The 72,089-nt window shown below is 36.5% G+C and overlaps 3 protein-coding genes and 1 long non-coding RNA gene across 4 annotated transcripts; 1 reads left to right on the plus strand and 3 right to left on the minus strand.

Moving 5' to 3' along the window:
* Positions 1 to 2,960: 2,960 nt before the first annotated feature.
* On the minus strand, positions 2,961 to 8,122 carry LOC125278812 (tryptase-like). The gene is made up of 4 exons (XM_048208145.1): positions 7,917 to 8,122; positions 7,572 to 7,840; positions 5,250 to 5,398; positions 2,961 to 4,428 (listed from the first exon to the last, which is right to left on the minus strand). The coding sequence occupies exons 1-4, from the start codon at positions 8,120 to 8,122 to the stop codon at positions 4,123 to 4,125; spliced, it is 930 nt and encodes a 309-aa protein (XP_048064102.1). The 3' UTR covers positions 2,961 to 4,122.
* Positions 8,123 to 23,410: 15,288 nt separating this feature from the next.
* On the minus strand, positions 23,411 to 24,845 carry LOC125278797 (piggyBac transposable element-derived protein 3-like). Its single transcript, XM_048208134.1, has one exon. It carries the CDS (start codon positions 24,760 to 24,762, stop codon positions 23,728 to 23,730), a length of 1,035 nt encoding a protein of 344 aa, XP_048064091.1. The 5' UTR covers positions 24,763 to 24,845; the 3' UTR covers positions 23,411 to 23,727.
* A 5,385-nt stretch (positions 24,846 to 30,230) lies between these two features.
* Positions 30,231 to 34,206, minus strand: LOC125278813 (Fc receptor-like protein 2). The gene is made up of 5 exons (XM_048208146.1): positions 34,201 to 34,206; positions 33,774 to 34,086; positions 33,562 to 33,701; positions 30,986 to 31,286; positions 30,231 to 30,892 (listed from the first exon to the last, which is right to left on the minus strand). Exons 1-5 carry the CDS (start codon positions 34,204 to 34,206, stop codon positions 30,762 to 30,764), a joined length of 891 nt encoding a protein of 296 aa, XP_048064103.1. The 3' UTR covers positions 30,231 to 30,761.
* Positions 34,207 to 35,643: 1,437 nt separating this feature from the next.
* LOC125278660 lies at positions 35,644 to 41,125 on the plus strand. Its single transcript, XR_007187199.1, has 6 exons — positions 35,644 to 36,754; positions 36,869 to 36,915; positions 37,231 to 37,295; positions 37,396 to 37,455; positions 37,539 to 37,634; positions 38,473 to 41,125. It is a non-coding gene; the product is annotated as an uncharacterized LOC125278660 (long non-coding RNA).
* Positions 41,126 to 72,089: the final 30,964 nt, after the last annotated feature.

A 72,089-nucleotide genomic window follows, 5' to 3' on the forward strand; every position in this document is an offset into this window, starting at 1 on the left:
GTTCACTATTAGGCGCATATTCAAGGGCAAATTCCAAACGGCACTTTGAGAAAAGGACGCCATTAGTGTTTCAAACGAAAGTGAACAACTGAATCCCTTTACTAAGGGCCTATTAGTGAAGGGTACATGCAATGGTCACTGAGAGGAAGTAATCTTAGCATTTATGGTCATGTGACCCAGCGAATACTGCAATATCGTAATACCACGCCATTGACAAGCCAACCGCAGAGGACTGCAAAAACTGCAGCAACCGCAATATTTGCATATTTTTTTATTTTTTGAAAGGTTATGTCCTTCTTGTTTTACACTTCATGCATATGTACGAAATATTAAATAACTTAATAATGATAGCATAATGTGTACCATGGTGATTTGTACAGAGGCTCTGTAGATTGGTACTAAACAAGCCTAAACAGATAGTGAATGTGAGAGAGATCGAGCACATGTGAGCGCATGCAATTGCATGTGATTACTTGCGTCTGTCCTTCAGGCCATTTAACTTCAAAGTTAAAATGATTTCAACAGTTATTGAATGGTTATTGAACATGACCATTAGATATATATATATATATATATATATATATATATATATATATATATATAATTTTATGCGGTAAAACCACATATCCCACGCATGAGCATGAGCAAAAATACTGCAAGGGAAATTCTTTAACTGCTACAGCCCTACAAAATATATCATAAAGACAACAAAGTCATAGAAATTAATATTATTTCATGTAATTATTGTTAATGTTTATTATGTTAATTTTTCATATGAAACAAAATTGCACCATCCCGTAAATAACTGGACAAAACATACGAGTATGCCAATCTCCTCTCGCAAAGGCCTCGGAGACTCCCAACTGTCACTGGCCTGAGGTTGTAGGCTTAACGTTACAGTAGGTGTGCTGCTTCCAAGTCCTGCGAATGCCACAGGATAGTTGATTCTAAGATGTGATCTAAGATTAGTGGTATTTCCTCAAGAAACTGATATTTTCTGCTACAAATACGGTATATTGCCTCATCCAATATTTCACAGACCTTGAAAATCTGTGCAACGGCAAAATCCAGCCAATTGTCCTGTAGTTTTACATTCAAGGAACTTCCTCAGGACTCAGTGTCTAACTCAGTGTTTCCCAACCTCTGTGCTGCAGTACACTAGTGTGCCATTATTAAATTATCAGCCCAGGTCTGCTGTCCAAAGCAAACAGACCTGGGGGCTACAGGCTGGAGCCCTGCATTTAAGCCTGAGCGGGTTTTGACTCATTTATGCCTCAGGGCCGGGCTAGGGCCTTTCTACAGGCAGTTTCACAATTTCTCAGAGGGGAAGGACTAGACACTGAGCAGCATAATGCTTAGGTCAGACCAGTTTGTTTTTTGTTCAGGTCATTAAACTGGCAAAACACATTGTGACAGTTCATGGATGACTGCGGCTTGCTATGCTGCATATACCGCTCCACAGCATATGATGCAGATGTCAAAAGACTAAAGCACTTGATCTGGCTAAAGGAAGCAGTTAAAATGTATTTGTTGACATATTTGTTTCTTAAAGTTAAATCCTAACTGTTTTTTCGCCATGTTTTCACTTTATTACAGGCTGCCAGAAAGAATCAGTCTCTACTGTTGTTGCTGTTCCTTTTTGATCCTTCTTCTCCTGGAGTTCTATTTATAGTGTTATTAAAGTTAAATCGTGTCTGTTCATTATATCAGAGACAGTTATACACAACCAATTAAGATATTTTTCACTCAATTATGTACGTCTCTGTTTGATATTAGGATGACAAACGGTTTACAAGGTACTTTTGTTTTTTTGCTGGTCTGCCTCAGTGGTCTAACAGCGCTCATCCGTGTCAAAATGACTGAGATGGCCAATCAAATCAAAGCAGGCGGGTTTACCGTTCACTGATGCAGAGCACGTATTCCACCAGTTTAGCGTTGAAGAGAGCGAGGTGAGATGAAGTTGCTAATCATTTCAGCCAACTGTTTTACAATAGAAATGTTAAATGACCTACATCTATATCTAGAGATGTAAACTCTTCGATTTTTTTCAAATATGGCCATTTTGAGGGATGAAAGTTGCATGTGTTCTGTAACAAAGGGGGCAGCGCGATCTCAGAGAAAGCATCAATGAAAGCAGCGCATATTGTGTAATGTGAAGACATTATGAATTTGAGCAGGTTTGGCATACATAAATTATAAGGCCGTGTGTCCACCTAAGCGTTTTTTCCAGCTGCTAGCGTACTTTTTCAATTGTTTTCAATGGGAGCGCCGCGTTTTTAAACGCCAGGAGCATAACGAGGTGCTGAGCGTGTTTTTTACGCTCAAGCGCTGAGAGCTGGGCGTTTTTTACTGGTCGCCTCGAGTTGAAGAATGTTCAACTTTGAGTAAAACGCTGCGCTCATCACTGTCACTTTTTAACCAGCCGTCCAATCAGAGTGCAGGAGGGGCGGGACAAATACTACACCGGCCAACTGTCACAACATTCTTGCTGTACAACGACATTAACAAGCAGAGAATGGAATAAAATTGATGAGAAATTAATATTGCTGGTCTCCGAAAATACATAGCAAGTAATTTCACATTGTGTCAACATTTTAAGAAACAAATTACCTGCAAAATCAGTTATAAGTAACAGTGCCGCGGATATTCCGTATCATAGCAACAAGCGTCTCAACGGAAAAAAACGCTGCGCAGAAGCGCTCACAGACGGGCATTTTAAGCAGAGCGCCTAGCGTTTTCAGCTGGCTAAAAATGCTCTGGTGGACACACGGCCTAAAGGTCCTAGAAAGGCCATGCAGAGCGGCCGGGATTTACAGCTTTGCACCTCCACACATCGGCCTGAGAGCATTCGCGATCAGATGTCGACCTCTTGACATTTTCCCAATTAGCAAACGCTCTCCGAGCTACATCCTAGCGATGGAACTTTGTACATCTGCTGTCCATATCTATCTTTGCCTTTCTTTCTTATAATATTTCTTTCTTTCTTCAAATATATCTTTCTTTCTTTCTTTTTTCTAATTGTAGAACATTGATTATATGTTCTTAGCTATAACTTAATCACATTTACCTCACAGGTATCCTTAGTTATGTCTCAGTATCAGCCCCGAATGTGTACGATAGTTGATCGTCTGAAACTACATACAGTTCTCCAGTAAAGTATTAATGTCATTCATAACTGATTATGTGTCCATCGTTCATCATGGTGTCAGAAGATGGTTCGTGGAAAGGAGAAAGGCCTTTAAAGAAAGTCAAGTTTCATCAAAAACACTTGAAAGGAGAAAGTTTCGCTTACCTTGTTAGAAATGGCAGAAGGCTTCCGAAGACCTGAACCATTAGTGTTTGATGGCAACATTTCTGAAGCTTTGTTCACGAAAATAAAAAATGGAGTGGAATTAAACTTATCGAAGAACACCAGGCTCATAGCCTATGGAGGTGAGGAGATACCCTCAGCAGGCTTTACTACTTTCACCTGCCACTCGTCAGAAAGAGCATATAACCTCTCATTCTACGTGGTAAAAAGAAATGTACAACCATTGATAGGTCTACCAGAATGTTTACAAATGAAACTGTCTGTTTTGTTCAATAAAGAAATTCATCACAAAAGATGAAGTTTCAAGCTTTGCATGCCAAATTTATTCTGAATATCCAGACCTTTTCAAGGACGAGATTAGAAAACTTCTAGTAACATATTCAATGAAACTGGAGACCAACAGTTGTAAAACCTGTACGCAAAATCCCAGCAGCCATGCAGGGTAGGGTTGAAGCAGAATTACAAAGAATGGTCCATATGGGAGTTCTTTGTCTCAGAGCCCACTGAACGGGTATCATCGATGGTGGCAACCCACAAGAAGAGACCTGGGCCGGCTAAACGAACGGCGTCAGAGCACAGTTTGGAGCGATCACACTAGTCAAACGAACCGGGCTTTGAGGTCAAACGTGCTCAGGCATGGTTCAGAGCGCCTAAAATCAATAGCTGTCTATCTTTACTGTTTATGCAAACAACCTGAATCTCAGACAGTAAAAATGATAACAATTAAACTGCTAATTTTTCACATTTCTCATATTATGAGAGCATACACAGTACACTTCATCATTTCATCAAAGAACCCTGAGAGTTTCTGTTCAATCAATCTTTAGGAAGAGAGAAAGAGGGAGAAGGTGAATAATGGAAAATGTGAGAGAAAGGCAAAATAAGAGGAGGTTGGGTACACTTCTGAAGTTGGAGTTGGATGTAGGCTTTTCAGTGTTGAATTCAACAAATCCAGGTGGGTTGCTGCTCATGTAAGACTTGATCCAGTTCTGGTACTGAGAGACTCTGGAGTACACAACGGGATATTTGGGTTGAGCACATCCTTTACCAAAACTCACAATGCCGGATTGAATCCACAGAGAGTCTTTCTTACTGACCATTGGACCTCCAGAGTCTCCCTGTATTCACAAACATTCAGCATTTATATATCTGACCATATATAGTGAACAACTGTTATAGACATAAGTATAGTTAAGACATGTTGATAACATTTAGAGACTGTCTTAAGAACTAGTTTGACTTAAGGCAAGCTCACACTACACGACTTTTAGCTGGATTTTGCTGTCGCAGACAGATTTCCAAGTTCTGTGACATAAAGCCCGGATCGACAAATTGGTTCTCATTGTGTTAGCCAATGCTTGTTCAGTATGAGCAGGTCAGTGATGTGATCTGAGGATTTTTCTTTTTTGTCTTTTTTCCTGCACATATGACTTTCACAACGAGCATGAGCATCTCTCTAAATTCTCACACGAATTAATATGAGAAAACATTTTTTCATTATCTTGTAGATCTTGTAGTTTGTGCATCTTGTCAGTGTTGTGTTGTGTAGTATGATGCTGCTAATACAAGATGAGAAAGAAAACTTTATGTTGTGTGAGCACCTTGGCGAGTGTATAGTAGTCCTGTAGTGTGAGCTTGCCCTATATCTAGCAAGTGGTAATCAGCCTTACTTTTTGTATTCAAATTAGACCTATGTTTTTAAGTAAATTACTTCACAGAAAAGTTATGAACAGTCTTGCAGAAAAATATTAGTAGTTTATGCAACCGGCCACAGGTGTAGTATGAAAAGCAGTCATACGAGTTCATGATCGGTGAAGTAAACACTTTGCTTACATAACAACTAGGTTGGCAGTGTAAAGTTTGCAGGTGACCAAAATTGGTAGTGTTTTGTAAATTAATTTGGATTAAAAAGTGCTAAAATGAAAAACTGGTGTCTCACCTGACATGAACCTTTTCCTCCCTGATTTAACAATCCAGCACAAATCATATTGCTTGTGATGCTTATGTTGATCCCTTCATAAGCATTATCACAGTCAGTGTTGTTCACAATGGGTATCATCACCTCCTGCAGTGTATCAGGAATCTGGCCTGTGACAGATCAGAGGACACATTTTATGGCTTTGAAAAAGATTTCTAGGTAAATTGTTGAGGTTTACACACTGTAAAACCTGATAAGTTACAGTAACTCAAACCATTTGAGGACACAGTTTGCCTTAAACCATTAAAGTTTTAAAGGTGCCATCGAATGAAAAATTGAATTTACCTTGGCATAGTTGAATAACAAGGGTTCAGTACATGGAAATGACATACAGTGAGTCTCAAACTCCATTGTTTCCTCCTTATATAAATCTCATTTGTTTAAAAGACCTCCGAAGAACAGGTGAATCTCAACATAACACCGACTGTTACGTAACAGTCGGGATCATTAATATGTACGCCCCCAATATTTGCATATGCCAGCCCATGTTCAAGGCATTACACAAGGGCAGCCCATATTAACATCTGGATCTGCACAGCTGAATCATCAGACTAGGTAAGCAAGCAAGAACAATAGTGAAAAATGGCAGATGGAGCAATAATAACTGACATGATCCATGATAACATGATATTTGTAAATTGTCTTTCTAAATGTTTCGTTAGCATGTTGCTAATGTACTGTTAAATGTGGTTAAAGTTACCATTGTTTCTTACTGTATTCACAGAGACAAGACTGTCGTTATTTTCATTTTTAAACACTTGCAGTCTGTATAATTCATAAACACAACTTCATTCTTTATAAATCTCTCCAACAGTGTAGCATTAGCCACTAGCCACGGAGGACAGCCTCAAACTCATTCAGAATCAAATGTAAACAATCCAAATAAACACTGTACTTACACGATTAGACATGCTGCATGACGAGCACTTTGTAAAGATCCATTTTGAGGGTTATATTAGCTGTGTGAACTTTGTTTATGCAACGTATTATAGAGTCGGGAACTCAGGGGCGGGGAGCACGAGAATTTAAAGGGGAAGCATGCTGAATCGGCGCATATTTAATGATGTCCCAAAATAGGCAGTTAAAAAAAATTAATTTAAAAAAATCTATGCAGTATTTTGAGCTGAAACTTTACAGACACATTCAGGGTGTTACTCCCCTCGAGTTGAATCAAAGGCTCAGGTCGTTCTTGATTTTAAAAGACATTTATTCGGACACGAGTCTTCAACATGTCTTGTTCATTCTACTCTTGCAGCCCTTTAAAGTCCCAACAATGCCATCAGAACTACGAAAGGAAATACGTAAAACTTAAATTAACCCTCTAAAAGTGGTGTTTTACACATAATAATAAACGAAAAATACATACAAAACAAATAAATAAAGTGCACATTCAACACGTAAGAAAATACACTTAATTGACTAATTATATATTAACATACGGTCACATAACACACGTTCACATACAGCAAAGCAATTAACACGATAAAACACATACCTCATTGGCCTCTCTAACTCAAGAGGAATAAACTTGGAGGGTTACAGTTTCTTCTTCTTAAACAAAAAGACAATATAACTTCTTAGCACTTCTTGCAAGCGTAACTCTTGCAGACACGTCATGAGTGCAGCACCTCGTGTGGCTCTTCATGTAGTGCACCGCAAAAAATATGCTGATAGCAGCAATTAAATAATTCCCTAGCGGAACAAAAAGGAAATAGGTTCCCCACCTTTTCTATTGTTTTTAGCTGAATAATATGAAATGAATTGACATGTATTAACAAAAATTATATTGCTTTTTTATTCTAATAATTATTCTGAAGATTTTAACTATTTATTGACCTTTTAACTATGAAGCGCATATTATGAACTGAAATATATGAGAGTTGCCTCTGACGGCAGCTACACAGGGGACACCTTAGACTTATATTACATCTTGTGAAAAAGCATTCTAGGGCACCTTTAAAAATAATGCATATGAGTTTACAATACTCATATTTATTAAGTTAAAGTCACTTATGTTTTTGTGTTGGTTTAGTCAATCATTAAACTCAACTTAAAGATTTTATTCCACACATTCAGTTTGAGTTCAGGTAACAAATCTAAATAAATCTTAACAACTATATAGCTATTTCAGTGGTTTGAGGAAACCAGTAGCCTTAAATGGTTTAAGTTCATCAAACTCAAGGTAATAAAGGTACGTAAGACTAAGCAAAACTAACATTGGTGCAAAGCAATGATGACACAATTGTTTGTATCTGGTTAATTGCCAAGCGAATGTTTCCTCACCTCCATATTGTAGCCTGCCCCATCCAGTGACCCAACTCTCTGTACCTGCAGAAAATACACTTCCAGCCGCCGCCAGACAGACCGGCTTAATGTAATCAGAGAAATTCACAGAAGAGGAGAGCTGGATCAGCGCTATGTCACTGTCAAAAGTAGAACTGTTATAGTTAGGATGTCTGATGATTCGACTCGCTGTCCTGGATGTCTCTTTAGGGTTTGAGCCGGATTGGTTCAGACGCCCGAAGTACATCAGTGTGTCAGACACACCAAAACTGTTAACAGAGAAAGTCTGCTTTAATCGCACTTATCAATCTACAAATGTATCTTGAGCTTTATTTAACTTCATACTTCTGAAAGCAGTGAGCTGCAGATAAAATCCAGTCTTTAGTGATCAGAGTCCCGCCGCAGTTATGGCCAAATCCGATGGCATGAATGCTGACTTGCCACGGCCAAGACCCTGCCGTCGCATTCTTGCCTCCAACAATCCTGTCACTGAGAGGGGCTCGACCACACACTGATGAGAGAAAGAAGATATGAGATTTCCCAGCTAACATGCCTCACAGACATGCCTCACTTTCTGTGTGAAACAAGATATGACAACTTACCATCTAACTGGCTGAGGGAACCTGTGTGTTCAGACAAAGACAAAGTAAGTAGACAATCATGCAGGCAGGGTTGATGAACTGGTTTCTGTCACCCACAATCACTGTTTCACCTTTACATGAGCACTGGCACATGAAGAAAGAAAGTTAAAAATGTAGCTATATTTAAACAACTTGCATAATCTGTATGTATTGAGAGTTACTGAATATAAAATAGTGTGCGTTTTTCAAACAATGTGCGAGTAGTTTGATCAAGTATTTTACAACATATTACAAATGTTACGTCCCGGTAGTTGCGTTTTCTCTTTCTCTCCCTCACTCTGTCTTTTTTCTTAGGAATGTTTTTGCAGCTAATATAATAATATTTAATAACAGTAGTCATAATAAGCATATTTCCAGTACGTGCCTCATAGTATTGTCAACTCCTTCCATCAGACTCCTTGGTAATCCTCAGCAAACTTTGATATTCAGTTGGACCTGTAAAGGAGGGTGGTTGTTCTTACTCCTTTAATTCGAAAAAATCCTCTCTATCACCTTTAATTCTTTTTGAGTCGGACATGCTACTTCGGCTGTGCGTCTTGCGTCATCAACCCGGAGCTAAATTTCGATTCAGTTCAATTAGTGAGCCGACTTGACCGGTTACTTCCTGAGAACCAGCTCAAAAGGACAATTCGTTCAAGAATCAAACATCACTGCTACCTACAACTTTTTTTGTTACTAAAGTCTTTGGTGTGTTATTTGTAGAAGCTACTTAGAGTTCTTCCTTTAATTATAGTCGTATCTTGATCTGCCTTGTTCCTAAAGAATTCTTTCCTCCTCTCTTGATCTTGCCTTGTCCTCTCTGTTCTCCTCCAGTCTTGCTCTGCCAGTCTATTACTGCTACCTGCTGTCATTGTGCCTCATCCCTGCCTGCTGTTTGGACTAGCTTCACCTCCTCGCCATATCTTGAGTTATCTGCTGTTTTGTTAATAAACCCAGTGAACACTCATTCTGCATGTTGAGTCCTCCCTCACAGATCCAGGGTTAAATGTTGAACTTGAGTTAGTCTGGGTTTGTTTTTGTTCTTTTCTTTCCTTTGGTACCACTTTCATCCTTTTTCCTCCTGTGGGCTTATTATTTTGTGGTATTGCATACATAAATTTGTATAGCCTATATATTTTTTTCCTTTTATTATTAGTATTGTTATATCTTGTTTTCATTAATTGTAAAAAAAAAAAAAAAAAAAAAAAAAAAAAAAAAAAAAAACTTCCTTTACTGGCACTTTTGTATAGCATATTGTCTCTTGCCACCATCATTACTGCACATATGATCACAATCTCAATGTTACCTCTTCTAACCCTAGACCAAAATTAGGAAGTTGTATTACAGTATATGTACAGTATTTATCAGTATTTTACAGTTTATTATAAGTATTTTGCTTCATAAAAGTTTAGACACTATTCATTTTTTTTTTTATTATTATTACTGTTATTTTTCACATTTTAGAATAATTTTAAAGTCATCAAATCTATATCTAAAATAATACTATGGGGTTTATGTAGTGACCAAAATATTAAAAACAAAACTATCTTTTAGCTTCTTCAAAGTCACTCAACTGCATATGATTCTTGAGATCCTGGAATGTACATTAATTAAACCCATCCATTAAAATATATAAATTATGCATTGTGTAAAAAATTCATACAAATGCAGAACTTGTGTTCATCTAGAACTAATTTCAAGCATTTAACCAAAGTCTTCGGGTCCAAAGGGTTTTTATAATCATAAGAAACATAAATTGTCAAGTGTGTTTACAGAGTCAGGAATTCAATGTTTTGTCAGTTAATAAAATATTGAAACAAACGTTGTTAAATGTACATCTTTGTTATGTTACACTTTTGTAAGATCTTACCTGCTATGTAGAGAAGTATGATTCCAGCAACACTCAAAGCGGTGTTAAACTTCATAATTATTATTTTATCTGTGATCTGACTGCTGTTTCCTCGACTGTCAGCTTTCTAATGGAAAGAAAAGCGAGTACCACTGCATTTATCAAGAGTCCTCTGCTCCACCCCACTGCTACGCTCATCTCTGACTCATAGTTTGTCCAAAAAACAAACAAACAAACAAACAAAAAAGCTTAATGCTTGAAGTAGTAAAACTGACTAATATGACATCTACTAGGGGTGTAACAGTGCATGTATTCATCCCGAACCACTGAATTAAAAGATGCACAGAGATCACAGTGAAATCCTGAAGAGAAACAGTTTTGTTGTGTCGATGACAAATAATGTGAGTACATCTTCAGCATTTTAATTTTAGTGTGCTTTTATGAAGAGCAGATTATTATTTATAACCTACATAATTCACTCGATATAGTGTGACTTCTGGAAACTGTTTTTACCCGTTGTGTGACTGTCAGTGAGCATCCACTTCCTAATTCCTATTACATTCTTCAAATGTTATCAAAGGATCATAACTACATGTTCACATAACTACACACTGTTAAGACTCTGCACACCCACGGGCCTGATAACCTGAACCCTTTTAACACAAGAATCTTTAAAATGATTGATAGTTCTGGAATGTGACAAACAGTTAGTTTATGAGACGGGACGAGACACGACTGGATTCATGAGAATTTTGCATAGTATTTTTTTTAAAAATCCTCAATAACAAAATTCCTGTCTGGAAAAAATAGTCTGCAGGTGCATTTTGTCACAGTCACATGGATTTTCAGTTTGTTTGTTTTTGTTTTTATCTGTCACGTGTTACTTTGTTAGTCTCCCGCCACTAATTACATTCATCACAGCTGTTCGTCATTTGAGTTAATCAATCAGTGTATTTAAGTTCCTGTTTCTGTTCTGTATTTAAACAATATATTTAGTTACTACTTGTACACTATGGTCACTATTGTTCAAATGCACTACACTATTGTTCAAATGCACTATAAGTGGTATCTTTACATTTTCTAAATACGGAGATAGTATATTAAAAGCACATTTTAGTTCATATTTCATGGTGTCTCAAAATAGCACAGTTGAGTACACTTTGCCGAGTTCAGACTGCACGATTTTAGCCCCGATTTTGGCTCGCCGAGAGGTTTTGAGAAATCGCCAAAAAATGCTCGAAATCACAGGCAAATCAGTGCTCGTTCACGCGTGTGACAATCACGCAGTGTGAATGAGCAAAGACGCCATCTGAGAGAATCGCCGATGCCCGTGAGATATTTGGCATGCTAAATATCTGGACCTGTCGGCGATTCAAAATCCTGCAGTGTGAAAAGTGTTCTGACTGAAAACTACATCGGCGATGACCGACAGCCAATGAGAGAACAAGATCCAGAGCAGCGGTGAGTTCGGGGAGGAGTTATAGCACATTGAAAAGTTATGTATTTACCTCCAACTCTCGTTGCAGAACACAATCCACAGTCTCCCCAACCATTTCCTCCTCCATATTCTTCTTTTCTTTTTTTGTATTTGCTGCAAATCAGCGCATAGGCAACTCGTATTGCAAGCTTCTTGCGGGCTACCATTTTTAATAATAATAATAATAGAGCACTTTAAGTACATTATAGAAATGTAATTTTTTTTTTCATCTGGGATATGCAGGGTGCGAACTAGGGAGCTAAGGGGAGCTCGGATCCACTTAATAAGACCCCTGAAAACATGATTTGTGAAATTTTGTGGAGTCTCAAAAAATATTGACAATGTGTTATTTTGACGTGCAATTTCAGTTTGGTGTAATGTGATTGTGAATTATTATGTGTAAAATTGCAAAAATATCATTAATTCATGCATGACGGCGATTTAAACCTAATTCACTTTAATAAAAATAACTATACATGCAACTACTTGTCATGAGCATCAAGGTGTGGGGGCGCTGCGGTGCAAATTCCACTCATGTTTAGTACATCTTAACTCAAAGATTCATAGAAAAAAATATAAACATTGAAGGCCGTTGATCTGCACGTGAATCCTTGAAATCCATTCTGCAGTAAGCATGATATAGCATCATATAGCCACCATTGCAAAAAGACCCCTCTTGCTCCTTTCTCCTGTTAAACTTGTCTGATAAAATGTTTTTTTTTTTTTTTTTGACATTGTAGAGCTGATGCAGGGCACAGATGCAGAGTCCATTCACAACAGATTAAGACAGTGGGATTAGATGATGAGTTTTTGGGGAAACACCTCATCAGCATGGCCACAGATGGGGCTGCAGTTCTCACTGGCAAAACCACTGGAGTCATTGCAAGGCTTAAGCGTGACTTTCCAAACATCCAGTCCATACATTGCTTGGCCCATTGCCTTGAATTGACTGTTCCTGTCCTAGTGAAAAAAATTATGCTAAGTATACTTGCAGCAAGACTAATTATTAGTATATTTAAGTGTGTTATTGATTAGTCAACTTAAAGTGTGCTATTCTGAAACAACTAATTTTGTACTAAGTATATTTTAGTTGTAATTAAGTTGTATTAAAACTAGGGATGGGCAGATCGATATGAAGTATCGATATATCGATACTGACGTTGAGTATCGAAAGTATTGATACTCAAATAAAAATATCGATATTAAGGTGTGTTTTTTTTTACCAGTGATTTTGTTTAATCAACAATAAAATGGAAGCATACAATATGCATTGAATTGGACAAATAACCTATGTTAGCAAATAATTGTGCAGTAGAAGTATTTTCCTGCTCATCTGAACATGCAAATGTTGCAAGTCAGAACCAATCAATCACAGAAAGCATTCGATCACTGCCGACACTACATTCAAATGGCTGCATGCGTTTAATATTGTAAAAAAAAAACATTGATGCTTTTGGGAAAAGCTGCCCTGAACAATGCCTAACAGCAGACAGAACAACATGATATGTTTGAGTTATTTCACAACAAACAAAATGAAATGGTAGCCTACATAGTTTTAGCAATTACATTTATTTAAATTGAACATTTAAAGTTTGTATTGAATGTTCTGTTCTGTAACTACACTGTCAGAATACAAAGTTTGCATTTTATGGGTGCAACAGCCTGTCACTGGCAGTCCCTTATGAAACTGATCCATTACTACAGTGACCATAGTTCAGCTAAGCCTATAGTATTTGTAGATTTCCATGGTTACCACTACAAGTAAACATTTTAACCATGTGTAAACAAAAATATAATCTAATAAATTGCAATTAAGGCGTATTGAATGTTAAAATACCTTCTCAAATATAATGTTAAGTGGGTACTATTAACCATTTTACTCATAGTAATTCAATATTTCAAGGACTTAAATTATTAATAATTTAATAACTTAAATTCAGATTAGAGGTATCGTATCGGTATCGCTATCGCTATCAGCGATTTTGGACTTGAAACTATCGGAATCGTATTCGAAAACAAAATAAGTGGTATTGCCCATCCCTAATTAAAATACAACTTTAAATATATTTAGTGTACTTTTGTGTGCTAAATTGGAACAACTATACTTAGTACACTTTAAATATATGCCTGTGTAGGGACTAATTACATGCTTGATTAGTGATATTAAAGTGTATTTAATTTGTGTTATAAGTATACTTTATTTGTCTTATAAGTATACTTGTATTTGTGATTTAAGTACATTACAAAATAATTACGAGTGTCTTCCAGAAACACACAAGCAATATACACTGAATATATTATTTTACAGGTAATAGTATATACTGTATGCTCAGTACCTTTGGCTTATTCCAAATATTAAACATTACACACTTTGCAGTCAATAACAATACACTTTGTTATTACTTGTACTTTGTATAATATAGTCAACATGTACCAGTGGATCAAAAACTTCATCTGTCATCAATGCTGTCCTAAAACCTTCTTCTTATGACAACTTTGCTGAACTTTTTTGATCCACTTCAAATGTTGACTAGGTTGGAATTACATAATCTCACACAATGGACAGTTGTGCTACTATTTAAAAACAGTTTGAGGTCACATTTTCCCAAAGTTGAACTGCATTTGTTTTCAAGACCATTAAAATTAAATAAAATCGTAACAACTGTTCTCTAATGGACTGGACGACATATTTCATTGATAAATCCAATAGTTTTTGATTTAAACCTTAGATTCAGCAAAACTTACCATGTTTTCTCATTAAAGAAAAAAAAAATCAATATTGGACCATTTGGTGACCCTCTATACATGGCAAATACAAATTACACTAGTTGATATTCCATTTTCTGATGAGCTTCTCATTGTTTGTCTGATGGCACAATGATGACCGTCCAGAGACTCGTGAAGAACAGCATCTGTTGACAGAATATACCAAAGATATAAGACAGCATGTTCAACGTCTTTATTCCACGTTTACAATAGTCTGTCTAAATCCTACATTGAACCAATACTATTTTTGAATCAGTAAATGAGGATTAGCAGCTGGGAACTGTATCAGAATGGCATGCCGATATTGTTTTCGGTACATAGTCAAGCATAAAACACTTGGGTCCATGAATTAATATCGTAGGAGGAGGAAAAAAAAAAAAAAGTTTGTTAACTGGTAGACTACAACTCACCTCCCAATAGCAGCACTTTTCCCCGGTTCTTTCAGGATCGCGTAGGCCATTAGATTAGCCAGTTGTTGTCACCATCTGTCAGTCTGCGATATCACTTGATTGAACTGGTCAGAATCCCCAAGATTGAGCGATGTATTGCGCTTTCAGTGTTTTATTAAATAAATTATACATTGCGACAATATAATTCACCTGTAAGCCCCCGCTGACTGCGCGAGGGGGATTCAGACGAGGACCGTGTATGGAAGTAAATCAATGCCAAATGTTTTTGAAATAAAAAGCTTGTTGAATTGCACTAATTGAAAAAAAAAAACTGCATTACATTAGCTGTGCTTTCATTTAGCCATGCATTGTATTTTTAAGGCTTGCATTTTTATGGGCCCTGAAATTCCACTACATGGTCCGTATGGATTTAAGCTGTAATATATTATCAATTAAAAATATTTCCACACACAGTTTTCATTATTAAAAATTCAAGTACCCGTATATGACGCCTTTCCATGGCATTTCACCTTCCAAAATATTCATTCTGTTTAAAAATACAACCTATAAAATTCAACTAGCAATTTTCAGTCCATTTTATTTCGCTTTACAAATTCGCTTCCACAAATTCAGTGGTTCAAATTCGGCAGAAAATTCAACATTTCACATCCGGGAACTGCGGGAAAAGCAGTAGAGTGTCGATGCATGATATCCATCTGCTGTTAGTCGACTTCACCAGCAGGTGCCGCTAGCGGCTGTTTACAAAGTGTAAGTCATCATTCATTCATAACAGATTTACAGAAATACAGCAAGCGGTAAGTGAATGTCTGATGATTATCAGGGCCAGTAAAAATGCAGAAAAGCTGAAAAAGACACCAAAGCAAGGCAAGGCAATTTTATTTGTATAGCACATTTCATACACAATGGTAATTCAAAGTGCTTTACATAAAGAAGAAGAATAAAAATAGAACATAAGGAATAGAATTCACAGTAAAAAAGAGCTAGGAAGTTTCAGGGAGTTTTTTGTTGTTGTTGTTGTCCGTCAGAGTGGATCTAAACGGATCTTCCTCACACGTCAGGACCGCTGTCTAACTACTTGTTAAGGCACTTCAAACTGATAAACAAAGTTTCAATCTCCCCTTTTGCCAAGACACCTCAAACTGCGGCACACAGCCCTAATCCCTCTTCCGGAGATATCTTATCTATGCAGCGCAGTTCAAATTTCCCCTGACTGTAATCTAGAGATATCTTAATCATGCACCATGCACCACAGCACATGCACATCCCCATGGTTTGTTCAAATTTACCAAATTTTGACCTAATCACTTTCTTCGTATTTTTCCCAGCTCTTTCAACCAGACAGCAATATTTAAGATGCATTAAAAGTCAGGAATAACAAGACGATACATAAAAGATATAAAATACATTAAAAATGAAATAAAAACAGGAAAGGAATTAAAAGAATAAAAAGATAATACGTATAAAATAAAATGCAAACAGTTCGGGCATAGCACAGTGCTCAATCAGCAAATGCATAGATAAAAAGATGTGTTTTGAGTCCTGTGTGTCCTTACCAGACCTTATGTCACTTCTCTGAGATATGAAGGTATCCGAGATGAACTCTTGTATACGTTTTTCATTCCTGTCAATTGTCATGAACATTTCTTGCATCTCTTTTTTTTTTCTTCATCTGTGCATCCATATTCACAGGCACAGACTCCAACATAATACAGCCATAGGAGTCTTTCCGTTTCTTCTTATTTTCTGGAACAGTGCTTGTGTCCTCTGCAGGAGTACTGTTGAGCTTATTCAGCGTTTCATTTTGCTTGCAGTTATCAACTCTGCACTGAAGTTGATTTGTTAAAGAATCATGGCCACTTCCAACAATTTCATCTTCTATCACATCTTTTAAAGACTTTGGATATTCTAGGACCATCTTTCGTGCAATTTCATTAAGGTGCTTCTTTGATGGTTTTTTGCAAATGGCAAGGATTTCACCTGAAATTATGTGAATCATTTCCCTCCTTTCCCTGGCTGTTGGCCGCTCCTGACTGTCCAATTTCTTCCTCAAAACAGCTGGCAGCATGTTCCAAGGGATTTTAAAATTGTAGTGCCAGTCACTGCTCAGTCTTGTAGCAGAATATGTGCTGTCTCATGATTCCCTATTTTATTCAAGGCACTATTAAAGGTCCCGTTTTTTGTGGTTTTTTGAAGCTTTGATTGTGTTTATAGTGTGCAATATAACATGTGTTCATGTTTCGCGTGTAAAAAAACACAGTATTTTTCACATAATTTACTTATCTGTATACCGCTGTTTCCACTGTCATAAAAACGGGCTGATGACTTCCTTGTTCTTTGAAGTTCCTCCTTCAGAAATACGTAACGAGTTCTGATTGTGCCAGCGGTTCCTGTGTTGTGATTCGACAGCAGTTTAGCGCATCTTGCCCGGAAAGGTCACGCCTCTTACCATAACGTGGAGATACACGCGCTCAGTGTTATTGTAAACATGTCTTTAATTTTACCCTATCAATTTGAGCCGGAATCAGACCCGGTGATTGGACTGCGGGATGAAAATAACAGCGTTTCGACGACATGGCGACAAACACACTCTACAAACGCAACTCTTGTATATTCCTGTGGGCGGAGGTTAGTCAAAAAACTGTTTTAGTGACGTCATTAAAGAAGGAAGTAGAGGGATGTAGTCCAAACAGGCCGTTCGATGTAGGCGACTTCTGTTAAATAAAATATCTCGCTTGGCATTGAACTTTGAGCTTTAAAATTTTACAGATTTTATTTATACTCTAACAACAACATTACACACTAACTAAAGTTTGAAACATGGGATCACAAAGAACGGGACCTTTAAGTGTTATAAGTCTGGAAATGATTGCTTCTTCCTTTCTATTCCTCCTCTTTACCTTTACCAGCATTTGGATGTTATAAAGCTGTTCTTTCTTCTTTCACATGTCAGAACGCCGACTCTGTGCTGCATCTCAAAACTGGAAAACGCTGCCTTCAGAGGACACATTTCAAGGCAGAAAGACATCAAGGCATGTTATCTTCACTTCCTGTCTCCTGAGGCTCCTTCATCTGATGATTTCAGCATAGATCCTCTTATATCCCACAACCCTGTGCTTCCATTCAGTGACAGTTGAGCTAGAAAAAGAAAAATGGCATCTAGCGGTTGCAGTTTCTGGTCATTTTGTGTGTAAATGTACATTTTTGACCATTGTTTTCCACTTTTGATATAACAAAACCTTAAATGATAAAAACTATTGAGCCCAACCACATGAAAATAAAAGAGAAGTGAAGCTGAAGCAGCATTTGTCAGGTTCAAGCACTTTAAGGCTTTTAAGCACATAAAGAGGTGTTATATTTTATTAAACAAGCATGTAAGCACTTAGATGATCGATGGAAAAGAGCATTTACAGCCAACACAGGCAGTTTACCAGAGGAAATATATGTTTTTAAAGGGTTTTTGATAGTTATAGCGCCACCTTTTGCCCGATGTCTGCCACTTTTTTTGTGTGTGTTCCTTAGAGTGTGTCTATACATATGTGTGTCAAATCTGGTCAAATATCTGATTTTGTTTTGAAGTTATAGAGTTTATATATATGAAAGCATAAAAATGACCCATGAGTGACTCTGACTGGATTTTTTTCCACTTCCTTTCAAAATGTTGACATTTCAGTATTAGCATAGAGTTAACGAACTGTGATCGTGTGTTTCCTACGCTGGTTTCGTTCTGATGAGACTAAGGGTTTTGAAGATATTTGCAAAAGTTTTTTAAGTGCTAAATCACAACATTGTAGAAACTATAAGCTGAAGCCTAGCATGTTTGGTACGGTTGGACTCAAGGATTCAGAAGTCTAAGGATGTGACGCCTGTAAAATAAGTCTGTTAACCTCCGAGTTATAAGCATGTGAAAACTGAATTCTGGCTTGAATCTTCTCAGGCTACTTCAGGGCATCTTGTCTCTGACTCATAATGAGTTTCGCTCCCATCGGCCTCCTTTTCCTCGTCTAACAGCTGATCAAATTTCATTGGCTAATGGAGGCTGTTTCTCAAGATATGTCAATGTCCTCCTACACTTTCATGGCCACTTGGACCAGAAACTGCATGCTGAGTTTAAGGTTGATCGGACTAACAGTTGTACAGTTATAGCTGTTATCTCGGGGGTTTTCTGTGTTATATTGTCACCTAGTGGCCAATCGGTGAGATTTTTTACTGTGATCAAAGATTGAGCCTGAAGACATGTGATCCAAGTTTGGTGAAAATCTCTTATTCTGTTCACAAGTTATAGCCATTTAAGTTAAAGAGGATCTGCCAACTTTCAATGTTTTGGTGTCCAGTAGTGACTGTGAATAAACATTTACAGTTTTCTTCAATAACTTGTTATATTCAGAGCGCAGAAAATCTTTCTGGTTTGGTTCAGATCGGGTGAAAAACCTCGTACTGAAAATAGAGTTAAAGATCGTTAAAAAAGAAATGGCCAATGAGTGGCAGAAGCATTTGCTAATCAAAAATGATACAATTAAGATAAAATATCCAATTCATATTCTAATTTTCCTTAAATGTTTTACAAAAACAGGATTATTATTATCATTTTTATTTATATGGTGGTTTTTACAATCCAGATTGTTTGAAAGCAGCTTCACACTGATAATATGAACAAGTATTATAGGGCTACAATAACATTGTCCCTGTCACCAGCATATGTACTACAATTCCCAGCACTCCTCCTGTTCCACAGCTGCACAGGGAAGTTATCCACCTGGGGTGCGTTTCCCAAAGCGAACTATGGTCGCAAGTTCCGTCGTTACCAATAGAGTTCAATGGGACTTACGACCATGGTTCACCAACGATGCTTTCGGGAAACTCACCCCTGGTCAGCACTCATCCTCACAGCCTATATCAGCAGTCAGCATCCTCACCACAGCTGTCTGGTTTGATCAATGAGAAGGTCCACAGACCCGTTCAGCTCAGCTGAGAAATCTCACTGTTGTTCCTGATCTGTCTTCTGTCATCTGTTGATCCTGATCCTCTGCTGAAGCCATTATCTCCATGTCTGCTCTTGAACACTGCGTTAACTTCAGCTGAATCCATCAGCGTCATATTTCACTGACTCAAATCATTCTCATTAAGTTGTTTTGAATGAAAGAAATAAAGTCAAACTGATTGTAACATTACAGGGATGAAACTTCTCAGCGACATAAACATGTTAACATTACCTGTACTTTTCTATGAGAGAAAGTCAGTAGAGCGACATGTTTGGCAGAAATGAACAGCTACTAAATACAGCAGCAGATTTGACTGGTTTTCACTCACTAAAGTTGATCAATCTGTTGATGGAGCTTGAAGAGCGTCTGGAGACTCGCCGAGGTTTGTGTTCAATGCGCATGCGCTGGTTTGTGTCAAATCTTCCTGTTGTACATTTGTCAAAACTAATGTCTTAGTTGAGCTCTGAATGAGAAATATTTATAATTTACAATGTTTTGAAGAAAAGACTGAATCAAATAATGGTAAAGTGAATTTAAATAGAAATGATGAATTGGATGAGGTTCTGCTTGAAAAGCTTTTCCAGTGTGATTAATCTGCCTGTGCATGTAGACGCTTGTTTCATCATCATTTGATTTTAAAGCCTGTGTAGGTGTACGAGTCAAATAAAGTTTACTCTGCGAGGCTGTGCTTTCGACTATAAAAATAAAGAAAAAGAGTATAGTTTGAGCTTCAGATAATGAATCAACCGTCTGCATTCATAGACGGATTAACTCTATTGATAAAAGCTTTTCAAGCAGAACCTCATTAGTTAATTACTTTTTGAATTCACTTTACTGTTTTTACTTTACTACTTTACTTTTTTTCTCTGAAATACAAATATAATTTTCTCTCTTTAAGAACTCAACTCAGATATATTTGTTTTGCTGAAACTGTAACACTTTTCTTATAAATTGATTGTAACTGGATCATTATTGTGTTGTTGATCAGTGTGTTGATCTGAAGAGATCAAAAATAAACTTGTTGTTCACAAACTTGTTTGTCCAGACACAATTTTTAAATTATTAAAAGTAAAACATCTTTTGAACAGAATTTAAAATGATCATTTTACATGAAAAACAATGAGCATCCAACAAGTAGGTGCTGAAGTACAATTTACTAACAAAAACAGCAAAAGAAAACGACATCTTTACAGAAAAATAAACCCCAAAGGGCTCAGCGTCCATTAAACTGTCGAAGGAAAAGAAATGAGGTCTTTTAAGATGATATACTACATTCATGCAGGTGTTTCTTCTGAAGAACACAACGGATCATCAAGATTTGATACGCGTGATTTTCAGCATCAGAAATGAGCAAACTTTAATATGTTTGACATGTCATGGTTCCTGTGAATGTTCAGATGGTCGTGTTTGTGTCGTTCTGTGTGTTTTTGTGTCTTTTTTCACCTGGCTTTGTTTCTTGGACTGAATTTGAAGACGATGAGACGTCATCAGTGAGCAATGTCAGGTGTCTCATCATTGATGGAGATCGCTTTAGTGATTTCAGTCACATGTTTGACTGTCACAGGCCCACAGCTCAGAAGAAACTCTTCTCTATCCTGTCAATCCAGGTATGTCATGTCTTTGTCATGTTTGATGAGTTTGGGATGGCTAGTGAAAGCTCGTGTTGTTCAGTTGTGAAGATGAATGTTTGTGATGTGGCTCGTTTGTTTCCTCACAATCTTACAGGTGTTGCTCCTGTGAAAGTTTTCTTTTGTGCTAAAGTTATGTTGTGTGACACTTGTTTGATTGTGATTGTGCTTCTTCTAGCGGTTGTGTGTGTGTGTGTGTGTGTGTGTGTGTGTGTGTAATGTAGATTGGTGTGCTGCTCACTGGAGTTGTTGTGGTGTGTTGGATGATAGTAGCACTGCAGGAGCTTGTCAAAGTGGTTTTTCCATTCTATGATCTTGTCGAGAGGTTTGTGAATTCATACGTTTTTCCCTGCTGGACTTTCACTGGATGGTCCAGCTCCTCATTACCTACAACACCTGGTGTCCGCTTCAATCACAAAATTCCAAGATCTTCATATAATATTCTAAATACGGTTGAGGTAGAGCATTCTCCCATTTGTCTCTGAAACTATGGAATGGTCTTCCAAACATTCCAAATTTAGACACACTCAGTTTACAACCAGACTCAAGACTAATAATTTCAGTTACACACACGTTTGTTTTTGTGAATTGTTTTTGTGAAAGGTCAGAATCAGTCATGAGTCCAGCACATGGCCTAATAAAACATTTTACCTCATTTATTCGTTCCCCAGTTATTTTATCAAAAAGGAAAACCTTCTGCCTACTACATTTTCAACAACTTGAAATAATGAAAAGACAAGATTATTAAGCCACGAATGCCATGCTTTGTAGCTGAATCACACAAGCCCATATTTATAATTTCACATGTGAGGTGATATGCAGTCTTTTCCATTCCTGTCAAAGTGAATTTGTCCCCGTTTTTGTCAATCAAGCAAAATGTACTGGATTGGTTTCCCACAGCCCTTGGACATTGGCCACTAAAACACAGCTAAATAACTATGTAAATAACAAAATACTGTGAACTGGTTACCAATGTCCTGGTTAGCTGAATGAATCCAATTTACATGAAGTCAGCTTTGACTGGGAGCAAATTTATTAATAGTGTGGAGTAAGATGTACCATGCAAAAAGTTACCTTTTCTACTGTTCTTTACCAGTGGCACCTCCTGAATCAAAGGCTTGGAAATGGAAGAGGCAGATGGATATGGAGGAGAGACAGGGGTGGTAGAGTGTGACGCCGTAAAGGTGTTTAACCTTCTTTTCCTCTGCCGCAGTGGAGGTGGAGGAGGGGGAAAAAGTGAAGGAAGAACAGTTGTAGAAGTAGCAGAGGAAGGAGGAGAGAGAGAGGTTGGATTGAGTGAGCAAGACACAGGAACAAGATTGAGAACAAATACAGTTTCTGACTGCTTGGTGAGGCTCTCCGGCTGCTCCACGGTTTGGCTCTCCGGCTGCTCCGCTGTGGAGGTTGCTAAAATACAAATTTACTTTGTACATAGTAACAGAGAAATATACATTTATTCTAAACAAAAACATTACTCTTACCTTTTGTTAAGATAAACTCATAAGCCCTCTGCATCTTCTCCAAAAAAAAATTTGGTGACAGGAGTGGGGTGCAGATGTGTGATAATATCTGCCACCCACTTATTTGAAGCCCTTTTGTCCTGTTTCCCAATAAATAAAATTGGCTTGTATCCGACAGCCTCAAGTTTCTGCACCTGAAATGAACAATAGCAGTTATCACACATTAGTTTGTTACACCCACTGAAGTATTAGAAACATCAGTACTGTTAAAGCAATTTTATCTAATGAAAAACAATGCAAGAAAATGAGATTAGATCATTAAGATTAGATCATTAAGATTATTTTAGAAGACACATTACTCTTTAACTGTATACAATCAATCATCAATATAAGGCCAGAGGTACTGCTACAGTTTCTGCCATTGCCATCATGACTTACTTAATACTTGACACAGAATACAATTTTGTAACTCTTTAGCAAAATTTATAAGTACAGATGGATTCTTCCATGTATGAAATAAGACTATGTTTGTAAAGGCCAGATCATGATATTCAGTATGTGAAAAACATGGCCTTTCAGTTTCACTTCACACTAATTTATGAAATATGAACTATTTTACTTACTGCAATACGGGAAGAATCAATTATACACCCAGCATTTCTGCTTTTAACCCTTTAAAGCCTGACACATTAAAACAATGGCAGAAAATTATATATTTTTGGAAATTAGATGTTTATTAAGCCTTGAATCAAAATCAAAAAAAAAAAAAAATTGCCAACTCATTTTGTTTATGATATATTTTTTGTATCACATTTGATACATCAGGCTTTTTGGGAACGTTTTGCTTACAACAGTGTAGATTTTAGATACAAAAAATCTATTATGCCTTTAACAGTTTGAAAACATAGAACATTTTAGGCAGTTTTTCTCTCTTTTTTTTTTTACATAGATCTTTTTTCCAGTCCTTTTATTTCACTTTGTGGTAGTCACGAAAGCAGTTTCTGTCTTTGTTCAGGCAAAGATGCACCTTACACTTCTCACAGTACACATGTGAGAAGTGATTGTTGGTGCAATGCTTGCATCTTTGTCGGGTTTCCCATGTTGGAAAATGATCCATGGCATCCCTTCTGACATCCAGGGACACACTGCAGCTTGACCTTTTACGGGGTGCTGATGGAGCTGCTTCTGGACAGGATAGTGGTCGGCCAACCTTTTTAGCCTTTCCAGCACTTGTGAGTGAAGTACCAACCAAAGCTTGAAACCTTCGCAGAGCCATGGTTTTCATCTTGGGGTCTAGCATCTTCTGGTCTCTTCTGTAGAGGTTCCGCGCATTGATGACTGCCACTGTAACAGTGTGCCACCAGATGTACATGTACCATCTTCGGGATCTGAAGCTGAATTTGTAAAGTGCAGACAGCATATCAAGGAGATCGACGCCTCCCATGAACTTGTTATATGCTTCAACGATGGCTGGTCTGGGAACCATTATGTGAGTTTTGGATTTGCGATCCCAGCGTTTCACATTTCCCACAGGTTCAATACCCACAAATGAAGAAATCAGGTTCACTGCTTTGTTGTCAAACCATCTTACAATGATGTTGTTGTCCTGGTTCACTCTGAAGTCCACTGACCCTCTTCCATGTTTCTTCATTTCCCTTTCATCCATCATGGTGCAGTTGGCCATCCTGTTCATCCGGATTGTGCCAATGTAGTGGATTTCTCTCTCCTTTAGGTGCTGCACCAGGGGAACTGATGTAAAGTAATTGTCTGCAAAGACCTTGTGATTTTTTCCTGCTGGAAGTGTTGATGTCATTTTCAGCACAACTTCTCCTGTAACACCCACTTCTGATTTTTCTCTGTCTTGATGTTCTGCACCTTGACAAACATCAAAGTCATAAAGAAAGCCACTTTGTCCTGCACGTCCCCACATCTTAAAACCCCATTTGTGTGGTTTTGCAGGCATGTAGACACGTAGATGAGATTTTCCCTTGAATGGCACCATAATTTCATCTACTGCATGACATTCTTCAGGAGGTATGCAAAGAAACTGTTCTCGCAGGTTTTGTAACCATGGCCTAAGCTTCCACAGTTTATCTTTCTTTGCATCATCAGAAACACCTGAAATTGTCCTGAAAGTGAATCAGTGTGAGCAATTTCAGAAACCGATCTCGAGACATTACATCACAAACTGCAGGAAGCTTTGTCTCCATCTCCCAATATGCTCTCACACAGGACATCTGTACTAACCCCATATGCATGTACATGCCTAGAACTTTCTCTATCTCTTTGGCAGTTGTGTTTACTGACTTGCCCTCTTTTTGTACGCTGTACAGATTTGTTTGTTCTGCCGTTTCCTGTAGCATTTCATCAGTGACAAACTGTTTGAAATACATGTATGGAGTCCAGTTACACCTGTCTTCTGTCCCTTCCTCATCAGATGCAATGAAATCGACAGATGGAGGTTGAAATTGTTTTTTTCTCCATCTGTATTCTTTCTTTTTTGCATTATCCTTCACCGACTGCTTTTTGAATGTGTCCTGTGTTGTTGGGACCTCAACTTCTATGCTGCTCTGGACTACACTTTCGACTTGATAATCTTCCTCATCACTGCTGTCTGAACTTCCATCATCATGCATGGCCTGAGGAATCCATTCCTCATCATCATCATCCTCCTCCTCTCTCTTCCTCTAACTGCTCTAGGTCACTTGAATTGCCATCCATTATTATGTCGATTACATTTTGAAGATGCTTTTTTTTTCTCTCTTCTTCCTCTAATCTTTTTGACATCTAAAAATACACATAAAAAATTGATTGATTCCAGCATATTGATTATAATTTTAGAGGAATTGTTACTGTAAAAATAACCTAAATGTATTGTAAGATGACATTGTGGTAGGCATATTGTAGATTACATAAAAAAAAATGTGACACGACTATTCAGGGATAAAGAACCTTATACCTGCAGTTTCAAATTTAATATGTGCATTTTTAACACAATATATATTTTAATATGGCATTTCAGTCATTAATTGCCATTAATTGAATCATCCCAATATTGTGTGTGTTTGCATTGTGGTAGTCATAAAGTAGATAACGTTACTACAATTTGACATTACTGTTTAGACATAAAGCACCATTAATACCTGCAGTATCAAATTTGATACAAAATTTCCAACACGATTTACTTGTAATTTAACGATTAAATTATTAAGTAATTATGCATTATTTCAATTCAGAAAGTGTTAAATTAATTATATCAGGCGCAATCCAATATTATTTTTTACCTTAACAACTTGAAATTAGCAGACCTGCCAACATGTACGCATTTTGCGTACCAGGTACGCATTTTGACCTCAAAGTACGCTGGTAAGATTTGTCATTCTATACTACGCAAAAACCCGGTGACTCCTCTGTGCACGCCTAGTACTCAAATCCAGCAAAAGAGTTCGATCAATCTGAGCGCTGGGTTCATTTCCCTAAATAGCAAGAGGGGATGATTTACAAATGCGTACAGCCTATCATTAAAAAGAGACTGCAACTCCCGCCGTCTGTGACTGAATTCTCAAGCGAGGACAATACAGCAGTCATGGTACTTCTGACACCTTAAGGTAAACGAGTATAAAATGTACAAGTAATGTTGAACAACAAATCTAAATAAAATTGAAATCGCTGATTATGAAAATGTGATGTGTGACTGACTGACAAGCGCGAGTCTGGAGAAACAGGCGTTTATTTATTTATTCTCACTGTTGAGAAACATATATAGCCTACATGTGTTGCGTTATTATGTTAATACTAACTAAAGTAACTAATTATGTTACATAGCCTACTTATTTTGTATGAAAACTAGCACATTAGTTACTTATGCATTTAACATGACCATTGTCTCAATGCTGCGCGAGCTCTCTCTCTCATAAACACAAACGCGTGCGCGCACAGAGAGGTAAAATGAAAATTGCCGTGTTTGGTTTAAAATTTGTTCTTGCTTGTGTTGTTTTTGTCAGAAAAGATTTTTAACTATCCACCCGTGTTTTTAAGATTCGGTAAATGACGGACGCTTTAGTTAACACAACCCCTCGTTATATGACTAACTTCTTGATATTCTTGAATACTCGATGCGTTTGCTCTTATTGGTCCTTTCTATTCATTGTCAACTGTTTTCTATAAATATGTTTGTATTGGCTAACCTTTTATTCAGCGAATGTTTGTCTTGTTTATAATTCAAAGACAGCAGAGAAACCCTTTTTTCTGTGGGATTTAGTATCATATTTGGATATTGGAATAATAAATTAAGTATTTTAAATGAATCACATGTAAACTCAATGTTTACTATTTTCTAAGGGTTTCTTAATTGTAGACTAGTTTTCATTACAAAACCTGTATGAACGACTCAACTGTCAGGTTAGTTGTATGTAAATATAGCCTTCTTGAAATTGCAAACAAAAAATTTTGTCCATATTAAATATATGAATGTGATTTACTTGTGGTTTGTATAAGCACACATTATGCAATGCAAGAATAATCATGAATTAAAAAAATGCTTTTGAGCAGGTGTAGTAAAATTTTTAATTGTGTCAAATAAAAAAAAACTTTAACAGTCAAAATTAAAGAAGATGGGTTTGTGTGCTTTGTGTATTGTATTATCAAAAATGTAAAAAATTACCCCCCCACAGCCTTTTAACCAAAGCTGAAGTGGTCGCATATGGAGCAGGTCCAGCGGAACTACTGATGAAGCTGCTGCCATCAAGGCCAGAAGATTTGAAACCTCTTGAGGGGAAGAACAGACCCTGCCTTGAATGAGGCTGCCATGTTTCAGATTTTCAGCATGCACTCTTAATAGAACCAAGCCTGCATTTGAGTTGAATCAAAGACTGCCCCAGGAAAGAAATTTGTTGGCTGGGGAGCAGAGAGCTCTTGCCAAAGTTAACTCTGAATCTTAAGTTCTCCAGATGACTGAGGAGCAGGGATTTATGACCATAGCTCCTGTCTCGGCTGGGCTAAAAGCAGCCAATCATCAATGTTTTTGAGTATGGGGATTCCCATCTTCCTCAGAGGGGAGAGAGCAGACTCTACGCACTTGATTTTCCTGTGTGTGTGGGGGTGTTACGATATTCGGCATCTGTCTTGTTGTTTGTTTTTGTGTGTGGAGTGTTTTTTTTTTTTTTTCTTTAAATGTCTGTGCAGGGATTGGTTGCTGTAGACAGAACATCATTGGCTGAGTCTGCAGCTGCTCCATTTAAAAGGGCGGCACTCTCAGAAGATGGCGAGCTCATTCTGGCGTTGGCCTGCTGGCCTGAGGAGCTCCGGATTCCTTCTCCTGTCAGCAGATTGCGAACCACTGTTCCTGTTTTTGTTTGAAGTGAACCAATTAAGTTTCTGTTTATGCTTTAGGAGCGTAGGGGTGTCCTGCCATTCATTTTGACTTTGTTTGCGATTCATTTTAGGGAGTGAGGGAAGTTGATCGTATTTTTGTTTCTTTTGTTAGGGTATTTATGTATTTTATTTGTAAGCTATGTTGTTTGTTGTTTTGGCCTTGGGGCACCCTGAAGCTATGGCTCCGAAGCTTTGTATTCCACCTTAATAAAGAGGATCAATGAGAATCAATGGTTCTTACTTAGGACAGTACTAAACAAAAAATAACATGCATTTTTTATTATCCCTCTTATTTTATTAAAATAATTCTCATTTTCACTGATTCTGCAAGGGGTTCACATACATGGCACTGTATACTGCAAAATGAAATCTTTTTAACATCCACATAAGAACATAATGACATTGACTGATGACCATTTCAGAACCTCTCTCCTCCAAAATCCGATCACAAATGTTGAATGTTCTCTGAAGGTGCACTCTCGCAGAATGCAAAGAACATATCTTTCCAGGTTTCTCAGGACAGGGAACTGGTGACTGTGTGAACGCCACCAATGCAGAAAGTTTTGTTCACTTCAAGCACAAGCACAGATGCGCTGATGACAAAGCATCTCGGGAGCAACCGGGTTATTGTAAGACCGCCCGCTCCCGCCTAAAGTACACTATAGTTACTGACCGCAATCCACCTTTCATTCAAAATGTAATCCCGTGCAGCAAGAAATCTTATCCAGGCAGGAGATGCACTCAGTGTGCTTGTCAGGCACAGGGAAGGAGACATATGCAACATATGGTCAGAAATATGCTCAGAAATTTTCTCTGTTCCTGTGGGAGAGCTATCGAAAGGGAACTTAAAGTTATTGCTCTGAAAGCAGAGGACTAAAGACACAATCTTACTAACTGCATATTAGTAAATATTACAGGGTTAGTTCACCCAAATTTCTCACCCTCATTTATTACTCACCCTCATGTTGCTCCACACCTGCAAGACCATAGTTCATCTTCGTTCATCTTACAGTAATTTAACCACCACTTTCAAGGTCCAGAAAGGTACTCATCGACTTTTTTAACAATGTCTTTAGTACCTTTCTGGACCTTGAAAGTGGTGGTGAAATTGCTGTCTATGGAGGAGTCATACAACTCTCAGATTTCATCAAAAATATCTTAATTTGTGTTCTGAAGATGAATGAAGGTCTTATGGGTGTGGAACGACATGAGGGTGAGTAATTTTCATTTTTGGGTGAACTAACCCTTTAAGACAAAAAAGATAAAACTAAAAACAATTTTAACTGATAAAACAAAACACTATTACAAATCACAAAACTGAGTGTCTGAGCAAACAAACAGACTGACAAAAACACAAAACAGTGCATTTCTCTTCTCAAACAGCACTAACTACACACTTCCTCTCTCAATCATGTCTCTCACTCATATATCATGGACTAGAGGGGTCTGTTTGGTTATCTTCCTTTGTGTATACCAGAACAAATAAATTCATACAGGTTTGGAACAACTTGTGTGTGAGTAAATGATGACAGAATTTTCATTTTTTGGGTGAACTATCCCTTTTAACTTGATGGAAGAAGTGGAAGTGAACAACTGCTGCTCATCCCACAATGGTTAAAGTCATGGAACTGAAATAGAACAAACCAAACCACAACTACCCACACAGCAGATGATCTTGGCCCTAATGTGACCTCAAACTGGAACTGCTGGCCTCCTGTCGGCAGTGACAACGCATCCTGTTAGCCAAAGCTGGGCCATGTGTGGCAATGATGCCACCGTATTGGTGAAGGGTTTGTGGCCCATACTAGTCCTGTGATTGTCTGGCCCAGATCAGGCTTGTGACCATGGCCACATTCGAAATTGGTATATGCATTTTTTTAAAAGAGTTCCTAATTTTTAGTTGTTAGAAAGAGTTATTTTTGGCAAATGTACTGAAAATATTTCATAATTAAGAGCAAGACATTTCTAAATTGCTATAATGAGGTTTATTTGCAGATAACAAAGCTCACACTAGTGGTCTTCAGATCTTTTTATTTGAATAAAAAATATTTTTATTGATTTTCATAAACCTTATTAAACTTTGTTCAATTTCTTACACACTAAAGTCCATTATGTTATCCAAATATCATCCATATAACAATTAATTTCTTAAAACTATAAACACTATTCTTGTATTTCACAGCTCTAAACATAAATATGAAAAACCTACAGAGCATTGCAGCAATACAAGACAGGAAACTTAAAAACTCTCATTGCGTTTATTGCTTCTATGAACTACAATAATGTTTTAACTATATAATTTGACTAGAAATATGTGAAGGAATAGGAATATGTGAATTTATAGAGAGAAAGATACACAGGAGGAGTGAGACAAATTCAATTCAATTGATTTGTATTGCATTTTCACAATTCATGTTTCTTCAAAGCATATATACATATACAGTTTGTAAGTACCTTACAATCCCCCAGTGAGCATGCCAGTGGTGACATTAGAAAGAAAAAGGGAAAGCGTATACAAAGCATACATACAAATATGTAATTCAGCCACATAGTATTAACAATAGTAATGACTAAGTTGTTGGTCAACAAACTATAATTTTTACTTTAATTACAATGACTTGTAATAAATCACTGGGGTGTTTTATCTCTCATTCTGCAGCATTTGTAAATCAGCACGACTGTCACTAGCAGATATGGACAAGCTGCCAGTACAGAACTGAGTATGTTGAGGACAGAGATCTGAGAGTCTGAATGAGACCCTGAAAAAGAGACACACAAGCACTTTATCATGCACTATATCTGAACGAGGACATACGAAGACATAAATCACTCACAGTTTAATTGACTCTCACCTCTGACTGAGATCCAGCTCTTGGGCGACTCTCCTCTCTCTGGGTGTTTGCAGTAGTAGAAACCCTCATGTGACTTTGAGACAGTAGGGATGATCATCTCTGTAGTTTGATTCTGGATGAGTGATCCATCTTTATAGAAGTCAGCACTGAGGATTGATGGGCTTGTATATGGATATAAACAGCGTAGAGTCAGATTATCTCCTTCAGTCACAGGATGAACAGGACTCTCCAGAATCACACCAACTACAGAAACACAGGAAACGCAATGTTTGCAAATAGAGTAGCTGACTGCATTGTGAAGCTTTCACTGTTGTGCTGATGACACTTAATTTCCTCATATATTTCCAAACTATTGGACCAAACATATATAACTGATACATTGTCTTCTAAAGTTAATAACTTGGGTGTTATGTTTGATAGCAGTCTTTCTTTTTTGAACATAATTAAATTGTTAGTGTTAACAGCCATTTTTCACCTATATTGGCAAATTATGACATGCTGTCTGCTGGTGAAAACTTAATTCATACGTTCATGACCTCAATATAAGACTATCGTAATGCTTTGTTGGATAGATGTCACAGGCTCTACGAGCTCCCTTACTAGATCCCAGAAATATGATCACACCAGCCCAATTTTATCACCTCTACATTTGCTTCCTGTCTGAATGTAAAATTCTGCTTACTTGCAAGATCGAGTTTCAGAGTACTTATGTGATTTGAGCAACCTGTGCCAAGTGACTGCTGTGACTTAATGATTAATTGACTGCAACAGAGTCCTGCATGGGTCCTGTTAGTAACCCCCACCCAAATTATGGCGTAAAATGGAAGTTGCGATACTCTTTTCTTCCCTATTGTTACTTATCCATGTAAACAGCTTCTCAAACTAGAAAAATGTAGGGCGGATAGTTCATAATCGTATGTTTTTATATTTCAGTGTTTCTGACTGCACTTTTCCTTTTGTAATAATGACACACGGGCTGTTCACATGAATAATGGTCCAAACCATTAGATAAATCAGCTTATAGGTTTAAAAAAATACATGGTCATCTAGTCAGGTCATGCTAGGCTCAAAATAGACTAATGCGATTTGTGAAATCTTTCACAGTACAGTTTTGGGCTTTTAACTTTTCTTTGAATTCTTAACTTCATGATTTTGATTTGTGAAATCTTTCACAGTAGCTACTGTTTTGTCCAGTTATCCTTTTCCTGAGTCCTTAACATCCTATTCTGATTTGCAAATATTACACAGTACAGTTTTGGTTTTTCCTTGAATCCTTAGCTTCACGATTTTGATTTGTGAAATCTTTCACAGCAGAGTTTTGGTCTATTGACACTTCCTTAGTACAAGTCCTTAACATCATTATTCTGATTTCACAATTTTTCACTTAAGCAAAACTGTACTGTCACACATCAGAATACTGAAATTGAGGATTTAAGGAAGGATTAACAGACCACAGCTGTACTGTGAAAGATTTCGCAAATCAGAATAATGGGATTTGAGGATTTAAGGAGGGGTTAACATACCAAAACTGTACTGTGAAAGACTAGATTTTTTAATTTATAAGCTGATTTATCTAATGGCTTGGACTGTTATTCAGTGGCTTGTGTCATTATTACAAAAGAAAAAGAGAAGAAACACAACAGTGAGAAACACATCAATGTGACAATATGCGATTGTCATTGACAATTTTTTCACAAATCAGGCTCAAACTAAAAGTGATTTTGTCTTAACGTGGTCTGCGTATTTATTGAAAATAGATATTAAACATTAAGAATGAATATTTTTCACATTCCTGACTAGTGGACTTACCAAAGGTTTGATGGACAAAAGCTTAGCTTGACACTGGTTTCAGTCTACTAAGTGACCAAATTTTGGAGCTATACACATTATAAAATTAAGAGTTACCATAAAAAAAAAAAAAAAAAAAATCAGACTGAGGCACCGCGTCAACTGTCTACAACATGCGCACTGTAGATTTATTGCAAAACAAATAGTAGAGCCTACCCAAAGTTATGAATATTCTGAATTTTGAATAGAAAAAAAAATGAAACCCACGCATCCCTAATACTGTTCCAATGCGACTGTTTCTAATCGCCATCGCCAAAAAGGAACCAATGAGAACCAAACTAAAAGTCCATGAAACACTAAACTGAAACAAGACTGCACTTTACATTATTCCCCCATCCCAAAAACATAATAGTCAACAGTGCAGTGGAGGAAGGGAGCAGCCAGAGAGGAGACGATGGAGGAAGAAGCCATGGAGGAGTTGATGGAATCAGGTGCCAGGGAGCAGATGATGGAGATATATTTCTAACAAATGTGACCTTTACATGCTAATATAACCTTTTTTAAAATGTTAAAATTGTGTCTCCTAGCCCAGTCTCATATTCAGAGATTAATATTTGTTGTCATTTGTAGGTTGATTTCCAAGGTAAATACTAGCACTATTAACCAATTGCAAGAGTTAGAATGTTATTGATGAAACACATGTAGTAAGGTTGATTCAGTCATATAAAAAATAATATCTGACTTGAATAAAATCAGTTAATTCACATGTTATAACATGAAGCACATTATAACTGACGTGATGAGACAGTTTGAGTGAACCAGCTGAATGTCCAGCCTGTAGAGGAGCCGTTAAGCTCACAGATCAGAGTCACTGGATCTCCTTCAGTCAACCACTTCTGAGGAGAAACACTTAAAACTGCTCTGGGATCTGAAATTGAGAAATCACTCATTAATAACATGTTGAACTTGTGTGTGTTTATGAAGAGATGATCAAACTCACCTGATACTGTCAGTGTAACTTCATCACTGAGTTGTGAGCTGTGTCGTGATCCTTCAGTCTCTGTTCCATTACAGAAGTATTTACCAGCGTCAGACTCAGAAACAGACCTGAATGTGAGTTCCTGTAGTTCACTGATAACTCTGGTTGAACCTTCTTTATACCAGCTGTACCTCCAGCTAGTGACTCCTTCAGCATCAATGTCACATCTGAGAGTGACTGAGTCTCCTCTGAATACATGATGATCAGGTTTAATGGTCACTTTGGGTTTTGGTGTTTCTGCATAATGACAGCAATTCACAATGATGACAATGTGCTGTTTTTACTGCATGAACATGGTTTCTTGATTGTAAAACATGCTAAATCAGGTTAGACTTTAGTGTTGTTCTCTATACATGGGTTTCAAAGACGTCACTTCCGCTATGCCCGCCGCCATATTTGGGACCAGTCACAGCTGCGCGTCCTGTTTAAGTCTATGGTGACAGCAGCTACAAATACCAGAGGAAGGCCAACAAAACGCTCTCAGAAGGTTCACAACAAATTTACAATATATCTGGGATATGTGGTGCTGTTAGCCGTTTCAACAGTCGTCAGAACTACAAATTTATTTGATTTATTTGAAAATATTGTGAATTCTAGTTGCTGTGTTTCGGCGTGTTGTTACAGGATGAACAAATTCACGACACCAGCTGACTACATTACTTAGTTCAAGTATGCGTGCATGATTTTGTGCAAATATAAGTTGTAATTTTATGTATATCTTGTATAAATATATATGAATTACCATATATAGGATGTGTCCCGTTGAGTTAATTAACCTTCTAGCAAAGCGCTTCAGTTTACGGGTGTTCATTCAGTGCGCGCAGCTCAAATAATACTGTTATCAAAATGAGATGATTTGAGAAAAAAAAATCTGTTATTGTTCATGATCCTTATTATTAATCAAACTATGTGTTGATGAAAATAATACTAGAACAATATAAGAGCTAGTTATTAAACATAATGCATTCATTTTCTAAAAGAAATATTAAAGTTTAATATTACTGTGTAGTAACGTTAAACATTTTAATGACTTAATCATTGCTGTTTGAGCTGCGCACGCTGAAGCTGAAGATAATAAAAAACCCATAAACTGAAAGTTAATTAACTCATCGGAACACATCCTATATAAAATAATCCAGATATTAATACAAAATAAAAATATTACAACTAGCATTTGCACAAAATCACGCACAGATGAACTTGAAGTAACGTCATTGAAACCCCGAAACACAGCAAATAAGCCCAAATAATTCACAACGTTATTTTACAAATATATACGATTATAATATCATGTATAAGAAGAAGACAGTCCCAATCATATTAATGTTTTGTCTTACTTTTTGAGCGCTCGCGCTGAAGCTATAGATGATCATCAGCTCTGTGGGTTATTTACCTCAACGAAACACATCCTTTATGAGAATAATCAGATATTTATACTTAATAAAATTAATAAGTTTTATCTGTACAAAATGACGCGAATGCACAAGTGAAATTTGAACAAGTTATGTAATCAATGTAATCAAACTCAGTCGACGCGCTCTTACCACAACAACACGCTGAAACAACAACACAGAGAATTCACAACATTTTATTACAATAGTGTTCTCGTTATAATGTTATGTAAATGACAGTCCCAGCAGTTATTAATGTTGTGCATTGCTGTTTGGCTGCCAGTGGTGTGGTCCCTTCTAAATGAAGCCAATAATTCTGCGATCTAACTCCTTTGGGATCAAATAAATTTGTAGTTCTGACGACTGTTGAAACAGCTAACAGCACCACATATCCAAGATATATTATAAACTTGTTGTGAACCTTCTGAGAGTGTTTCGTTGGCCTTCCTCTGGTAATTGTAGCTGCTGTCACCATAGACTTTAACAGGGCGCGCAGCTGTGACCGGTCCCAAAGATGGCGGCGATAGAATACAGTGACGTCACATGAAACCCATGTATACCTGGGTGTTGTTCAGGTACAGCAGTTTATGTTCAAATTTTGATGTTAGATAAACTAGTATTGTTATGACCAGTAGGTGTTGCTGTCACCAAACCAATGAGAACTACAACCTATTTTCAATAGGAAAAAGTGTTGCATCATATGCATTATAACTTTTCAGTAACACATCAACTTTGTTAGGCTTGGCTAATGGTGGACAGTGCTGTGAAAAACAGTTAACATGTTATACTTCAGAATAGTAAACAATAATCAATCTCAAAGACTTAATCTCAAGACTCAAGCATTATAGACCATATTTGTGAATAACTTGAAGAAGAAGAAAGTCATATACATTTGAAATTTTCATTTGAAAGTGAACTAATGCTTTAACAGAGATGGGAATCACTGTTAGACATTTCTGTAATTTCTACAGTTATTTACCATATATCACCTAGTATTATACTGCTAATTCGATCTCTTTACAGTTAATAACTGTGATTCCCTTTGCATTATGGGAATTTTCTGTGACGTCAAGCACCACATACAGTGATTTACTGTATTTTTAAAATTTGCAGTATACTACTGTATTTGCTGTAACGGATCCTCTGGCTCCATTCCGTCGTGTTTTTTATTTTCCTATTTTTGTACATTTGGTTTGACATGTTTCGCCTCACACCGTGTGTCTACAACGCTAACAGCCCGCGGCTGTCTATATTGGACACACCGGACCTTTACAAAATGCAAACCTTGTGTCAGAAATAGCGCGAGCGCTTGGACTCGGAGTACTGTACATATAACGGGGCATCATACTGTCTCTGTCTGGGATTTGTCGTGTCGCGACGGAGCATTCAGTGCAAACAGTGAATGAATTGGGTTCTGACTTTTGTTGGATCGCGTCGTTCGCGTCCGAGGTAGAGACGGAATCAGCGTGGCAGCGCCACAGTCTGCGGCTCATGGTGTACCGATGCACCCCATGAAGACTTCTCCCCGAGAGAGAGAGACCAGCAAGCAAGGTAAGAAAAAAAAACTTTACCACGGCAAACTGCGTTAACGTTTCATTTGACAAAAGATTTTGTTAGATTATGGAATTTAATATTTACTGCAATTTATGTATGCGTGTTTTAAAGGTCTCAACTGCACCAAAGCGCCGGTGACTGCTAGCAAGATTTCTGAGGTAAGTTTAGCTGTAACGTTACTTGAAATCATATTGTTACTTAAATGTCCTAACAAAAGCAATGTTTTCTGCCTATGTTATTGTAATACTGGTTTAAAAGCGCGCCACAGCGACATTTTGCGGGCCACAAAGTTAATTGTCATTGTCAGTAGTATAGCTGAAGCACAGTTAATGCAGTCACTAGCATTGTTGAATTAGCAATGTGTGAAGCAAGCAGTGGATCCACTGGTGCAGACTAGCTAACATTATAAATTTGCTAACTTTTGATCAAATTAGTGACTTTGCATCATGTCTAACATTTTATTTATTACATAGCAAATGAAGCAATCAGAAGATGGACCATTTTCTATGTTATGTCTCACCAGATTACATTTATCCAGGTAAGCACTGCAGTAGAACTCTCACAAAATCATTCATACCAAATTTAGCATTCTAAACAACTTTAGTTTATACTTTTGAATTATTTTGATCTTTTATTAGGCCGAAGACTCTACCATTGCAGTCCCGACTGACCAGGAAGGTCCTAATATCAGCGCACAGGTGGGTTAAGTACTGTAGGGAGGAGAAAAATCATCACATAGTGATTTCTTGCATGCGTCTTACTGTTTATTTGTCTTAAACAGCTTCCCCTTCACTGCAGACAAGCTGAAATTGGCCAAATGTCGATTGCAGTCTCTCTCTCTATGGATCTCAGCATTTTTGGACAGAATTTAGGATATGTAAGTATTAAAATTTAATCTGGCATAATTTAATTTACAGTTCAGCTGAAATTTTTGAATATGCTATTGACAAAAATATGTTACCTATATATATATATATATATATATATATATATATATATATATATATATATATATATATATACACACATACTTAAAGGGTTAGTTCACCCAAAAATGAAAATAATGTCATTTATTTCTCACCCTCATGTCGTTCCACACCTGTAAGACCTTCATTCATCTTCAGAACACAAATTAAGATATTTTTGATGAAATCCAATGTCTTAGTGAGGCCTGCATAGCCAGCAATGACATTTCCTCTCTCAAGATCCATTAATGTACTAAAAACATATTTAAATCAGTTCATGTAAGTACAGTGGTTCAATATTAATATTATAAAGCGATGAGAATATTTTTTTGTGCGGCAAAAAAACAAAATAACGACTTATTTAGTGATGGCCGATTTCAAAACTCTGCTTCAGGAAGCTTCGGAGCATTATGAATCTTCTGTGTCAAATTATGATTCGGATCGAGTGTCAAACTGCTGAATTCACGTGACTTTGGCACTCCGAACCGCTGATTCGACACACTGATTCATAACGCTCCGTTGCTTCCTGAAGCAGTGTTTTGAAATCGGCCATTTTTGTTCTGAAAATGAATGAAGGTCTTACGGGTGTGGAACGGCATGAGGGTGAGTAATAAATGACATTTTTTTCATTTTTGGGTGAACTAACCCTTTAAGTTATAGTAAAAAAAAAAAAAGTTTAAAAATGGAGGTTAAAAATTATTTGACACTAATATGGAATTCTCTCTCTCTCATTCTCATGTTTTTATATAGTGTTAGAGCCGGGATCTCCTCTGAAGGACTGAGTACATTTGTGTTCGTGGACACAATCTTTGGAGAAGTTCATTTATTTCCAAAGGTGGACAAAAACAGTGTGTTGTCTTCTTTTTTTTTTTTTTTTTTTATGAATTTAGAGGAGAACATTGATAATAAGAAGAAATGTTTCTTGAACAGTCTTCTTTCAAAAACATTAAGACACTTAAGTGCTTTTGGCCACTAGTGTACATTAATCAATTTTTGAATGATTTTGAAAGTGGGGTTATGTGTCATGTTTCCTAATGAGATTGAGAAAATAACTGTTTTGTCCTGTGTTGGACATTTCATTTTTGACTGCTTAAAAATGTATTTATATTTTGCAGTTTTATGAATGTAATTTTTGATATTTAATTATAATATTTTTTGACAATAAGCTAAACAACCATTGACTTTACATCATTTTTATGTCATTTTATATTTTTAACACATCCTTTCCAGCATTGGCAGACTGTTTATTTTGTGATATATATGCAATGTTTTAAATAAAAAATAAAATGATATTTTGGAATAATTTTGTGTGAATTGTATCTCAGTAGTACTTAATTAAATTAATTCTATAATTAATTCTATATAAAAATTATGAAATCTATATTTAGGACAAATAATTACAGTAGTGTACTGATTACCTGGGTTTTTTACAGTAATTGCACCGCATTACATAATTACAGTACCATGTAGTTACTGTAAAACTGAAATACGGTGATAGTACTGTAAATCTTAATTACAGTAACTTACTGGCAACAGTGTTGCCAGTAAGTTACTGTAAAAACCCCTTGAAATGTCTAACAGTGAATAACTGAACTTGTTAAAAAGGCAATAATTTATTTGTAAAAATAAATTTGTATTTGTATTTATAATCCTACAAATGTAACACTCATATTTATCATCTGGTTTGAAACAATTAGTGTGGATGAAATATATAAATCAAATATAAATCACCTGCAGTGTGTCCACAGTGGATGTTTAAAATCAGCACTAAAAACACAAAGAGAAAAACTCATTACAGTGTAAGCTGATAAAACTGTTTTATACATCAGACATGTTATAACAGTATATTTTTCTTTGCTTGTGGAACACCATTTTATGCTTAAATGTTCTCAAATGTTCTCATTTTGGTTTGTCTAATTTGTCTAGAACTAAAGTCACCTGTACAAGTGCATATGATGATTTGGTGAAAATATGATGTAACATAAGTACATATAAAATTTAATTACAAAGATTTGTACAAATGTCCAGCTTAATTTGTCCAGAATAGGTTTCGAGTGGTTTTAAGTTTAAGGAACCTGAGATAAAAAAAAAAAAAAAAATAAAAAAAAAAAAAAAAAAAAAAACACATTCGCCACTCTGAATGAGGATCAGATGTCGTAGCTGCGTCGGAGAGAGAGGGCTATTGTCCTCTGATATTCCCTCTGATCAATGCTTTCCTGGGTCACGCAATGGACTCAAGTGGAATACTCCACCCTGTCCTGTGCATGTGTGGCTGGATGATTGAGAATGAAGAGCTTAGGAAGCATGGAAGGCAGACTGCCAAAATCTGCTTCAAAAGTCAGGGGGTTTGTGGGGATTCCCCAGGTGGAGTGTGTAATTGCAAAGTGCCGGCCATCCAGCGCTTGTGCGATGACGGCAGCTCTGGATGCTAAGCCTCACAGTGCCGCTGGACAGGCCACCTCTGCCTTGCATGTGACAGCCGTCCTGCAGGCCAAAGCACTCAAGGGTTGTTCTGAACCAGGGTTAATGCAGGAGCTGTGCACGGTAACTGACCCTGCCCTCCGGCCGATAAAAGTCACGGTGCAGGCCCTTGGCCAGACGCACATGACATGCAATTAAAAAAAATTTAATTGTGCGCACGATTTACTATTTCGTTCCCTCGAATTATAAATCATGTGCATGATTTATAAATCAAGGGAACGAAATAGTAAATATTTAACCTACTATTTTTTTCATGCATGTAATGTCCAGGGCTCCGTAATTTCCCCCATATGTCGGCTTTTTTTTTTCTTTTTTTCAAAAGTTATTTGAAATATCTAAGTAAACACTTTACTTGCATTTAACATGTTTTTTATGTATATAAAATTACTTTTGTAAATTTTATTTGATGCAGACACCAAAATGGTGACATCTCATCTTTCACCCATATATAACCACAGGACTGAATTGAAAGTAAAAAAAAAAAAAATTAAATAGAGCATTGAAAAATATGCTAAAAAATTAAACATGAGAAAAAGAAAACATTTTTGTTGCATTGTTTCTATATGACATCAGTCCATTTATTCTGGAAACACTCTGGGACTGGATTTTGGAATCCAGCACCTTGAAGTTTCATGTGTTGGATAAAGGCGTCTCTCATATGCATAAATATAATGTAATGTAACATCCAATGACATATAGAGGAAGAATAAATATAGAGAAAATAATAATACTCACAGAGCACAAGAAGAAGTTGACTAAGCTCCATACTGACCCAATAGTCTGTGTTAAAACCTCAAGACTTCATCTACAGTAAGTAGTGAAAACTGCTTGTTTATCAGAAACCACACCACAAGTATTGCATAACTTATCCAGGGTTTAGGTCTACACAGGGGTGGATCTAGAAAATTATTTATAGGGTGGCAAATTGGTGGCATGAGGTCTATGTCATATACATCAGAGATATTTTAATATCCTGATGCATCCAAGCTTTATAATGGCAGTGAACAGGCATCACGTGTATGAGCTGAAGAAAGTGCTTCCATATTCATATACTGCCTTCCGTATTCAACATACAAAGAAAGTGTAAAACTCTTGCAGTTCAAAAGTGTGTTTATGATGGATGGATGTGGATGGAGGCACTTTCAGCTCATTCTTGTGACCCCTGTTCACTGCATTTTAAAGCTAGGATGTATCAGGAGGATATTTAATAATATATCACTGATTGTGTTCATTAGAAAGAAGAAAGTCATATACATTTGAAATTTTCATTTGAAAGTGAACTAATCCTTTAACAGAGATGGGAATGTCTGTGTGTGTTCACCCAGAACATCCTATCAACCACATACTCTCACACACACACCCTATCAACCACATACTCACTCACACACACACACACACACACCCTATCAACCACATACTCTAGCAACTGCAGGCCAAGAGCCAAGCAACCATCCAGAATCTCCTCACAACACTTTAGCAAATACCCAGAACATCTATCTATTCTGACCTTAACAAGACTTTAAATTGGCTTTATGACAAGTCAGCATAAATTTGTCTTTCAAACTTTTCAATCTAGTTATTGTTTTTCTTGATTGCTAACACACAATTCCTAACATCATTCAACATTTTCTCACAACTATAAACACAATCTCGAAACTATACATCAACTTGCACAAACCTCAAACTTCCAGGTTAAAATATGTTCTAGTCAAAAACTTATTCTCTTCTGACAAAATCAAATGCACCACAATACAGTAGCCTTTACTGTCAATTACAGTACAGTAAAAAAAAAAAAAATAATTCAGCATCCTCTGCACATTTGGACAAATTTCATTACAGTATACCATTCTATATCAGTGTATTGGTCTTCTGACACAAGACTATATCCCTAGGCAGTCATTTCTTAGTTTTGCAAAAATACAGTACACATAAAAAATGGCTACAAAGAAAGTTGACAATCACAAGTTTGAGGGTGTTACAACATGTGCTCCAGTTTACTGTAGAATAGTGAAATTTCCCTCATCTAAAGTAGTCCTACTGATACTGTGTACAGTAATTATACTGTATGTGTAAGTTTAAAACACTCGTAAATGATTCTTTCAGCTCTCTCTCAGATTTTGACTGGTGTGTCATCAGTTTCGCTATCTAATGTTGTCATTTTAAATGTTTTGAGAAATGTGTCTTTGTTTTGAGAACTGAACGAATCGTTTGGGAAACTGGGCCAACTGAATCACTTAATGTGTTAGCAATTGAGAAAAATAAAATACATTTAGATTCGTACCTAACTCTGCTATTAGTTTCTGTGATCGGGATCTTCTTATTGATTTCATGTTATTGTTTCGTCACATGGCAAAAAGACCTTTATCCATGATAAAAGTGGAGTGGGCGGTTGGAGAATCAGCTCGCCAAAACATTACGAAATTAATCTCAGACATATTCGGATGGTACTACATTTCTCAGAGGACTTTTGAGTTAGCTGAGAAGCAGTACTTTTCTGATTCACGAGCAAATGGAATAACATTTCATAAGTGAACATGGCTGCGCTGTGTTTTTGACTCACAAGAACCGGTTCATAAGAGTCATTTGTTAATGAAGCTGTCTACACTGGGCATGCTGCGTGTGCGTGCAACCATTATGCAGTTTATTGAAAGACGTGTTTTCTTGCCATTATTTTGCTTTACGATTTTTTAGGTCATCACATTGAAGCGCTGCTGCAGTACTTGAAACACTGCTTACATTTATATATATTATTCTTTGATAATTCTGGGGTGGCAAAGCTTTTTCTTAGGGTGGCAATTGCGACCCTGTGCCACCTAGATCCGCCCCTGGGTCTACGTAAAAAAAACCCAATGGTGAATTAAAATAACCCAAAAGTAGCCTATTGGCCATATCCCAAATATCAAAACTCAAATATTCCATGCATATGTCATGCTATGGCTGTACGAAGCACATGACGAAGACGGAGACTACAACAGTCTTATAATCCACAAGGCAAACTCAGGAGAACGTTGGACAAAACACAACCACATATAACACTGAAAGCACAGAACAAAGAATTGAATGAACTGAGGGCTAATATTAAAGGGACTTTGCTAATACACAGAGAGAAATAATTAACGTAACAAGGAACACCTGCATAACTCAATCAGCAACCATAGAGACAAAACACTGGCAAACAGGAACTGAACACAATGAACAAATAAAATATAAAATATTTCAATACAAGCATTTCAGTAAAATATAATTTATGCAAAAGGTAAAATCTTTAACGATTTACTTTAATGATTACTGTATAATTATTTAAAGGTGCCCTAGATAATTATTTAAAGGTGCCTTTTTTCACAAGATGTAATATAAGTCTAAGGTGTCCCCTGAATGTGTCTGTGAAGTTTCAGCTCAAAATACCCCATAGATTCTTTTTAATTAATTTTTTTAACTGCCTATTTTGGGGCATCATTAACTATGCACCGATTCAGGCTGCGGCCGCTTTAAATCGTGCGCTCCCTGCCCCCCCGAGCTCGACTATAATACAGTGCACAAAGTTCACACAGCTAATATAACCCTCAAATGGATCTTTACAAGATGTTCATCATTCATACTGCATGCATGCGTCGGATCATGTGAGTATAGTATTTATTTGGATGTTTACATTTGATTCTGAATTAGTTTGATAGTGCTCCGTGGCTAAAGCTAACATTACACACTGTTGGAGAGATTTATAAAGAATGAAGTTGTGTTTATGAATTATACAGACTGCGAGTGTTTAAAAATGAAAATAGCGACGGCTCTTGTCTCCGTCAATACAGTAATAAATGATGGTAACTTTAACCACATTTAACAGTACATTAGCAACATGCTAACGAAACATTTAGAAAGACAGTTTACAAATATCACTAAAAATATCATGTTATCATGGATCATGTCAGTTATTATCGCTCCATCTGCCATTTTTCGCTGTTGTTCTTGCTTGCTTACCTAGTCTGATGATTCAGCTGTGCACAGATCCAGACGTTAATACTGGCTGCCCTTGTCTAATGCCTTGAACATGGGCTGGCATATGCAAATATTGGGGGCGTACATATTAATGATCCTGACTGTTACGTAACAGTCGGTGTTATGTTGAGATTCGCCTGTTCTTCGGAGGTCTTTTAAACAAATGAGATTTACATAAGAAGGAGGAAACAATGGAGTTTGAAACTCACTGTATGTCATTTCCATGTACTGAACTCTTGTTATTCAACTATGCCAAGGTAAATTCAATTTTACATTCTAGGGCACCTTTAAAAAAAAAATCTATTTTTATAAAAACTCCTGTTAATTCCAGATAATTATTGGAATTAAGAGATTTAAAATTAGCTTATACAACCTTAATGAATGAGCAGAAGACATCACTTTGGCAAGCACATAACTTACAACAAATTGAGCCCAGCGTTAGTTCAGTCAGGCCACATATTAGGCATAGTGCTGCGACCAGCTGACACAGTCAGCTGTCAAATCGCTCCAATCACTACCATTCTCCTATTAGACACGGACATATATACGTGGCATTACTGCTCGGTAAGTATGCTCAAACTGCTCGCAACCCTCCCTCCCTCCCTCCCCATTATAAGCATGAGCATTTTACTGTGCACCTTGTCGTCTTCTTTTGTTTCAGATCACTAAGGCTTTCAAGTCCTGGCTGGCATGGACCTCACTGCTGAGAGACACTCATTCTCATACCCAAGCTACAGTATAGATGTCCCACTCCCATATCTACACGATTATCATGTTCGCTTTTAAAGACATTACTAAGTGTCTTAATTGTCTATGTATTTCCAAGCTGATGGTTCCAGGGGGTTAATGTTAAAGCTCTTGTATGTTCAATTAATTTTGGAGCAAGAACCCCCATCAGGAACCATACTGCCAAAGATAAATTGTGTTCAGTAAACTCAAGTAACTTGCCAAAGTAGTCCTGTCTGAACTATATCCGTACACATTCTATAAGTAAATTCTATTAAAAATTATCGGTAACACTTTACAATACTGGTGCACTAACATGCATTAATTCATGCTTAAAGGTGCAATATGTAATATTTTCTGTTTGCTAGAGGTCGCTATAGGCCTATTCAAAACAAAGGCGCAGCTTGATGATGCCAAGTTTGAGCGCAGAATCTTGGGACATGTGGTCTTCACCTCAACGGCCAGTAGAAAAGAATTGGGATAGGACTCTGGCAGAAATCATGTTCATGGATGCGATTATTAACGTTACTGTAGTATGAAGCAGAGCAGGACCAAGTGTTGTGGAGCTGAACGAGGACGCTGGAGCGATTGATCAACACACGCCTCACGAGCAGCGGGACTTTTATTATGTCACAGTCGCCGGCGCTGCTTCCGCTTTTCCGGTCATGAGTATGAGGTAACGCAGCTCTGTTTATCATATTAGATACATTTGAGAGTGTTGAAAATGATGTTATAACGTTACTTTGTGCGTTCGCTCGACGGGTGCTGTGAGACACTTGTTGCACACTGCAGTAAGATAGATCGATTTTACAATATCATATTAATAAATGCTGGATGGCTTGTGTTGATAAATGGCATGCAATTAATTTTAAAACGTATTGTATGATGGAGAAAATGCTGTATTACTAAAAATAAAGCTGCATCTGATTATGCTATGTTAGCTACTTGACAAAATAGTGTTTTTCTCTGAGGCATGGTAAAGCATGGCACTCACAAAAAATCAAGAAAATTAGATTTAAACAATAAGACTAAACGTGTTCAGCTATATAACAATGTTTATTTTCTGTCTATAAATATATCAAAACAGTTGTTCCCTTGTCTATTAAAACATATTAAAGCGTCTTTGGTGTTTCCATGGTTTCTACAAAATAAAACCAGAAACCGAGGCAGAACAAGGGTTAATGCCGTTATGACGCAATTGACAGGCGACTCCTCACACGTCCCCGAGCCTTGGCTAAAAAATTGCAATTTTCTCACAATTTACAAATAGTTGCAAACGTATGGTATAATGTAAGTATTCAAGTGAACAAAATATATAACACCGGCCTAGTGGTTTTTGAATATTTTACTGCAAAATTGCTAATGCACAAATAATCATGTGTTAATGTCTGACTCATGAAGAACTAAACCATTAATTAATAATTACTGCATCAGCAACTAATAAAGATTCTTTATGATTAATAGATTAAGTAATATATGAATTGATATTAATTGTGTCATATATTAATATACATTATGTATTTATATCATATTTTATTAACTAAAAGTGTAAGTTAATGTGTTAATTACCACAATGGGTTGAAGCCATGTACTGCAACTTCCAGTTGTCTGGTTGAATTAATCATTAACTAATGATTTGAAAATGTATCATTATGTTACGACTTTACTTGTTGAGGCACATGACTATTAACTAATTAAGTAATATGTAATTAATGGCTTTTGACAGTTGCACATGCAGTGAGTGTAATGTCAGAGAATGTGTTTGAAGGATGGGTAAGTTGGGCTGCACACAAATATCAGCTCACCAGAATCTGAACTACTGACCGCTGTTACACTGTGTTTAAACTGGATGCGACCATTATTGAGTCATGCCTCAACAGCTGTTTACACACGACACGACAGACCATCGCAAGTCCATTTGTCCTTCATAACAGAAGTGACATTTTGTTGTATTGCGTTGTGCCGCATCCAGTGTAGCATCACTATCACTGATTATAATGGGTTCGATTCTCTTTGTCTGGTCTTGACACAGTGTTACGAAATAGCAGTGCCCGACTGTATGTTCTCAGTGTTCCACCTCTGAATACTAGATCTCAAGCTTAACCTGACACATTCCTGTGCCATGAACAACAAGATTCTGAATGCAGCAGTTCATCTGGTACAGTGGAATCACAGTTGTAGATGGTTGGAAATTTAAATCCATGGCCTAGTGCAGATGTCAAAACTATAATGACATATTACTTAACAATTAGTCAATAGTCATGTGCCTCAACAAGTACAGTCATAACATAATGATACATTTGAAAATCATTAGTTAATGATTAATTCAACCAGACAACTGGAAGTTGCAGGGCATAGCTTCAAACCATTGTGGTAATTAATACATTAACTTCCACTATTAGTTAATAAAATATGTTATTAAGGAATTAATACATCATGAAACATTTAATTAATAGCAATTAATATATTACTTAATCTATTATTCATATTGACTCTTTATTAGTTGCTGTTGCAGTAATCATTAATTAATGGTTTAGTTCTTCATGAGTCAGATATTAAAACATGATTATCTGTGCATTAGTTTAGCATGAATTTGCATTTACACAGTTCTCTGCAGTATAGTTCACTCATGAAACTTTGCAGTACTTTGAGTATTAGGGGTCATGAACTGTTCTGTGAGGTCCACTTATAATGTTGGCATGATTTTGACATCAAAACCATCATAATTTAGAAGTGATATGCACTTCTAAACATTTTCTATCCTGTTTTTGACCCTCTCTTTCAAACACTCCATTTTAATAGGCTTGTTGCATTCAAGATGTAGAAGTAAATGCCCACTGCAATGGTTGGGTAACAGTTTTGTATATTAAAAAATTTTCAACATCCCCACCATTTGTTTTGAAAACTTCCGATGCTGAAAATTCTAAATTAAAAATAATAATAATAATAATAATTTCTTCACTTCAGAAGGAACCCAGTCATATGGATTTTTTTTTTTATGATGAATGGATGCGTTTTTTGGAGCTTTAAAATCTCAGGCACTATTTAATGCCTTCAAAAGCTGAAAAGCCAGGATATTATTTAATATAACTCTGATTATATTTCGCTGAAAGAATAAAGTCATATACACCATGGATAGCTTGAGGTTGAGTAAATTATGGGATAATTTTCATTTTTTAGTGAACTATTCTTTTAAGACACTATAGTGTATGTGTCAATCATCAATGCTGTTTTTTGAGGAAGTTGTTTTTTAAAACCTCAGCTGAATTAGCACCACTTGGAAGGAAGCTTTGGCCTTACTGCTCACAGTGCAGTATTTGAGCTGAATGTGGGGTCAAGTTCATTGCCTGTTGTGGTCTTAACCCATTGGTTTTCCTGTCCCATATGCATAATTCTAACTAACAAATAATGTGTGCTGGGCATTAATAATACAATGTTTAGTTCTATTTAGAAATTCTGTAGAAAGGAAAAGATAGTGTTTTGGTGGTTAAAGGGGTGGTTCATTGCGATTTCACTTTTTTAACTTTAGTTAGTGTGTAATGTTGCTGCTTGTGCATAAACAGTATCTGCAAAGTTCAATGCAAATGGAGATATTGTCTTTTAAACTTAATGCCTACAAAAATGACCAGTTTGGACTACAACGAGCTTCTTCCCAGGTTGGTGACATCATAAACCCTGCAAAACACACCCCCTGGATCACGCAACAAAGTGGGCGAGGCCATGTCATGCAGCATAATGAAAGCGGAAGAGTTGTGTACACCGGACGCAAGCGGTGCGGCGCGTCAAAAGATAGAACCCATTATAATCTGTGATATATTCTACACTGGATGCGGCACTGAAGAGCTTCCAGAATCTACACGAGTTCAATGCTGGATTTGCACAAAGGCTTTTACTGAAAGATAAAGCAGTTCCTACTTTAAAAGCAGAAGCTGCTGTTTATTGGCCCCTAAGTGTAAGTAGGTTTCATTGTTTGTACATGTCTTTTAAACGTATAGTTCTGTTGCTATGTTTTGGTTGCATCAAGGACGTAAACAAAGACCAACATTTTTTTGCTTCCAGTTAGCTAAATTCTATTGCATACTTCTCCAACAAACGGCAACAAACTTCTATGTTCACGGACAAACAGTTGTTCATGCTATAAATTAAACTCAACCTTTACAAAAATGCTACTACTCAATCATGTATTCGGCTACAGTAAAGCTTTAATCAGGATAAAACCATATATTGAAAGCTAACAAACATCTAAACACTTTGACACAAATACAAAATGAAATACCATTCATAAACGTCCTTTAAAAGCCATAATTGCAGAGGTTCTGCTTGACCCTCTTCATCTGGGTCTGATTTGGGCTCAATTTGATACAGCAATATAGATGCCATTATTTACATTTCCACTGAAGCACGTAACAACGGCTCTGGTAACAACGGATGGTAAGGGGCGTGGCGTTTCCGGACGCTTCAGCGAATCACGATACACTGGGCGAGCTAACCAATCTGAGCACATTGTGTATTGCAGAGGGAGCAGCTTCATACACCCAGGAAGTCAAACGAGCCGTTCATATGACAATAGAAACAGAGGTGTAGAATAAAAATAAAATGTATGAAAAATACAGCATTTTTCATATATATATTTCATATATATTAATCTATATTTCCCCCTCACCGCCAGAAAAACTCAAAGAATCACAAATATATAAGCGGCAGGTTTATTATGAAAAAAATATAAATGTTAAAAAAACTAAAAATTAGGAGAATCATGGAATTGTGAACAACTTACTGCCATTGTGTGAATAATATGTAATCATGTAATCCATAAAAAGTAACTGTAGTCTGATTACGAGTATTTTAAAAAGTAGTTTACTCTAATTACAAGTACTTGATTTTTGGAATCTGACTACATAATCCAGATTACATCCCGTTACTACCCAGCTCTGTATATATATTTAGGCATGGTTGTGTTTCCACTTTCTTTTATTATGCAATACATAGGCATTCATTTTATATGTTAAGCATGTTGTTTGTGCACTTAACCTCTTAAGCTCTGGGACCATTTTGGGGATTTTCGCCTGGTGATTTTGCCCACCCAAACTGAAAAGCTTCCCATACCCACATACAGTGCTCTAAATGCAAAATTTTGACCCATTTGCTGGGAAAACTAAAAGGAAATTCAATTCATGGTTACAAAGAGATTTATCTCTTAGGACGAACCCTTATTGCTAAAGCTGAGGGTATCTCAAGAATGACTTACCCTACTCTCTCCTTATACGTGGATAAATCTGTGCAGATATTGACGGAATGCTATTTGATTTTCTGTGAAAGCATAAGAGGCATTATGTTTAAAAGTCTGTGGCTATTAATAATTATGAATGTGGTGGTCTAAACTTTCTAGATTTTACTTCCTTAAATAATACTTTCAAGATAAACTGGTCAAAACAGTACTTAAACCCTTTCTTCCTAATCTTGTTTTTTCTAAGATTCTTATTGTTATGAAACAACAACATCACAAAATTGCCCCTTAAATTATCAAATTTTCATAAACAAGCACTTTTGGCCTGGCACCTTATTTATAAACACAATTTTAGTCCTCACCAGAACTTTAAATAATTGTGATATTCTTTATAAAAAAATTTCCCAGATTGGGTGAATAATAATTTTATGTTGGTCTCTCAATTAATCAATGATGATGGACACTTGTATTCATATTCAGAGTTCCCTTTCAGTCGGTCAAGTTCAACGTACGTCAGTAGTGACCGACGAATTGGGATATCGCTAGAGAGCCCTATCAGCTTCGAGTGAACTAAAACAGGCCAATGGAATTGGCGTGCGATATTTGCATAATGCGCACCGCCTCCGACAGGTGTATATAAATAGGAAGCAGATGCAATCGCACTCTGTCTTTCGCTTCGGAGCCAACAGTTGGTGTTTCCAGCTTTCAGACTTCACATAGTGAAACTAAACAAGCCGTAGAAGATTTCAGCGTCTTTTTGTGTTAGTGTGACGGCACAGCAGCGAGGTCGCGAGCTTCCCGAGGAGCCTGAGCATTTAAGCTCTCAACTGCTGTTATTACAGCAACTGAAATTTCCCATATAAAACACAGTTGTCTGTTGCGATTTGGGCCGGTTCCTCCGGTGTGTTTTGGGGAGTGGTGTACCTGAACACATCGCGTCACTCCCTGTGTGCTTCAGCACGAGAGAGCTGACTCTTCCCCCTTCTAAAAGAGCTTCACAGATGAACCCTGCGTCTTTTTCAAGATGTCATTTTGTCTGTGCGTTACTGAGTGCGGTCGTTCCCTGGTCCCTGCTGATGGGCACAATCGCTGCATCACGTGTTTGGGCGTTCAGCACGCTGAAGCAGCATTTGTGGATAGTTCATGTACTCACTGCGGGAACATGACTATCGCAGTGCTGAGATCGAGACTCTCATTCCTTGGTTCTCAGGGAGCTGGGGTCCCCTCCCCTATGCCCCGTTCGGCCGTTTTATTCCGGCTCCGGACGGAATGAGGATCACTGTCAGGGCTTCCCTGCCGAGCGCCGCTTTATTGATTTATAAAGCACTACTAAAACAACAGAGCGTTGACCAAAGTGCTGTACAATGAAGAAATTTTACATAAAATAAGACATAGCACCAAACAAACCTCTAAAACAGTACACACAAATTACACAAAATCTAAGGGTCTGGAAATGCACAAAAATAGTCTAAGTCTTTATTAATAATCAGTAAGCTCACTCAGTAATCATAATTTATTGAGCTGAGTTTTCGTAGCATTTACACTGTTTTGACCAGCAGGTGTCGCCAGCGCTTCGAAAATGAATCATTTTGCACAGGGCCGCTGCTGGCCAAATGGGTGCCCTGAGCAGAGTTGTATTGTCAAACAACAACAAGCCAGAGCTGAAATATTGTTTATATTTTTGTATGTACTAACTTGTTCTGTTTGTTAATTTTGCAATTAAAAAAAAAAAAAAAAAAAAAAAAAAAAAACAAGCCAGAGATACTTCTCTCTATTGATGTAGTTATATTATAATATTGTATGGTATATTGTGAATTTTAGTAGGAGGTTTAGCATTACATCCACTAGTGGTAAAGAAAAGAAAATAACTATGGTCTTCCATTAAGCCATCAGACCAAAAGGACTGGTGCTGGCGACACCTGCTGGTCAAAACAGTGTAAATGCTACGAAAACTCAGCTCAATAAATTATGATTACTGAGTGAGCTTACTGATTATTAATAAAGACTTAGACTATTTTTGTGCATTTCCAGACCCTTAGATTTTGTGTAATTTGTGTGTACTGTTTTAGAGGTTTGTTTGGTGCTATGTCTTATTTTATGTAGAATTTCTTCATTGTACAGCACTTTGGTCAACGCTCTGTTGTTTTAGTAGTGCTTTATAAATCAATAAACTCAAACTCAAAACTAATTTAAAAAGTGATTGACAAGTTTAAGGTGAAGTGTGTAAATTTTGTGCCACAAGAGGGACCAATGAGAGTTATGAAAACAATTCCAAATGCATTTCATGAACACTAATATAATATATAATAGTATATAATAGTACTTAATATAAATACCATGCTATTGTACTATAAAAAGTGCTACTATCACTTTTTATAGTACAATAGCATGGTATTTATACTAAGTACATGTAAATGTATTTGTAGTATAGTTAGCATAAAATAAATCTATTTTAAATACATTTTGGAAGAAACACTTTTCGCTTTATTCACTATTTAGTGGTGGATGTAGCCTAAAATGGACACCCAGAAATTACTCTCTCTCTCTCTCTCTATATATATATATATGTGTGTGTGTGTGTGTGTGTGAGTGTGTTCAGTACTCACTGCTGTGTGTGTGTGTGTGTGTGTTCAGTACTCACTGCTATGTATGTGTGTGTGTGTGTGTGTGTGTGAGAGAGAGAGAGAGAGAGAGGTTTGTGAGTTTTTATTAAAAAATGTCATACAGATCATTCCAACTTAAAGTGTTGTTTAGGGTTACGGTACCTTAATTGTGGTGTAGGAGGATGAATTGAACTTCACAAGTGCACCTGATGCCCGAAGGTGCGTGAAGATGACCTCATCTTCAATACCCAAAGGCACCAGGGCCTCGTCACGCCAAAGGGTAACCGCAAAGGTTTTTGACCCGCAGCAGAGGTCCAAGTCCAACACAGGAACTTCACACGTCTCCGATGTGGTCATTCTTATCACTTTCAACTGTAAATAAAAAGAAAAAAGCAAAATATGTAGAATATATGTAAGAGATAATTTATGGCTAGCTGTGCATCAAAGGTGCAGTATGTTATCCCTCAAAGTCTTTGCTGAACGAAATTACATAGAAATTTTAGGACCAGGACTGGAAAACAGTAAAAAAAAAAATATATATATATATATAAAATATACTCATGTTAATAATATGACCACCAAGGGTGACATATCCACCTGCGGTGAACAAATCATTTTCTTCCCCCGTCTTTCCCCCGGGGGAAGGAGGACATCCAGTGCTGCCTTCCTCTGCTCAGCAGTCAAAGTGAGGGGGCTCGTTTTAAAATTCTTTGCTCTGTGATCAATTACAAGGCAGTCCTTGCCATATTTTTTATTGATTGTGTAGTTTCTAATTAGGTAGGTCTTATCTTCTTGGAATTGTGGCTGTTCGTTATTAATTGGGGTGGTGTAATTTTTTTTCCCATCTGTAAGGGCTGCAAGACTTGTATTCCTTTTTTTATCTGATTTTATGATGCCATCAACCCTCTTGAAGGTGAGGCTACGGACAGTGGTCCGCAGCCCCACACAAAGGACTAAGTGGCTCTGTAGTGTATGGTGGTGTTCCTCTTGATGCCACTCTGTAATGAAAAAAAAAGTGGTCATATAAACATTCATTGTGTATCTATCTATCTATCTATCTATCTATCTATCTATCTATCTATCTATCTATCTATCTATCTATCTATCTATCTATCTATCTATCTGTCTGTCTGTCTATCTATAGTTATTCAATATAACATGAACTCATTAATCAGACTTAGTTGATTGTATTCACTGATTTTGATTAAATTTCTGTGTGTGAGCTTTCAAAACTCTTCAGCCTGCATAATTTAGCGTGAACGTAGACGCAAAAAAAAAAAAAAACTATATGCGGCTCCATAGATATATACACTAGATGTCGCCTTGGCTACGGCAGTTCATTGGAACGAATGCATCAATGGAGCCGCCATCTTGGAACAGGGGAGCCCCTCCTCTTTAATGCATCAGAGTCAATGTAGGCAAAGGTCTAACGGGAATAAAATCACCATAAATCGCCATGAATGCGATTTTCTAGGGGTTTTTTGGTTCGTTCCAACGGTCAGACATGTATTTATCATTGAGTCCAGAGAAAATGTAAGGTTTTGATATTAAGATAATCTACTTTTTAAAAATATAATGCATAGTGCTAGTAGGCCTAAGTTTATTAGCCACATTCTTCCACTTGAGTAAACTTTGAATGAACTATCGCTACTTACATATAATTATTAAAGAATAAAACAGAAAAACAACATGAAAATCACCACAGTGGTACTTGGGGAAATCTAGAACAAGAATCAGGTGGAGTTTGTAGAAAACAATTTGATTTCATATTTGTATTAATTTTTAAAATATGTCTGTAGCGAGTCTATGACTTTGACATATAATTATTAAAGAATAAAACAGTAAAACAACATGATAGTCACCACAGTGGTACTTAATTGGGAACATGTATAACAAGAATCAGGTGAAGTTTGCAGTAAACAGTTTCATTTTATTTATTTTTTATGAATTTGAAAATGAAGTTTTTTATTGGTTTTCTTTAAACAGAGCAAAACAAACCAGTACAAAATTAAATAGGTAAACTAGACTGTATACAAAATCAAACAAACAAAAACAAACAAGCAAACAAAAAAAATATGTAATGAATAATAATAATAATAATTATAGAAATGACATTTAAATGCACAACAGGATAAACAAATCACTTCAAGAGATGACTGATACTGGATCCAAATTTGAATTGACAATTTGAATAAATTTCTCCCACATGTCAACATCCATGTGATTTCCATTCACTTTAGCTAACATTTTTTCATATGATACATTCTCTATCATATATACAATCCACATATTAAGTGAAGGACATTGAATATCTTTCCAAAATCTAAGTATCAGTCGTACTGCTGTTATTTTTAATCTGAGAAATCTCAGATTTATCTCCTAAAAGACAAATCCTTGATGAAAATGGAAGGTCAAATCCCAGACATCTTCCAAGATATTTCAACACAATTTCCCAAAAAGGTTGAATCTTTGAACATTGCCAGAGAGCGTGAAAATATGTGCCAGTTTCTTGTTTACATTTCCAGCATTTATTATCTATCAGACATCCCATTCTGAAAAGTCGCACTGGAGTATAATAATACCTATGCAATACTTTATACTGGATAAATTTACCTCTTGCTTCCTTAATGTACCTTCCACTGTAGGATAGAATTCTGTTCCAAGTGTCCTTATCTATGTCACTATTAATGTCTCTTTGCCAGATCAATCTCAAGCTTTCACAGTTCTTATCATCAATCCTTAAGATGAGTTGTTAAAATTTAGATGATTTTTGAAGGGGTCTTGGTAGTTCACAAAATTTTTCTAAAACATTCTTTTCCTGCCCCATAGAAACCTTTGCCACCAGACAGTTTCTAATCTGTAAATATTTCCAGAAGTGATCCCTGCCTTCTAAATGAATTTTTTCTTTTAAATTTGTATAAGATAAAAGCTTATCATCACTAAATAAATCCTTTAGAGTACGTATTCCATTTCTAAACCATTGTCCCCAGAACAGGGGCTGTTTCCCAACCTTAACATAAGGATTATTCCATATTGAAGAGTAATGCTGACACATGTGAGAAATCTTACATTTTCTGTGAACGGTTACCCAAACCTCTTTAGAATGAAGCAATATTGGATTGGCCATATGATGCCGTAAGTTCCCCTCTGAGTTTTGTGAAAAAGCCTCTATTGGCCGAAAAGGGTGAGTAAGTTGTCATTCTATTAACACCCAATCTAAATCTAAATCATCTTCCCCCCAGTGTCTAGTGAGCTTAGACATTTCAAATGCTATTCTATAGAGCTCTACATTTGGTAATGCTAATCCCCCTCTATCTCTAGGCAAACATAATTTATTAACGCCAATCCTGGGTCTTTTACCTTCCCACAAAAAATTCTTAATCATAGCATTGTATCGCTTATATATCTGATGAGGCATAGTAACAGGGACCATCCCGGATATGTAATTAAACTGTGGTGCTATCGTCATCTTTATTATATTAATCTTTCCCCACAAAGTTAACATAATTTTCTTCCAACTATCTAATTTTATTTGTATTTTCTGCAACAAAGGGGTCATATTCAAATTCAGTATGTTCTCTAAATTAGGGCTTAGGTGGATACCTAAATATCTAATTCCTTTGTGCATCCATTTAAACTTAAATGCGCTGACTGAGGAAGAAAAACACACTGCTGATACTGGCATAGCCTCTGACTTGTGCTTATTGATCTTATATCCTGAAAATTTCGAATAAGATTCAATCATATTAAGGAGTACTGGTAAGGAACATACAGGGTCTTTGACTATGAGCAGTATGTCATCGGCATATAATAGTAATTTATGTTGTCTTTTCCCTGCAAATACACCTTTAACTCTTGGTTCCTCTCTAATCATTGAAGCAAGCGGTTCCAAAACTAATATAAAAAGTAGTGGACTAAGAGGACAGCCTTGGCGGGTAGACCTAGACAGATTAAAAAAGGATGACATTGTTCCATTAGTTATTACAGCTGCTTTAGGATTGGAGTAAAGAATTTTAACCCACTTCACAAACCCTGAACCAAAACCATATTTTCCTAATACCGCGAAAAGAAACCCCCACTCCACCCTATCAAAAGCCTTTTCGGCATCAAGCGATATTGCTGCAATGGGATCTAGATTAGAATGATTCATCCACATGAGATGTAATAGCCTTCTCATATTGTCAGACGAAGATCTATTTTTAATAAAGCCTACCTGATCTCTGTGTATAATTTTAGGTAAAATACTTTCTAATCGTGAGGCTAATAATCTTGTTAACACTTTACAATCTACATTTAATAAACTTATGGGACGGTAATTAGCAGGATCTATCGTATCTCTATCCGGTTTTGGTATGAGTGATATTAAGGCTTCATTAAAACTGTCGGGCAACATGTCATTCTCAAGTCCTTCTGCATATACCTCAGTTAATATTGGGGTCAACTCGTTAACAAATTTCTTATAATATTCTACAGGAAATCCGTCAGAACCTGGTGATTTTCCAGGTTTCAAAGACATTATAATCTTTCTGACCTCCTCTTGTGCTATAGGTCCATCTATTGAGGTTCGTTCGTCAGGGGTTAAAGTGGGCAAAGTAACATTAGCTAGGAAGTCATTTAACTCCTTCTGACTGTAAATGGTTTCTGATGTGTACAGTTTTGAATAGTACTGGTTGAAAACCCTATTAATTTCTTTGTTGGAGGTGAGAACCTTATTGCCTTCCTTAATTGCAGGTATAACATGACATGCATCATGTTGCTTTATTTGTCTAGCAAGGAGTTTCCCAGCTTTTTCCCCACTCTCATAATACTTAGTCTTCAATCTAAATAATGCATATTCTGCTTTTTTATTAAAGAATTCATGGAGATCAAACTTCAATTGACAAAGCTGTTTAAATTTCAAATCTGTAAAATGATGCACCAAGTCCTTTTCCAGATCACATTTTTTATGAATTTGAAAAATATTTCTACCGACACTTAACACCTAACATGCAACCTCATGTAGAGTTATGCTTAAAATACATTTTAAGCATAGATGGCGTGACCGCATACAGGTCGCGGAGCAGGCGGGTATAGCCGTAGCAAGTCGACTGACAGGCGCGTTTATCCGTGGCAGGTCGAGTGACAGCTGCCACTAGCGGTGACAGGTCAAGTGATGGTCTCAGTGGCAGCTGCCCCTGCAACGCAAAGATTTTACCCCTATTACGGTTTTCCTAACTGTCAAAGACTAATGGGTAACTATCATGGATTAGCTGCGGTCGTTAACCAAGGACTGAAACAAACCAACGTAACCAGAAATATAATGTCTGTCTGGTTTTTAGATTTCTTTCGTTTGAACATCCATACGCTGCACAAAAGTCCGCCATCGTCCATGAATTCAAAGTACAGGCGAAGATAGCAGCGTTACCTAGCTACTACCTATGACAAGACCCCTGTTCCAAGATGGCGGCGGTTTTGACGCATGCTTAGAACCCCAAGGCGACATCTAGTGTATATATCTATGATGCGGCGCTCTGTGCGCGCTTTGGGTGTACGCACAGAGTAACAGTGTGCGAGTTCTCGCGAAATGGTTTAAATTATCTGACGTTACACACATATAACGGTATTAACGCAAAACTGTACATTAAATGTACACACACATATTAAATATATACATAATAATAATAATAAACACACACACATATACATTATATATATATATATATATATATATATATATATATATATATATATATAACGGAATTAACTAACATTAATGACATCGTTTATACAGTAAATATAAGTCTGAGGTATGTTTGCTGGAAAACAAAATTTTTTTTTTGACCAATTGGCTATAGAAAAATACGGGAAAGCGGATGTTATTTATTTTTTTATGCTAACATAACAGCCGCTTTCCCATATTGCCCTTTGAAGAAAAAAGGTCCCTTGGTCTGTTTGGGTTAGGTTAGGTATAGCCTATTGTACTTTCTTTATGTTGTTAGATAGCTATTTGTAGTGAAATTATACGTTTTAAATTAATTGAAATAAACCGTTTCGGTAAAAGTACTTACATCAAAAACATTCTTGTCTTCCACTTGTCTTCCACCTGTCTTCCAGTTGTCAGTCCAGCAATGCGCGCCCAGGTCACAGACACTGCCTTATATACCACTCTGGTTCTTTCACGAGCCTTGCACGCGAGTAATATTTTAAGTCTTAACAATTTAAAAATACATTGAAATATTTATTTTAAATAATATATTTAAATGTAGCTTTATATTACCAAGTCTTTTTATTTTTCCCCAGGTAAAAATAAATAAATAAATAAAATTATGTGGTAGTGGTATTCTGTAAAGTTGGCATCTCTCTCTCTCTCTCTTCGGACTGTGTTTTTTTAATTATTACTATTATTTTTAGATATTTTATACGGAAGCCCTGAACCGCATGGTGAAAAAAAAAAAAAAAAAAACTTGGTAGGGAGGGAAAAAAAAAAATCGAAAAGTTATCTCGTTATTTCAACATAATAAGTCGTTATAACGACATAATATCTCGTTATTTCAACATAATAAGTCGTTATAACGACATAATATCTCGTTATTTCAACATAATAAGTCGTTATAACGACATAATATCTCGTTATTTCAAGATATTAAGTCGTTATAACGACATAATATCTCGTTATTTCAACATAATAAGTCGTTATAACGACATAATATCTCGTTATTTCAACATAATAAGTCGTTATAACGACATAATATCTCGTTATTTCAACATAATAAGTCGTTATAACGACATAATATCTCGTTATTTCAACATAATAAGTCGTTATAACGACATAATATCTCGTTATTTCAAGATATTAAGTCGTTATAACGACATAATATCTCGTTATAACGACATAATATCTCGTTATTTCAACATAATAAGTCGTTATAACGACATAATAAGTCGTTATTTCAACATAATAACTCTTTATTATCTATCAAGTATGATAAAGGACATACCTATGATAACGTTCCCAGTGGCGCAATGTTAAAATATTGGACCGCCAGTCTAGCTTTTACTGCGATCGCCGCAGTTCGAATCCGCCTTTTGCCGAGTTCGTTCTTCTCTAGTTTCACTTCACATATCAAAAAAGGCATTTATTTTCAATAGAAATTAATGCAATGTTATAAAAGTGCAAATAACCTGCCTAACGAGTGTTTAATAAAATTCAAAGTATTTATTGGGCAGGGTTAGCAGCATGTTCGATATTACCCACTAGAGGGCAGAATAAGACAGGGAATCAATTAAAGAATGCAATAGTTATGTTGAACTACTGTTACAATTTGGTGCTCCAAAATCCCAGAGGTTTATCATGGGAATTTGCGTTCATCCCAGGCTAACCTTTATTGAGGTTAAATTTATTAGACCATAAATTTATTAGACATCCTATTTATACTAAATGACAATAGCAGCATTTTCACGATATGCTATTTATACTAGGTGAAAATAGCGATATATTCTATTGACACCATGTAAAAGTAGCCTATCAGTTCTTTGCAAGAAGTGTAAATAGTATTTAGATGCTGTAGGCTAGTATTGGCAGATACTATTTGTACCTCAGTATTTTTGTACAGGGTGCAATAATATCATATAGAGTGATTATATTTATTAAAATTATTAAATGGATGCTGCATTATTGGGAGAAAAAAAAACCTCCACTTTCCACCAACCCTACTCAATGAACACTTTTAATATTATTAAACACTTGTTCACATTTTATTTCCACTTTTTGAACATTATTTTCATTTTATTGAAAATGTATATGATGAGAAAATAGGAGTGAGCTCTATTATTGGGTGAGCTCTGCAAAATGCTGATTCGACCCTGCAGCGATCGCTGTAAAAGCCAAAATCTGAAACCCTACATGCTATTGTTACGCCACTGAATACATCGAATTACAACTGTCCCTTTTTAAACTTCAGTGGCCCAACCAGACATTGGAGCTATACTGTAAAGAGTGTTTGTCAACAAGGGACGCTATTTGCACTTACTGTAAATAGACACTCCGTGTCCTATTATTTCAATATATTAGCACCTATTTTGATTTTTATATCTTTAGAAAATATTACAAAGCAGTTTGTTTGCAAACCCAGAATAATAATTAAAAAAAACCCGCTTAAAAACGTTTTTGGCCCCTGGACTAGTGCATCTCTGTTTTATTATAGTTCAAATCAGATTGGACACCGGGCTGTAAGTTTGACACCCCTGACATTTGCACTGTAAATTGTTTTATTTACTATGGTCTAATAAATTTAACCTCAATGAAGGTTAGCCTGGGATGAACGCAAATTCCCATGATAAACCTCTGGGATTTTGGAGCACCAAATTGTAACAGTAGTTCAACATAACTATTGCGCTGTTTAATTGATTCCCTGTCTTATTCTGCCCTCTAGTGGGTAATATCGAACATGCTGCTAACCCTGCCCAATAAATACTTTTAATGTTATTAAACACTCGTTAGGCAGGTTATTTGCACTTTTATAATATTGTTTTAATTTTTATTGAAAATAAATGCCTTTTTTGATATGTGATGTGAAACTAGAGAAGAACGAACTCGGCAAAAGGCGGATTCGAAACCGCGGCGATCGCAGTAAAAGCTAGACTGGCGGTTCAATACTTTAGCGTTGCGCCACTGGGGACGTTAATAGGTGAATCTCCTTTATCATACTTGATAGATAATGAAGAGTTATTATGTTGAAATAACGACTTATTATGTCGTTATAACGACTTATTATGTTGAAATAACGAGATATTATGTCGTTATTTCAAGATATTAAGTCGTTATAACGACATAATATCTCGTTATTTCAACATAATAAGTCGTTATAACGACATAATATCTCGTTATTTCAACATAATAAGTCGTTATAACGACATAATATCTCGTTATTTCAAGATATTAAGTCGTTATAACGACAAAATATCTCGTTATTTCAAGATATTAAGTCGTTATAACTCGTTATTTCAACATAATAAGTCGTTATAACGACATAATATCTCGTTATTTCAACATAATAAGTCGTTATAACGACATAATATCTCGTTATTTCAAGATATTAAGTCGTTATAACGACATAATATCTCGTTATAACGACATAATATCTCGTTATTTCGACATAATATCTCGTTATAACGACATAATATCTCGTTATTTCAACATAATAAGTCGTTATAAGCGACATAATATCTCGTTATTTCAACATAATAAGTCGTTATAACGACATAATATCTCGTTATTTCAACATAATAAGTCGTTATAACGACATAATGTCTCGTTATTTCAAGATATTAAGTCGTTATAACGACATAATATCTCGTTATAACGACATAATATCTCGTTATTTCAACATAATAAGTCGTTATAACGACATAATAAGTCGTTATTTCAACATAATAACTCTTCATTATCTATCAAGTATGATAAAGGACGATGTCATCGTGACCAACGTCCCTCAGTGGCGCAACGCTAAAGTATTGGACCGCCAGTTCTAGCTTTTACTGCGATCGCCGCGGTTTCGAATCCGCCTTTTGCCGAGTTCGTTCTTCTCTAGTTTCACATCACATATCAAAAAAGGCATTCATTTTCAATAAAAATTAAAACAATATTATAAAAGTGCAAATAACCTGCCTAACGAGTGTTTAATAACATTTAAAAGTATTTATTGGGCAGGGTTAGCAGCATGTTCGATATTACCCACTAGAGGGCAGAATAAGACAGGGAATCAATTAAAGAGCGCAATAGTTATGTTGAACTACTGTTACAATTTGGTGCTCCAAAATCCCAGAGCTTTATCATGGGAATTTGCATTAATGCCAGGCATATGCATTCATTCCAGGCTAACACTTATTGCGGTTAAATTTATTTTGCCCATGTGCTATTACTGTAAAAGGTTGTCATAAATACCCTATAGGTATCAAAAGCAAAGTGTTGGTATAAAAAACTGTTTTTGAGCACGCTTTCAAATTAAATAAGGTGGTTGAATGTTTGTAAAAACAACAATATAAAATCTCAAGTTATAAAAGTGCCACAATTGTCCCACTATCATGTGCAGGGGTGGCATTTTGCCCCTATGAACGGGTCATAGAACTACAAAACTCATTATTTAATATTCATGTTTTTTTTTTTATGTAACGTTAATGTTTCAATTCTACATGTTTATTTATGTAAATGTTGCATGACTGACGTGTTTGAATACGTGTGCGAACCCTGGTGCGAACATTCGAACCGCATTTAAACAGGCACAGAGTTGCCATGGAAACGGAGAAACAACAACTGACAACAAAAAATGTCTCAAAAATAAAATATATGCTAAAAATATGCTTTTATCATACTAGAATTAGTAGCACATTTTAGTTCATATTTCATGGCGACTCAAAATAGCAGTTGAGTGTTCTGTAGTTTTCATAACACTGGATCTTCATCTTCTACCAATTAATAATTTCTAATGTGGCCTAATAGGCAATTAACTTATTTAGCAATTACATAGCTAAGTTATTTAGTTTTGTGGTAATTGCTAGTATTTGCTCTTTCGGCCAGCTTTATAATTTATGGATTTAATTTATTTTTTTTGTTAACTTTACATAAAGTTATAATGTAAAGTTACATGTATCATATAATCCCCTATTCTTTCTTATGATGTAGCTTTATGTGTTTGACTTTTATTGGTCCGATCAGAAACTCTTTTTTAATCTACTTGGTTTGCACTGCTTTGCTCCGGCTATTATTACGAATAATATTATTTTAACTATTATTTTTGTTGTTACTGTATTGTAGGTGATAGAGTATACTATTATTAAACCTACTAAGTTACAGACAAGATAGAAGAGTTTTTTGACCAAACTACATTTGTACATCGGCCATATTTGATCGCAACACAACCGGAAGGTCAAAGCTGGCGGCAGCAAACCGGAGCAAACGCAGAGAACGGCCTTGAACATCGCAGTCATGGCGGAGAAGGAGGATCAATTGTATGACTTCCTTCGCAATCGTGGAGTGTCAGAGGACACAGTAAAGCGTATGATTGAGCAAAAGGTGATTTAAACATGCATATTAAACATGTTCATTATTTTGAATGCATTTACTCAACTCACAATGCGATACGAGTTTTAACAAAATTACATGTAAGACATTATAAATGAGAAAGTTTCTTTTTAATATTTATTAAACAAAATGTTGCATATTTCTTTGTGAAATTGAAATATCTACTTTATAACAAAACTAAATTTAAAATTTGAAACAAACGTGAAACCAAATAAATAAATGTATACAAATAAACATTTTCCTGAACAGTCAGTTCCCCTCAGCTATACATTCATATAAATCCCACCCCAAATGTGTCGCGATTCATTTAGCATCTCAACCGACTTGAATCGTCACATATTTTAATTGATTTTCAACCAGTTCCTGGTGCATCGTTACATCCCTAATTACAAGAGGAATTAAATAAAATGTTACAAATAGAACATTAACAGACATATTCCATCTTTGGACTAGGGTTGTAAGTTTTAAGTGTCAATAATTTTGCTCATGATGGGTGAAACTGCAGCCTTTATGTATCCCTAAACATGTCTTTACACATGTTTATGTTCATAGATTGACCAATCAACTGTAAAAACAATGGATGACAACACACTGGAGAGATTCCTGCCAGCCCTTGGTGATAGGGTTGCATTAAGGCATTACTGTGACAATGACAACTATGTTAAACAATCTAGAAAACTAAGTCTTCTTGAAAAACTAAGGAAAAAAATGAAACTTAGACATGGCTCAATCTTCTCAGAGGACGCTGGTGAAAATGAGGAATGTGGGACCACAAGAAAGACAATGATTGGAAACAAAAATGCTTGCAAAGACTCAAGACGGATTGAACTTGGATGGATACACAATGGAAAACAAGTTCGAACCAAATGTGGTGGGGGGACAAGAAAGCTGAATGTTCCGAAAACTGCTGTTTATGATGACCTCGTCAAGCTGGGAAAGGAGCTTTTTTTCCCTCGGGGTCAGTCAAAGAAAGGTCCTGAAATCAATTTCTCTTTCAAAATATATGATTTTCAAGAGTGTGAAATGCCACGTAATATCACGGTTGGAGGGCTGTATGAATCGGTTAAACTGGGAGTACTGAGATTCTACTTGGTAACACTTGATCTTGAAGAATCTGAAGCTTCTTCTGATGATCTTCAAACTTCAGACACACCATCAGAACAAAATGATGACTGCTACATAACAGGCGAGACCTATTTGTCATCTGATGATGAAATACAGTTTGGTCCAGTGGAGGATCCTGACTACAACTCTGACGATACTCTTTCCATAGATGTACCTCAAGAAGAGATACCATCCCAGTCAAGAGAGGAAGCTCATTTGGTAGCACCTCAAGAAGAGATACCATCCCAGTCAAGAGAGGAAGCACATTTTGTGACACCTCAAGAAGAGATACCATCCCAGTCAAGAGAGGAAGCTCATTTGTTAACACCTCAAGATTCTGCTCCAAAGGTGCTGAGACTGCATCGTGTCAACATCATTCATGATATGGTGGAACAGTTCAAAGATGCCAGTGTTGTGGAGGCCAGACTGTCATTTATCTTTGTTGATGAATGTGGCATTGATGCATCAGGTGTTGCCCGGGATGCATATTCAGGTTTTTGGGAAGATTTTTTCCTGAATTGTGCAGATGGGGAAATTGAGTATGTCCCAGCACTTCAGCCTGAGTATGGAAAAGAAGAATGGGAGGCAGTTGGTAGAATTCTACTAAAAGGATACCAGGATCATGGATTCTTTCCAGTGAAGCTATCATTGGCCTTTGCAGTCTGTCTCCTTCATGGGGAGAACAAAGTGACACCAGGCATGCTGACTGAATCTTTTATGAGGTATGTACTGTAATTAAACAATTACAGAAATGTTATTCATTTTAAGGTTTCAAAGTGTAGTCTTGTTTACAATATGTATTCCTCCGAAACGAGTTTGCAGCACAAGTCACAAACAGAAATGTCACAAACATATTAAGTAGATGATTAAACTCCATTTAATAAATGCAACATTAATTAATATACATTAATGTAAGGATTTTAATTTAATGCCTCTGTTTAGTTCCACTGTTAATGCCACAAAACACATTCACATTTGCTAGAACCGCACTTTACATAAAAATAAACGTATTCTGATGAGATCACGTTAGTAAGTGCAGAGTGCAGTCTGGACGATTGGGTTGGGGTCTTCCTTTATGTACTACTTTATGAATTAAAGGATTAGTCTACTTTTAAATACACTTTTCCTGATAATTTACTCACCCCCATGTCATCCAAGATGTCCATGTCTTTCTTTCGTCAGTCGAAAAGAAATGAAGGTTTTTGAGGAAAGCACTCCAGGATTTTTCTCCATATAGTGGACTTCAGTGGCTACCAACAGACTGAAGGTCCAAATTGCAGTTTCAGTGCAGCTTCAAAGGGCTTTAAACGATACAAGATGAGTAATAAGGGTCTTATCTAGTGAAACGATCGGTCATTTTCGAAAAAAATACAACCATTTATGCGTTATAAACAAAATATTGCCTTGAACGTACTTTCCGCTTCCGCATTCTTCATAAGGCTTACGCTGAATGTCCTACGCCTTCCCTATTCAACTTACGGAAAAAAACTAAACTGGCACAGCGTTCGTTCCGTAAGTTGAATAGGGAAGGCGTAGGACATTCAGCGTAAGCGTTATGAAGAATGCGGAAGCGGAAAGTACGTTCAAGGCAATATTTTGTTTATAAAGCATAAACGGTTGTATTTTTTTTCGAAAATGACAGATCGTTTCACTAGATAAGACCCTTATTAAGTGCCCTTATTGTTTAAAGCCCTTGAAGCTGCACTGAAACTGTAATTTGGACCTTCAGTCTGTTGGTAACCATTGAAGTCCACTACATGGAGAAAAATCCTGGAGTGTTTTCATCAAAAACCTTCATTTCTATTCGACTGACGAAAGAAAGACATGAACATCTTGGATGATATGGGGGTGAGTAAATTTATCAGGAATAGTGTATTTAAAAGTGGACTAATCCTTTAAATACTTATACGCTGTTTGATCGTACTACATAAATATTAAGTGCTATAACCATAGTGATTTCAGTTACGGCCAATTGGTTTATGTTTTGATGAACTTAAAACTTAAATCTTCGATGAAGTTAGTGTACTGTACACTTGGTAGGCATCTCCAAGTTCTTCAGGCAGAAAATCGCCATCTATCATACTGCTAAATCTGGGGAAAGGAATTCTTACTACATTGTGAATAAAGTTAATAAAGTTAGATTTATTTGTATAACTCTCAATACACATTGCTTCAAAAGTAGCTTTACAAAACGTCATGTTGTCTGCAAGCTTCAATATTGAACAGTTTTATAGCGGGCAATAGAAATATGTTGCTGATATGATAGTTTGAGATTTAGCTTAGCTATATTGTATTTATTATTATATCCAGTAGATAAGTCAGTGCCACTTTTAAGACTGCATGAAATTATGGCATTGCAAAAGAAAGATACTTTCTACAGGCCGATATCATGCAGGGCTCTATTTTTACAATACCTATTTAGGCTTCTTATTTCCATTATGATTGGGAATAGGGATTTTACACAAATGTAATATCATAATTAACTGTATTTTATTAAGACATTGGATAAACCCAAAGTGCATTTGATTTTACATTTTAAAGCAAAATCGCAGTGAGAAATAAGACAATAATAGGCTACCAATTGTCCACACTGCATTTAGCTTATATATATATATATATATATATATATATATATATATATATATATATATGTATATAGTCGTGCCCAAAATTATTCATACCCTTGGTAAATATGACCGAAGAAGGCTGTGAAAATAAATCTGCATCGTTAATACTTTTGATCTTTTATTTAAAAAATCTACAAAAATACAACCTTTCATTGGAGAATAATAATTTCAAATGGGGGGAAAATCTCATTATGAGAGAAATGTTTTTCTCTAATACACACTGCTCACAATTAATCATACCCTTTTATTCAATACTTTTTGCAACCTCCTTTTCCCAAGAGAACAGCTCTGAGTCTTCACCTATAATGCCTGATGAGTTTGGAGAACCTGAGGAGAGATCAGAGACCATTCCTTCATGCAGAATCTCTCCAGATCCTTCAGATTCCAGCTCCATGTTGGTGCTTCTTCTCTTCAGTTCACTCTACTCATTTTCTTTAGGGTTCAGGTCAGGGGACTGGGATGGCCATGGCAGAAGCTTGGTTTTGTGTTCAGTGACCCATTTTTGTGTTGGTTTTGATGTTTGTTTTGGATCATTGTCCTGATGGAAGATCCAACCACAGCCCATTATAAGATTTCTAACAGGGACAGTCAGGTTTTGATTTTTTATCTGTTGGTATTTACTAGAATCCATGATGCCATGTATCTGATCAATATGTCCAGGACCTCCAGCAGAATAATAAGCCCACAACATTAAAGATCCAGCAGTATATTTCATTGTACACATGGGGCACTTTTTACCCCTGTGTGCACCAAACCCATCTTAAGTGTTTGCTGCTATAAAAGCTAATTTTTTTGCTTTATCTGACTATATAACCCATCCCGTTTGAAGTTCCAGTAGTGTCAGTTACTTTTTAAATGTTTTATGGTCAGATGAAGCAAAAAAATTAGCTTTTTTTAGCAGCAAACACTTAAGATGGGTTTGGTGCACACAGGGGTAAAAAGTGCCCCATGTGTACAATGAAATATACTGCTGGATCTTTAATGTTGTGGGCTTATTATTCTGCTGGAGGTCCTGGACATCTTGATCAGATACATGGCATCATGGATTCTAGCAAATACCAACAGCTAAAAAATCAATGTGGTTGGATCTTCCATCAGGACAATGATCCAAAACAAACATCAAAACCAACACAAAAATGGGTCACTGAACACAAAACCATGCTTCTGCCATGGCCATCCCAGTCCCCTGACCTAAACCCTAAAGAAAATGAGTAGAGTGAACTGAAGAGAAGAAGCACCAACATGGAGCTGGAATCTGAAGGATCTGGAGAGATTCTGCATGAAGGAATGGTCTCTGATCTCTCCTCAGGTTCTCCAAACTCATCAGGCATTATAGGTGAAGACTCAGAGCTGTTCTCTTGGGAAAAGGAGGTTGCAAAAAGTATTGAATAATAGGGTATGATTAATTGTGAGCAGTGTGTATTAGAGAAAAACATTTCTCTCATAATGAGATTTTCCTCCCATTTGAAATTATTATTCTCCAATGAAAGTTTGGATTTTTGTAGATTTTTTAAATAAAAGATCAAAAGTATTAATGATGCAGATTTTTCACAGCCTTCTTTGGTCATATTTGCCAAGGATATTAATAATTTTGGGCATGACTGTGTGTATATATATATATATATATATATATATATATATATATATATATATATATATATATATAGTGTGTGTGTGTGTGTGTGTGTGTGTGTGTGTGTGTCGACCTGCCCCATCATCCAGACTGCACTCTGGGGTACTTGGATCCCACTATGCACTGTAATTTATCTGTTTTATACATTCTGTTTAATTCAAGGTTTGTCACGCCATTTGAGAAAGACATCATCAGCTCTGTGCTAGAAGGAAGAGAGTATGACAGGGATGGCCTACTGGACATGCTTTCCAGAATGGGTGGGCATGCTGTACCAGATGGAGATGCTGTAAAGGACACCATCATACAGACTGCACACAAACAGCTAATACAAGAGCCAATGTATGCTCTGAAAATGATGGCCGCTAGTGCTCAGTCTTCTTTTAAAATTTTGCTTCCAACTGTTTCTGCAGTTGTAGCCCTTTATGAAGCAAAAATTCCAACGGCTAAAAACATCATTGCGTTGCTTAAACCTAATGAGAAGGAAGCTTCTCACTCCAAAACAATGCAGTTTTTAAAGCTGTTCATTCGATCACTTGACAAAGAAAAACTGCATAAGTTTTTGCGTTTCACCACTGGGGCTGATGTGATCTGTGTTTCACACATTGATGTTGAGTTTACTGATGTAAGGGGCTTACAGAGGTATCCAGTGGCGCATACATGTGGTCCACTGTTGCAGATACCCTGCACTTACAGTACATACTCTGAATTTCGAAGAGAGTTTGTAAATGTTTTGGATACAAACTACTTGAAAATGGATCTGTTGTAAAGCTGACAATAGCTTGCAAGGTAAATGATCTCCAGCTAAACTAAATGAATCAGGATTCTTTTTTTATACTCTGTTAATCTGTTTTCTAGGACAAACTAAAATACATTGGTTAAAAGACATAGGTCTTATAAGACATTTCAGTTTTTAAAAAAAACAAAACATACATTGTCAGTCATTTCTGTTTGTTGGCCTTACACTGTTACATAAATATCAGTAAGTTCAGTCTTACTAGTGTTTTAATATGGTTTGTTGAATAAATGTTGGGAACTGACTGTTCAGTTGAATGTTATGTTCTTATAAGGCAGTTCTAGAATTTATTTGAACCACAAAAAGAAATAGCCTGCAGTACTTTTTAATCTTGTGTTATATTACCTTATATCAGTACCTCTTTGTACATCTTATTTTCTGTAACTATATTTTCAAGCATAAAACAGTCCCTGGCTGAATGAGAAAAGTGTTCAGTCTCACACTGTATGTTTATGTTCAATAAATTCTAAAGTAGGCTATCCATAAAGCTGTCTTTTATTTGATAATGTGTGCATTATACATTTACAGATCTATAAGTAAAGACTTTATAACAAAAGGGATTGAAAATCTACAGTATCATGTCCAAGTGTTGTAAAATAACATACCCTTAGAATTTAAATCGCAGGCTCCTACTCAAAAAAACTTAAAATTATATAAAAATGACTCAATTTATTAACTTATAAGATTACACTATATGTTTTTCCTTCCAAAGATATTGTAAAGGCAAATTACAACACGCGTAGTATCTCTTGCCTAAGCCTGATGTACAGGGCTCTGCCAGTCTCTGCATCTTCTGGGAAACTGAGATGAAGTTCATCCATTATCAAACAACAAAGTTCAAAAACTGTGTCATCACATGGGTACGTCGGTGTTACACACTCCTCTTGGCAATTTTGAACATCAGCAGGGTCACACCGAAAGATATGATCTTCTGACCCGTAAAGGTGAGGAGCCATATACATTACGGCCGGTCGTCCATGTGGTGCAGCAATATTACGCTGTGATCGTATGCGGTGTGCATTCCACATCTGAGCAAAATCGTCGAGTTCCCCCTAAAAAAAGGAATGGTCGAGACAAATCTTGTTAAGTATACTCTTTATAAAGTAGATTTTTTTATTATAGACTACACTAATGCAAACCTAACATTTTAGTGGACGTGGATAAAACATGAAGACATAACAGAATAAGCCTTAAAATGCAAGGCTAAGAGGAAGTAAAATCTTTGCGTGGCAGGGGGAGCGCCTGCCACGGGACCCGTCACGAGTAGATATGCACCTGCCTCGCGATCTTCAACAATATGTAAGGTGTTTTTAAACAAAATGCAGCGCGTATCCAGCGGGAGTCATAACGGGACGCACAAAATATCATAAACCAAACGCTTTTCACCTGCCGTACTACAGCTACCAGACACTCCGATTGATCTGCGTGAAACAGATAGATAAATAAGAGCAGGATTGCACTATTTGTCATCTTATCTTATATTTTAGGCCCTATTCGCTTTTTTTGTCCAAAATGGAGCGCGTCTCTTGGCTCCGTGTAAGCCTGCAGTCCTGCTCTTATTCATGTATTTGTTTGCTCGCGTGCATCAATCGGAGTGTCTGGTAGCTGTGAACAGAGATCTAGAGGCAAGCGCAACGCTAACAAACACGCGTATACCTGTGACGGGTCCCGAGACTAAAGAGGCTAAAGCGCACGCCGATAACGCGCGTTTTTATAGCAAATCATTTTGAATATGGAAAGACAAGAGGGCCAAATACACGTGAAATTTAACACGTCAACAACACGTTAAATACGTGTATTTGACGTGTATTTCACGCATGAAATACGTGTTAAATACATGTGAAATACGCGTTAAAAATCTGTTTGAACGGGTCAGTGTCATTGGCTGCTGAGAACTTGGGTCAAACCATTTCTGTGAGCTTAATGGGGTGTACCATTCATTTACTAAGATGCCACCATTTAACATGATAGATCAGCTTATTCAGCCTTTTTATTTGGTCATTTTTGTATAATCTATAGAAATTAAATATTTAAATTGCCGTTTAATGAAAAAATAGATTTAATTTTCCCACTTATGCCTTTTTTCTTTTTACAACGCCCTTACCTTTACTGACAATAAAA

Source organism: Megalobrama amblycephala, linkage group LG11 (genome assembly GCF_018812025.1).
Source record: "Megalobrama amblycephala isolate DHTTF-2021 linkage group LG11, ASM1881202v1, whole genome shotgun sequence".
Taxonomy (NCBI): domain Eukaryota; kingdom Metazoa; phylum Chordata; class Actinopteri; order Cypriniformes; family Xenocyprididae; genus Megalobrama; species Megalobrama amblycephala.

What these genes read in the sequence shown, in the direction of transcription:
- LOC125278812 (XM_048208145.1), bottom strand. Translation starts at nt 8,122, where the DNA reads ATGTTAGCTGGGAAATCTCATATCTTCTTTCTCTCATCAGTGTGTGGT. An exon ending in GCAGCTCACTGCTTTCAGAA is followed by an intron (nt 7,841 to 7,916) that starts GTATGAAGTTAA and finishes CTCTGTTAACAG; the next exon opens with TTTTGGTGTGTCTGACACAC. An exon ending in GAGGAAAAGGTTCATGTCAG is followed by an intron (nt 4,429 to 5,249) that starts GTGAGACACCAG and finishes TTGTGAATACAG; the next exon opens with GGAGACTCTGGAGGTCCAAT.
- LOC125278797 (XM_048208134.1), bottom strand. Translation starts at nt 24,762, where the DNA reads ATGGTGCCATTCAAGGGAAAATCTCATCTACGTGTCTACATGCCTGCA.
- LOC125278813 (XM_048208146.1), bottom strand. An exon ending in AGTTACACTGACAGTATCAG is followed by an intron (nt 33,702 to 33,773) that starts GTGAGTTTGATC and finishes TCTCAATTTCAG; the next exon opens with ATCCCAGAGCAGTTTTAAGT. An exon ending in GAGCTGGATCTCAGTCAGAG is followed by an intron (nt 30,893 to 30,985) that starts GTGAGAGTCAAT and finishes TCTCTTTTTCAG; the next exon opens with GGTCTCATTCAGACTCTCAG.